This window comes from Arachis hypogaea, chromosome 14 (assembly GCF_003086295.3).
Source record: "Arachis hypogaea cultivar Tifrunner chromosome 14, arahy.Tifrunner.gnm2.J5K5, whole genome shotgun sequence".
NCBI lineage: Eukaryota > Viridiplantae > Streptophyta > Magnoliopsida > Fabales > Fabaceae > Arachis > Arachis hypogaea.
This window is the reverse complement of record NC_092049.1, coordinates 130,137,679-130,198,626: the sequence shown is the minus strand read 5'-3', so window position 1 is coordinate 130,198,626 and position 60,948 is coordinate 130,137,679. Positions and strand designations below refer to the sequence as shown.

The 60,948-nt window shown below is 33.1% G+C and overlaps 3 protein-coding genes across 7 annotated transcripts; all 3 read left to right on the top strand.

Annotated features, from left to right (window-relative positions):
* The first annotated feature begins 3,305 nt into the window (after window positions 1-3,305).
* LOC112744155 (uncharacterized) lies at window positions 3,306-10,388 on the top strand. 2 transcript variants are annotated; one of them, XM_025793678.3, is made up of 14 exons: window positions 3,306-3,865; window positions 4,450-4,508; window positions 4,748-4,865; window positions 5,256-5,329; window positions 5,993-6,061; window positions 6,191-6,781; window positions 6,976-7,511; window positions 7,665-7,729; window positions 7,825-7,904; window positions 8,213-8,317; window positions 8,639-8,778; window positions 8,883-9,011; window positions 9,259-9,411; window positions 9,662-10,388. In XM_025793678.3, exons 1-14 carry the CDS (start codon window positions 3,679-3,681, stop codon window positions 9,798-9,800), a joined length of 2,445 nt encoding a protein of 814 aa, XP_025649463.1. In that variant the 5' UTR covers window positions 3,306-3,678; the 3' UTR covers window positions 9,801-10,388. The 2 variants fall into 2 exon arrangements, with proteins under 2 accessions (XP_025649463.1, XP_025649462.1); XM_025793677.3 differs by having other exon boundaries at window positions 7,665-7,747.
* A 2,239-nt stretch (window positions 10,389-12,627) lies between these two features.
* On the top strand, window positions 12,628-16,913 carry LOC112744158 (probable E3 ubiquitin-protein ligase RHB1A). Of its 4 annotated transcripts, none has more exons than XM_025793682.3 (5): window positions 12,628-12,989; window positions 13,877-14,000; window positions 14,818-15,196; window positions 15,376-15,485; window positions 16,433-16,913. In XM_025793682.3, the coding sequence occupies exons 2-5, from the start codon at window positions 13,938-13,940 to the stop codon at window positions 16,445-16,447; spliced, it is 567 nt and encodes a 188-aa protein (XP_025649467.1). In that variant the 5' UTR covers window positions 12,628-12,989; window positions 13,877-13,937; the 3' UTR covers window positions 16,448-16,913. The 4 variants fall into 4 exon arrangements, with proteins under 4 accessions (XP_025649467.1, XP_072071089.1, XP_025649466.1 ...); XM_072214988.1 differs by having other exon boundaries at window positions 12,665-13,008; window positions 13,214-14,000; XM_025793681.2 differs by having other exon boundaries at window positions 12,761-12,989; window positions 13,880-14,000.
* Window positions 16,914-21,178: 4,265 nt separating this feature from the next.
* Window positions 21,179-24,703, top strand: LOC112744156 (protein DETOXIFICATION 34-like). Its single transcript, XM_025793680.3, has 7 exons — window positions 21,179-21,629; window positions 21,950-22,575; window positions 23,206-23,262; window positions 23,367-23,605; window positions 24,064-24,182; window positions 24,426-24,512; window positions 24,635-24,703. The coding sequence occupies exons 1-7, from the start codon at window positions 21,234-21,236 to the stop codon at window positions 24,701-24,703; spliced, it is 1,593 nt and encodes a 530-aa protein (XP_025649465.1). The 5' UTR covers window positions 21,179-21,233.
* Window positions 24,704-60,948: the final 36,245 nt, after the last annotated feature.

Here is a 60,948-nt window from a genome sequence, read left to right as displayed (position 1 = left end):
ACTTTATTAATATGCCTTGGTGATCCATTACTTCACATTTAATTTTCAACACTGATACATAATCTGATTTCATTTTCAAGCTTGATTTTTATATGGCAACGGTGTATAATAATAATAATTTAATTTTATTGTTGATCTTGTCACTATAATTCAAGGGCTATAAGTTATAATTTGGAGATTAGGTAAAAAACATATTAAAAATTTCATAACTCATAAATTACTAACACATAACTTGGTCGTTAGATTTATAACTTGCCCGTTATAATCTGGTTCATTTCGTATTACTCGATAACTGCCACCTATATATTACTCGACCAATAAAATTATACTTTAACCCAAAAAAATTATAATCGGACACAATTATATCTATAAATTAAAATTCGAATAAAATAAATAGAACGTGATCTATTTTAATTAGAAAGAATCTCGGCTATAATAGAATTATTTTTTACTAACGTTATATTCATTTTTTAATAACATTATACCCATTTCTTACTCTTAATAACGTTCTTCTTGAAGCTGACATATACCTCATCTGTTCCAAACAAAGACAAATTCAATTCTAAACAAAACAAATTATACATCAAAACAGACTTATCACACAGAAATAATGATAAATTTGAGTTTTCTTTATATTCATCCTAACACAAAATTATATTATCTAAATTATATATTACTATGTAGATAAAAAAATTCATTTTCATATTTTAATCTTTAAAAGAAATTCGCTTTTATCACGTAATAGTATTTAATTAAATGTTAACAGAAAATGAATAATAATTAATCAATCTCGCCATGTTTATATATATTTCCTTGATAATCAATTCATATATTTTTTATTTTATTAATTAAAAAATAATTTAGATACATAATTAATTAATAATAACTATATTTTTATTTTGTATTAGGAGTGTTTGCTATATAAATAATTTATTTTAATTATATTCTCGTAATGTAGTTATCAGTTTTGTTAATTATTGTTAGAATTTAATTTTGATAAATTAATAATTGTAAAAAAAATTTACACAAATATCTAATTAAGCATTTTCATATAAAAAAAATAATCATTTTCATAATTAATGTGTAAATTATTATCCAAAAAATAAATATAATTGAACGATTTTATACTATTAATATATCAAAATTAAATTTTTATTATTATATTTTTATAAAAATTTAATTTTAGTGTACTGTTAGGTAAAACTATTTTATACATGTATATAATTACATAATACTACATTAGCAAAAATAACCATATTTTATATTGACAATATAAATGGTCATTTAAGAGAACTGTTCCGTCCGTGATGGTTGTGCCAAGCTATGAGAGCTTAGCAAATTGCTCTGGTTGAAAGGGCTATAAGTAAGCTTGATTCAACACCGCGGGTGGAATATCTGCAAAAGATATTCCGACACTCAAGTCAAAAGTAAACAATAATAAAGAAAAGATGAGCTAAGTAGATAAAGAGTGTTGATGAATAAGTTACGTGCGATGTCTTTTGTTTCTTATATAGGATAAGAGTTTGTTGTGCTAATTTCAAGTTCTACGATATTCTCGGTTGGTCCGAGCATATCAAGCTTGGAAATGATACCGTTTTCTTCCGTTTAAGTTGTGTGGTACGTGTCCGAGTTTTCAATGTTTGGTTGCTGAGGTATTAGATACGCATTAAGAACGATTGTGATTGTATTATTGTGTAAAATATTTTACATTGTTAAGACATCAAAATTAAACTTTTTTTATAAAGATATATTTTATCTAAATGATATTTAATAGGTTAAATTACACAGTTGGTCCCTATATTTTTACTGAAATTAGAAATTGATCCCTACACTTTAAAAGTCTGTAATTAGATCCCTGTACAAAATATAATTTTGTAATTAGGTCTTCAATAACGTTCACCGTAAAAAAATGCACATTTATCATAATGTCCTCTTTTTCCTCTTCTTCTTCTTCTTCCTTTTCTTCCTTCTCCTCTCTTTAGCGTTTCTATTCTTCTTCCCCTCATCCCCTCCCTTCTTCCATTTCCTCCACAAATCAACCAAAAAATAGTAACTCAATTTATCACAATAATATAAAAACAGCAACCCAGTTACAACCATCACAACCCAGTTTATCGTCTTCGTCGCCCCTTCTGCTGTGCGCCATGGCTGCTACTTGTGAGGCGCCGTATTCTTCAGGTTGCAGAGCGGTTCATTGGTGGTTTTTTAGTTGGATTAAATCCCTTGGAGAATTTGACGAACGAGATGACAAAGACAGAAAAGGATAGTGGACGTTCTCTAAGGAAACAAAAGAAAATTTTGATGGCCAAGAACGTTATTAACCGTTACAATAACGATGCAATTTTTCAGCCCCTCCACGGTAGCATCTCCGATCGTGTCTCTCTGTCTCTTGTTGTCACTAATTTTTGTTTTTGACCAAACACAAAAATTCTTAACGTCATGTGTTTTTCAAAAGAGTTCTTGTTCCATGGCGAGGCCTGCGAAGTCGCAAGTAACTTCCGACGAAGCCATCTGTAGCTGTTCGAGCTCCGAGGAGGAGGAGTAGGTCAACCAGTAGATCAATGAAGAGGAGGAGGAGGAGCTTGAGGTGGTGGCTCGTCAAGCTAGATCCGATGACGATGAGGAAGCCGGAAATGATAGTCGGCACGATGACGATGAAGATTCCACCACCGCCGAAGATGCTGTGAGCAGTTGAGAGTTGTTGTGTTTAGGGTTGGGGGTGGGGCCGGAGGGTGGCGGGTGGACGGTGGATGGTGGACGGTGGATGGTGGATGGTGGATGGTGGAGGGGTGGAAGGTTGGGTTCGGTGATAATGTAAAGGCAGAACACACAAGACGGTGGACAGTGGGGTGGGGTGCTGTTTTGGAAAGTGAAAAAGTGAGAGTGAGAGAGTTGGAGAAAGTGGGGTGGGTTCAGATAATATAAAAAGTTTTTAGTTATTTTTAAATGGTTAAATTATACAATTAGTCTCTATATTTTCACTAAAATTACAAATTAATCTTTACTGTTAAACATATGCAATTTACATGTTTAAAATAACGAATATGTTGATGAATATTCTGTTAAATCAAAAGTTATTTGAACGGTGAAAACTAAATTATAAAATTTAATTTTATTTAAGGACCAATTACAATCTTTTAAAATGTAAAAACTAATTTATAATTTTAATAAAAATACAGGTCCAATTGTCTAATTTAATCTATTTAATATTTGGTAAATTAAAAAACACTTGCATTCCACTCTCCTTGTAGCGCGTAACCATGGTCATGTCTTAGCGGTCTTTAACCAGTAACCACCTTAGATTCAATCATTCAAGACTTCAAGTCAACACAAACAAGACTTAACCGAGTCTCTCAAAAAAAAAAAAAAAAAAGAAGAAACAAAAGCATCAGTGTATATCAGACAACATAGATCTTCCGTTCTCTGTTTAATACTTTTTTTTTTTTATTATTTTAATTTTTGAGTTTGCTAAATGACACATAATTCTCATTCTCCAACTTGTATTTTACCACATTCTCTCACTCTTACTCTCACTCTCACCAACAAAGATTTTTCACTAATATTTTATTTATTAATCCTCTAATACCCTTTTCCATCACTCTCACTTCCCACCATCTCTATTTCCATGATCTGAAAAACAATTGCCTCAAAATTGCACAACTATATGAAGTTAAAAACATGGCTTTCAATTTGATTCTATGGTATCAACCCAATTTGGTTCTTATTGTTTTTGTGCTCTTTTCATGCTCCTTTTGTGTGTTCTCTTCAACTGATGAAGCTGGTGGCAGTGGCGAAACCTTTACTGTTTCGAGCTTCAGCTACCCTGAGACTAGGCTCAGACCCTTTGATTTGCGTTATATCAGAGGTGAGTGAGTCAATTAGCATTTACCCTTTTGTTTTTATGATCATAATTTTGCTTTTTTTTTTTTTTCTTCTTCTTGTTCGTTTTGCAGTTTGAATTTTAGTGGGTCAGAATTGAAATGTAATATAAAGTTGAATTTGCAACTGTAGGAACCCAATTTTCCTCTATTCTCTCTTTCTGTTAGTTGATTCATCATGATCATTCTTCAGTGATCCCTTTTGTCTTCAATTTACCTATTCTGAAGAGTCTTATACAATTCTCTAATTGAATTTAATCATATTAAGCATGCCTGTTTTTCCATGTTACTGTACTAAGACAGTTAAGAATTATGGAGTTTAGCCTTAACTCATGAAAGTATTTTATCAATTTAGCCTTAACTGTTGACCAAAATTAATTTTGAAAAATAGGATGCAATATTATTTGTTTTGGAAGAACCAGTATTTCTCATTTGATCTATAATTTCTGGGGAATTGAAATGTACGTTTAAGATAGTATTACTTGAGAGTTTAAAGAGTGAGGAGTAACCTTTATTTTTTCTTCAATCCTTCTGATTTGGTGATTTAATTGGTATGTGATACATGCTGCAGTTGACTTGCCGCCATGGTTCTCTGTGCTGTCTATAGCATTGAACTCAAATGTAGACCTTGTAAGTATATTCAGTTCATACTTCTTTGTTGGTAGGAATGATGACTATTAATTGAATTCATTTCATGTTATTCTATTTTGATGTCTTGTCTTATGATGCCTCATATTGTATCGGTTAAAAGTTAAAATGAAATAGCTCTCTGATTATCATAGCTCTCTAAGATACCATCTTACTGTGTGATCGATGGGCTCAGGCATATTTTTTGCCTCTTTCATTTGTTCGTATGCACACTGTTTCAGGATATCTCAAGAATTGAAACGGCTTCACAAAGTATGTTGCCGATCATATGCTTTAGAGATGGAAGTCCTCCACTGCCAGATGCCTTAAACATATCAATGACGAATTCAGCAATCTCAGGTAGGCAACAAAATTGGTTACACTGTTTCTTAAAACCAGACTTCGAGAATGCAAATTCCATCTTAATTTCTCTCTACTCTGAACTTGTATACTTATTTTTAATAATTTTATGAGAAACTGAGAATTTTTCCTTCAGTGTATGGCGATTTCTTTGTTATTAAGTAATGAATGAATGATGAACTAGAAATGTATACTGTTTACTTTTTGGCCTATTGTCGCACACTTGCACATTGCTTTCAAATACTTTGACAGTAGTCCAGCACTTTTTGTATCTCAATCTGTGTTTACCTTCTCGAGCAAAAAGAAAATTAATGAACGACATCTCTTACCTGAACTTTGTGGCGTCAACGTTCCATTATGGTAATGTTTTTTTGTTCCTTTTTCCTTCAGGGATAAATGGTCTTGATGTAGAGCAGTGTTTTCCAATGCAGAAAAATATCACTATGACATTGACAAACAATCAGGTATTTTTGTAGCTCCATTTTACTTATAGCAATATCTTTGATCATAGTCATAGATGCTTATGATGATATCGAATTCCAATTGCTGAGGGGTTGCACTCCTAAAAGCTTAAGTTATTAAGGCACATCATTAGTTTTAAATCAAGTTTCCTGCATGCTCCTCAAACTTGACCTTGTTTGGCTTGAGGAATGGATAATTTGACTTTCATAAGGAAGTGGAGTAGGAATACTCAGCCTCCGAATTGCAGTCATATAGACACTTTAACTGTTAGGTGAAGGCATAAGATTAATTTTATATCTGTAACCCCATTTTATTAGTGGATAAGGGTTAGTTTGTAGGATTACTAGGTGTTCATAACACGCAGCAGAAGCAATAAAGTAATCCATAATGATCTAAATAAAACTTCAATATATATAGACCAAGTAAGCGGACAAGGTTCTTGTGGCGAAGAGAATTGATGATGATGAGCTCGTCCAAGGAGTCATGTGTGCTATAGATCTTGTCCCTCAAGAACTTCTTGGCAGCCACCTCAGTCTTGTCCTTAGGAAGTGTTCCTTTGTAAACAGCTATGGATAAGGATTAGTTTGCAAGGGAGTTACACTTTTCTTTTCATAATATTGATATATCATATGTCATATAATCATGCATGACAAATTATATTTCAGATATCTCCAGGTGTTTGGTACATTGGCCTTTTCAATGGCATTGGACCTACAAGGACACAGTCAAAGATGGTATGATTTATTTTCTAAGTGTCCCCTTACTACAATAAATTCTTTACATATTTTAATTCGACTCATTCTATTTCCCTTAGCTGGGGTTTTGATGCATTCCTTATGAAGAATTATGATCTCTGTCTGTAGATTATCCGAGGTCCGGCATACTCCTTCATTGCTAATATCAGTGTGGAAGCATGCGCAAATTCAATGATGAGGGGGAATTTCTGTAACAGTACAGTATATCCACTCTCATGCACATCTTCCGGTAACTATAATGCTTTGGCGGTTATGGCGAACACGGCAGTAATGGAGAATGTTGTGACCTGCAGGAGTAGTTTTAAAATGTTTTGTGGTCATGAAGGTGTACCAAACTTCTTCTCCTTGGATATAATGAATGTGGCAGAAGAACTTACCTTTACAGTAAAAGATGTCAGATTCAACACTACATCTTTGAATAGCAGTTCTGCTGCAAATGATGTTCATTTAATGTGTTTTGTTCGACACGGTGCAATGCCTTCGGCAACTTTGTATGATTATACCAGTGATTTAAATAAAGTTCCATTGGTTATACATTCTCCACTAATTGGTCGGTGGTACATTAGTATAGTACCTGTCAATCTTACGACGACTCGGGACAGCAATGCTGGAGTTTGCTATTCAATGGTGTCACATCTGCTTCAATGCCCTTTTGGGAAAGGTGGGCCAAATTGTACAATGAATAGCTACATGCTCCAGGTAGAGTTTGCAAGTGTCTCTCTTTGCCTCTGTTTTTGTTTTTGAGCTGTGTCACCTTGATTGTTATCTTTTGAAATGATAATAATAAACTTTTAGAACTCCTTGTGCTATACAATCAGTTCTATATCTTGATGCTTGAAGATAATTACACGCAGGAATGAGTTAATTGATGAGATGAGAATGGTTCTCTGCAGACATTTGTAAGGAGAGGTCCAACCCCGTTTGAATCGTACTACTTACCGGTCAGTGGCGGAGCATCACATGATTCGGCAAACTTCCCTCTCGAGCCACTTTTAAGCAACTCATCATACAATGGACAACCAGATAACATTTGGACTTTCTTTCTTTTGGACATACCTCGCGGTGGAGCCGGAGGAAATATTCATGTTCAGCTTTCCTCGGATGTCAAGATCAATTATGAAATATATGCTCGATTTGGTGGATTGCCGTCGCTTGTTAGCTGGGATTATTATTATGTGAACAAGACAAGGAGAAGTGATTCATCCATGTTTTTCAAGCTCTATGATTCAAGGGATGACAAGGCTGATTTTTATATTATGTATGCTAGAGAAGGAACTTGGGGATTTGGTCTAAGACATGTTAATACCAGCAATGATTCTTTAAAGGGGCCAACTATCATGTCAATTTCGCTTGAACGGTGCCCAAAGCATTGTTCCTCCCACGGCGAATGTAAATTCTCTTTTGATGCTAGCGGATTGACATCATACAGGTTTATTTAAGCCCTTCTCAATCTGTTTTTTCTTTAAATTGCTAAACTGAAACCATAAAATTCCTTGTAATGACCGAGACATTGTATCTTATGCATTTGTTCTCCAACTTACTAAGGAATTTACCATTCTACTTGTTTATTTTCTTGACTCAGCTTCTGCTCTTGTGATCGAAACCATGGAGGCTTTGACTGTAGCATTGAAATTGTAACTCATCAAGGTGCTTGCTTGTATCAAGGTTCAACTATTTGCATTTTCCTTTCCTTTCATTGTAGTGTTATTTTTTATCTGATTCCATGGCTATCGTTTCTGTAGGACATGTTCGACAATCAATTTTTCTCATTGTCTCGAATGCTGCAGCCATACTTCCTGCCTATTGGGCCCTTAGGAAGAAGGTTGTTCTTTCCCATACTCTTGTCAACTCTTTCTTTTCTCCTTCTAGTTTAGATTAACACACAGTTCATAAATAAAAAAAAAAAAAAATTAAAATTAAAGGTTTGACGACTTTGTTCAGTTAGCAATGCTAAAGAACGTCATCAAATCTTTTTGTTCAGTTACATGTTGAGGACAAAGCACTCCTTTTATTTGTGTTGACACGGTGATTTTCTTTTAATTTGAGGATGATTTAAATAAGCAACAAAACAGGTTATTCATTATTATATAGACTTCTGTGTGTTACGAAATCAATAACTTGTTTATGCAGGCATTAGCAGAATGGGTTTTATTCACATCCAGTGGAATTTCAAGTGGACTATATCATGCATGTGATGTTGGTACCTGGTGTGCATTAAGCTATAATGTCCTACAGGTTAGGACTCTGCTGCCAATATTCCTTTGATTCTTTCCGAAAATATATAAAAAGAAAGCTTTTGAAAATGAGACTGGTGCACTGCTCACATTATTGGTACAAGCATCAATAACCTCTTGATTTTCTTAGAAATTTAGTTGTTTTAAGCAATCTGTGTCTCGTTTGGTCTTGAGCCGTTGGAGTCACTTGTAGTTTCCAAATAGGTAATGAATTACCTGGCTTCTGGCTTTACCTCAATGATGTTATCCGTAGATCAAATTATTTTTTCGAATGGATTTGAACTAATCCTTGATGGACTAACTTTCGCTTTACTCGTGTCAGTTCATGGACTTTTGGCTCTCCTTCATGGCTGTGATTAGCACTTTTCTTTATCTTGCTACCATTGATGAAGTATTTAAGAGAGCAATCCACACAGTTATTGCTATCCTTACAGCCCTATTGGCAGCAACAAAAGCAACCAGGTATTTGAACTAGTGGAATAAGAACATGAGAACACGTGCACGCAAAACCCGCTCCCGTTAAAGATGCTTTGCCTTTTTTGTGCTTACTATGTGGAATGATGCAGGTCTTCCAATATTCTTCTTGTTATTGTGATTGGTGCTCTTGGTCTTCTTATTGGATGGTTGATAGAGATCTCAACAAAGTATAGATCCCTTTCAATTCCAGTTCGATTCCCATTGAATTTACATCTCAGGTGAGTCTCCATACTTTGGATAGTAGATTTGTTTCGCGTGCAATTGCTTGGTGCTCAAGGCATGTTTCCCATTAACAAATAATATATCCCATTGCTTCTATTCGGCTTCGTATTCATGAGTGATCACAGATGCGTTTAACTGTTCACCTTGTGTGTGCTTTAAGATTAACATGTGAACATCTTGTGCCGACGGTTGATGAGATTTACTTGTGACTAGAAGAGTACTAATGATGAATTTTCACTGCAGTTTTCAAACCATAAAGACATGGATCATTAGTCTTGTCAGGACACTTCTGAGACGGTACAATTTGGCGTATGCTATGGCCGGTTTTGCTGCATTGGCCATGGCAGCAGTAAGCTGGACACTTGAAACTAGTGAAAACTACTGGTTCTGGCATAGGTATATCAGACTTCAATTTTTATGCACTGTCAACGTAAAACTCTTTTATACTAACATCCAATCAAGTACTATCACATAGATAAAATTTCCTTTTTTAGATAGTTGGCATAGAAACAATTGATCAGATGTCAGTGTAAAAGAGTTTTATACTAACAGTGCATAGAAACTACAACAATAATCTCAACATGTGTTATTTCTTTCTTTCTATCTTCTCTATCTCATGTGTTGCACTCTTTTGAAATGTTTACAGCTTTTGGCATATTACAATATATACATCTTCTTTCTTCTTCCTTTGTTCAAAGGCAAATATTGTGGATAGTGAGAATCATCTACCAGCAAATGGAAACTATGAGCTGACTCATCAGAATTCGCTTCCAAGAAGTGGTTAGAATAACGTATAATCCCTCCGTCCATGAATAATTGTCAGCATTGATAAATTATACATCGGAAAGTTAATATATCTGGTGGTACCTGGAGTCCAGATACATTAACATTTCGATGTACCAAATTTATCAATATAACAGTTATTCTTAAACGGAGAGAGTATGGGATAGTTGTGTAGAAAAGAGAATAAGGTGATCTTTTAAGATCTTAGTATTTTTGTGTTAAGGTGAGTTGGTGGCACAAAAATTTGTGGCTGCCTCTATTAGATAAGAGGAATATATATATATATAGCTGCTGACTTGAAATCATTCTAGGAGTGTGACTTGTGAGTTCTGAGGCCAATAACAGTGATTAAAGCAAAGAAAAGTGTCATGTAAATTCTCTTCAGCATAAGGTTTGTTTTCTATCATTCTTTTATAGGATATAATACAAGCAAGGGATAATTTTTTGTAAAATGGGATTTGTTCATATGATGTGATTATTATTCAGGACATAAATTGTCTTTGAATTGTATAAGATTAAAGCAATTGTGTAAGAGGTGTAGTATGAAACTTCATGCTAAGTGTCTCAATCAACTAGTGTTCTATGTGTTCTATTTAACTCTTCACTAAATGTTTATAATAATGTTATTATATCTCAGCTTAGTTAGAATGTAAGGCTCTCAAATATGAAATATTCAACTTGATATTAAGATGTGCGCAATCAGTTGAGATAATTTTCAAAAGAAGTATTAGATTACTTTTAATGTCAAATTTAATTGAGATAGGGAGGGAAATTATTTTTGTAAATTACAAATTAGTTTTCATATTCTTTGAATACATTAAATGTAAAATTTGGGAAAATATTATTTTAGTCCCAATTATTTGGAATAAACATCAATGTCGTTGTTAACTTTTTTTTTCCGTCTTATTTCAAATTATTTGAAACCTGACTTAATATTATTATCCTTACAGTTAAATGCAAAATAACTACCAATGTATTTTGTGAACAAACTTTAATGATATAAGTACTAGTGTATTAACAGGTACAAATTTGACTATTAATTTATTTTTATTTATTAAATATATACAAGATAATAAATTTGAGATTACTATATATAGCTAAGGTGTTTTATGTTCAAATTTTAGAAATTATAAAAAACTATTTTTTTATGAATATATATGTCAAAGAATATTTTAGAAACAAAATTATATGCACCAAAACCTTATCAATTCCCATAATATAAGGTAAATATAATTGTGTGAACAAATTCAAAAAAATTAATTTAAATTTATATAGTTTTAAAAAAATTAAAGTAAAAAAATTAAATGATAAAAATTGAGAATATTATAGATTTCTTCTCCTCTTTTCATCGTGTTACTATCTTAGGAAAAATTTAAGTTCTTCCATGGATTACAACGTGTTCACTACAATGTTATAGTCTTTAAAAAACTCTAATTAGAAATAGAAACAGACCAACCAAATCCATGGGCGTTGAACAACTTTCTTATCAACCAATTATATTGCTCACCCTCCAAATTCCAAATAAAAAAGCTGCCTAATAAATTCTTTAACAGTAAAATATTTGCTTAAGTATTATATTACTTAGTGAAAAATGATACTAAATTTGCTTCTAACTTGTGACAAAATTAAATGCTTCCTCAAATATTTAAATACAGCCAAAAGCAACAAAATACATTTCATATTTATGAATGAATGAGTTTATTATCGTCAATATTATAAAAAATTAAATAAATCTAACTTATTCCAAAAATTAGCTCAAGAGGTAAGGAACTAAGGATTGTCTCATATTTATAAAAATTATCAGACTTTTAATTTTAGACAATGTAAAACATAATAAATATGATATGTGATATAAGAATATTTTTTAGAGAAGTTGTCAAACAAATAAAATGAATTAATAAGAAAAGTATATTCATGACAAGGACAAATAATATTACTCTACCAAATAAAATATGTTTTTCAATTTATTTGAATTCTATATTCACATTTTTATTAATGTTTGGCCAGCAGCTAAAAATGTTGAAATATTAAAAGAGTTGACTTTAATGATAACTCCTTCATTTGCAAAGAAATGGAAAAATCATGGCCGCATAAGAGATGCACCTATATAACAAGAAGAGTGCTTTTAACAAAAAGTAGCCATAAACAGAATTAGAATGTTATTTAATATTTAATTTGAAAATGATAGACACAAAAGTCTTATGGAAAATTACACCATGGCATAAATAAGTGGTTGAGATTTTTGTGTCGAGGTGTAATATATTCGATACAGAGGCCAGACCTTACTGAAATTTGTAGATTCTACGAGAAGCATTTTTTAAAAGATTTATTTGGTCAGCTATGTACTCAAAATAATAATAATAATAATAATAATAATAATAATAATTTATTATTTGCACATTCATTAATTGTTACATTTAATATGATAAAACGCGTAAAATAATGATATAGAATAATGAGGGGGAAAACAGAGAAATGATTAGGACATCATATTGAAAGTTACATTCATTGTTACTAGTTAATTAAACAAGAACATAGTATTCTTTTTTTTTTTAAAAGAAAAACTAATATTATTACAATGGCATGCTTATATTTCAAAATAGTGTCTAATAAAAGGATAAAACACTATTTATTTTGCTTATGTAAAGATATATAATTGAATTTTTATGTAAAATTTCAATTATTAAGTTGTTATTTTTTGGCAAAACTAATAAGACTATTAGTTACTGTTAAGGGGTACTGAAAAAAGCAGATGAAAAATTGAACATAAGATTATAAATTCAAACAAGATGTTTAGAAGATTAACCACCACAAATTGCAGGCTGAATTGGAGTTTATTTATTTGTTTATTATTTATTTTATTGATGAATGATGATGAAAGACACTCCACTTCGTGAATTTCTTAGAGTTTTATCTGAAATACATAATCCATTTATTATTTATTTATTCATGTATTGATAGTATGTGACAATTATGTAACTCAATCTGATACAATGTTAATGTACTTTACCTTGTAACTGTGTACTGAGTGAATGTGAAGAGAACAAAACAAACAAGTGTATACAAAGAGAAGAAAGATACACAGAAAAAAAGCCACCTTTCTCAACCTTCCAACCTCAACCCTTTTTTCCTGCTACCCAATTCCTCTCACCTTTCTCTCCTTCCCTTCCCTTCCCTTCCCTTCCAAAAGGGTAAGCTTCTTTTCTTTTGGTGCTTTCTATATCAATTTTTTTGGCCACCCCTTTTCACTTTTGACAGTTTTTTTTATTCATGGAGTGTGTGTAACTGCTGGCCACAAACCACTTGTTTGTTTGTTTGTTTGCTTCTTTTACTTTTTGGTGTGTAAATGGGGTTTCATTCTTGAATTGATTGTGGTGGTTCATGGATTCTAACCTATTTCTTGCTCTGTGAAAAGGGGTGGTTTTTTTGGGGGTTTGTGTGGTGTTTTGCTCTGTTTTATATTTGTCTGAAGGTGAATTTTGGGTGCTGCTATTCTTTGATTGCTTCTATATACTCTTTTTCTTTTCATGTTATTTGGTTTAATACTTTAATTGACCCTGTGGGTTGTTTTGTTGTTTCTAAAGTTTTAGTTTTGGTTGGAATTTACATGCCAATCATAGGAATCTGTAACTGGGATGAGGATTGAAGCTGTTGGATAAGGAATTTGTATCTCTAGCAACTCTGTGATGATGTGTATATGTATGAATGAATAATTTCTATGGAAGTCCTCTGATTAGTTTAAGTGTCACAGATTTTGAAGAAACCACTCATCTGAAACTGCTGATTAAAATTCTGTTTATTAAATTTGAGGTCATTGATTTTCTTGTCAACAGTTCAGATGCTGCACTTTACTCTCTAAAGAATAATCTGTTCTTTAAAGGAGCCAAAACCGAAATGATTACACTGTGTTTGTTTCTGCAGTGTTTATGCTTATCATTGATGTTATTGTGTCTTTATGAAAAGTATGAGTTCATTTCTGTTGTTAATTCACCTTGAATACCATTTTTGGATTGTTATATCAAAACCTTATGTATAAAGTTTGGTGAACTCTGATCGATCTCCGTTTGATGCGACGTAGCAGAAGAGAATGAGGCAATCAAAAGTAGTTTTGATTAAATATTAGAAACAAGGACTGGAAAATGGGAGGTTGCTGTTGTTCTGCCAGAAAACCTCATCTGCATGGAACACCAGTTTATTACTATGTTAGTAATTTTCGCCCTTTTCTTACAGGATTCGTAGTGTATGTAGCTCATATGGTATCTGATCTAGTAATGTTGCTTTTAGCATGCAGCTTATTTCCTTATACGCTTTTGGCCGATTACGGAAGTAAATTTATGATGATAAATAGTGTTTACATTGATAGTTTGATGCTACTCATCTCATCTAGATTGCACTATCCTTTAAGTTTTTTGTTCTTTCTCTTAGTTATTTGTCCCCTTTTTAAAAAATTAAAAATAAAAAATCCTCTTAAGCAACCAACATGTAGTCATGAAAAGAATTCCGAACTTAATCATGCTTACCTTCATTGTTGTTTTGATCAGTAAGCTTTTTCCAAGGGAACTGATTGGCATGCTATAGCTGCACCCTTGCATCAAATAATGTACGGTTCTGCTATTAAGTTATTCTTCGCTTGCAGTTTCGTCTCCAAAATTCAGTTATTGCACAAATTAGTCCATGAATTTGTAAAACTCTATTAACTCAATTCTTTCTATATCTCAATTTAGTCCCTTAGAGCGACCGAGTTGATACGAGTTTTGTCAATTCATGGACTAACTCGTACAATGATTAATTTCAAGGTGTAAATTGTAAGTAGAGAATAAATTTTAGGGGCTAATACCCCCATACAAGAATCATTATTTTCACTAGCTATTGATGTATTTTGTTAGATTAATAGGTTGGTTTGAGTTTATGATTTGAAACTACTGTATTTAAAAGAATCACTATTTTGTTCTTTCTATATCTCTATTCTAGTATTTGCTTGGAGTTTATGATTTGAAACTGAAAAACTACCATTTTCAGTGCCCGCCAACTTTGGAGGAGCGCGAGTTGTTAACCTCTAATGATGCTTCTGCTGCTTCACTCACTGCTGGATTGCTGATTGGCTTAAACCTGGATGCGTCCACACCCGATACTTTCCAGCCGCCTCCTGCGCCTCTGCCTTATGATGTGGTCTTTGGAGGTTCTGCATCAACAGATTCTGAGTCTGGTAGAGAAACCGTTAGTGGTAGTAGTTTCGAGACTTTAATTGCACGAGAAGATCTCGAAGAAGCAGAAAGTAAAGTTAAAGCTCAAGAAAATTCTGAGCCTATATCTCCCAAGAAGGCAGAGCTATTAAAATCAAATCAGACTCAAGTATTACTGACAGAAGAAGAGGATGTTTGTCCAATTTGTCTCGAAGGTATGGTCGGAAACTTGATGGAAAGTTAATCATTCTAAGCTATATTTTCCTTGTTTAGGCCATGAAAATCAGAAGGAAAAGTTCTCTTGCTTTGACAATGAAACAAGCACACGCATGCGCACCCGCATAAACCAATAATTTGCTTGTCTTTTTTCCCTTTTCTGGCACTTTTAATGCAGAATATGATGTTGAGAATCCCAAAAATCTGACGAAATGCGAGCACCACTTTCACCTGTCTTGCATTCTTGAGTGGATGGAAAGAAGTGACTCCTGCCCGATATGCGATCAGGTTAGTTTTTTGTGTCAATTTCATATGTTCATGACAAGGAATGTTTCCAGGCTGATTTCCCACAAATGCAATAATCATGCTAAGTGCTCTTTAAGGTAGCGATTGTTTTGAGGTACTGGAATGGAGACTGGGACTCAGTATCATATTTGTTGGCCTGGTACTAAAATTTCTCTCTCCGTCTTCAAAATTTCAGTATTTCAGTACCTCTAAAAAGTGAGGATACAGGAAACTGAAACTTTTGGGGACGGAGACCGAAACTTTAATAGCATTTTATACCTAAAATACCCTTATTTCAATTAATTAATTTCAACTTTACCCTTTGTGCACATTAAATTGGAGTTTCATTCTTATTTAAGTCTCTATCTCCCACTTTACACCAAACATAATACTGAAATTTATTATAGTCTCTGTCTCTCAGTCTCAATCTCACTCTGTCTCTCTTCCAAACGCTACTTAATAGTTTTGTCTTACAAAATATATGGTTTCAAAGAATGAAGAAATGAAGTAGTTCCGCAACACTCTTTATGATATTTCCAACTAGTTGCTATTGTTTGTTGTGTTGATCGTAAAATAGTTATCCCTCCTTTCTACAAAGAAAAAGTATATTGAACCAACTTTTAGTTAGCTAATACTAGCCAATTTTAGAATTTAGGATTTATAATTTAGGATGCAGGGTTAAAGATTTATGATTTAGTGTCTCGAATTGAAGATAAGTAAAATATTTTAAAAAATTTGGCTAATATTGGCCAAAAAAGGTTAGTTACCTAACATTACTCTTCCACAAAATGGCACTTTGGAAATTTGGGTACAAATTGTATTTAGATATTTTGTATCCGAACACATTAATTTACAAATGTACCTCAGGTATTGTGAAACGAAGAGGGTATACTTTTGTCATCAACCAGTTATGATTTGGTGCGAAATGATCATATTCTTCCATGTTACAGGAAATGATATTTTGATGAGACGCACACGGGAATTAATTGTTTCAATTTTAAAGATCAAAACTTGCTAAATCCGAGGAAGATAGACGAGTTCATGGCTAGGTGATGGTAGATACAGATTCAATTTCAATTTACCATGCTTTGACAGAAGACATTACTTTAGTTAGTAGGCCATCATGAGAAAAATGAGGTTCAGAAAGAATTAAAAGCAATTCCTTTAGGTATGGAAGTTGCATATTATTATTATTAGGTAGTGAAAGAATGAAGCAATGCTCAAGATTCCAAGGTAAATGTTTAAGTGATGGCTGCTTTTTGTGTTTAAGAATTCATAAGTATTTATTTATTTTCTCTTTGGTGTTTTATTTTTGGGGAAAAAATATGCATGTTGGTTTTGTAAACCTGTCTCCGTACATTTACATTTTCGTGTATATATCTCGGTGGATATTGAATATTTTCTTGTATACATAAGTCCCTTTTCCCGTAATTAGAGAGTAAGAATGAACTTCTCTCTCTCTTTCTCATTATTATTATTATTATTATTATGCAATTTTTGTTATTGCGCTCCAATTAGGGCTGCACACGGATAGGATCGGATATAGCCTAAAATTCTATCTGATCCGCACGGCACTCATCGGAGTGGATCGCATCGGATCGGATATCGGGTATATCCGCATAATTAAAAAAAATGTTTTCAAATTCCATTTGGCTATTTTTACAAAAAGAAATTTATTTTTCACCTGTTTAAACATATTTAATTCTAAAATATTATCAATAAAAGTTCTCTTGAATAATAAAAAAAAAATAATAACACAAAATTTAAGTTTAATTATTCTAAGTCGAAGTACAACATAAAAGATAAAAAACAAGATATCATAAAATTTATAAAATAACACACTAAAATTCATATCATATTTAGGTTTATTTTTTTAAAGGTTTAATTACTCTGTTAGTCCCTATAGTTTCGTAAAATTTTCAATTAGGTCCTTATATTTTTTTTCTTTTTAATTGGGTCTTTACACCAATTTTTTTTTTCAATTAAGTCTCTTTTAGTAGTAATTGACTTAATTTTATAGGGACTCAACTAAAAAAAAAAGAATTGGTACAGGGATCTAAATAAAAGGAAAAAAAAGTGTATGGACCCAATTAAAAAAAAATTAGTGCAAGGACTCAATTAAAAGAAAAAAAAGTATAGGGACCTAATTGAAAATTTTGCGAAACTATAGGGACCAACAGAGTAATTAAACCTTTTTTAAACTATGCTATTTATATGTGATGTGCGGATATGCGGATTTGCGGATCGGATCCGCGGATATCACTGCCAAATCCGCAATCCGATCCTACCATAATGCGGATCGGATCCGATGGCTCTGCGGATCGGATAATATCCACAAAATTTGGATCGGATGCGGATAATTACCGCGGATATGCGGATATTATCCGATGCATGTGCGGTCCTAGCTCCAATAGCGAAAAAAACGATGAGAAATCACTTGTTTTGAGACGAAAAGTTTCAATTAATATCACGGCAAAACGACGTTTTACAGAGTAGATAGCATCCGGTTGTCCACGTCAGCGTTTTTTTAGGCTCCGTTTGGTTGTGTATATGATGAGATATAAACATAAAGACACAGACACTAAAGATATGGACATAAAATATTTGTGTCTATGTATTGTATTTGGTAAAAATAAGGAACAAGACACGTATTTTTAAAAAAGACTGAATTACCCTTCATTCAACCACAAAATTTACCTCCATCACTGTATACCCATTATTCCAAACATTGCATATCATCACCATTGCATTTTTATTTCTTCTAATACTAATATCATCTTAAATTATAATTCAAATATTAAATATATAATTTTTCTTAAAAAAAATAAAAAATTAATGCTAAGAATTTATTAAAGATTAATCAAAATTTAAATAAATAAAAAAAATTAAAATACAATTTTTTTTTTGAAGAAAATAGAAAGATAAATTTGGTTGTAAAATCTAAAAGAGGAAGAGAAAAAAGAAAAGTTTGGAGGGATAAGAGGACAAATTTTAAAAATTCAATAAGGGTAAAAAAGTAAAAAATCAGTGTCTCACAAGTTGTGTTTCAGTATCTCACCAAATTGGAGCCGTAGGGATGTCCATGGATCGGATCGTATCCGCAGATCCGCGGTAAATATCCACATCCGATCCGAAAATTGCAGATACGATCCGATCCGCAAATTGATCGGATCGGATCGCGGATATCTGCTCTACATCCGCGTATCCGATCTGCGGATCCGCAGATCCGCACTATAATAATTAAAAAATAAATAAATATATATGTTTGGTATTATATTTACTTGTTTGTATGTTTTAGTTAGTAATTATTATTCATATATTGTATTATTTTATTTTTGTTATTTAGAGAGAGTTTGATTAAAAATATTTTAGAAATAAATAAGTTTAAAAGTATGAAAAAAATATTTTTATCGAATTTTTTTACATAGAAATATGATTAAAAAGAGAAGGTTTAATTACACGGACATATCCGATATCCGATCCGACACTAAAAAGTGCAGATATCATATCCGATCCGATCCGATGAAAATTGTGCGGATCGGATCAAATTTTCGGCCATATCCGATCCGATTCGATCCGCGGACACTTTTAATTGGAGGTACACAAATTTAATATTTTCGTGTCTTTCCGTATCTTTTAAAAATCTATGTCTCACCAAACCAAATAGTAGATATGTGTTACCGTGTCCATGTCTGTCCATGTCTCAATGGGACATAAACATCAACCAAACACCGCCTTAATGTCTAATGTTTGTGCGTCAGAAATTACTTCAGAACTAACATGAGTCACACTCGCAAAGTTTAAAAATTAAATAGGACAATTCAAATTTTAGAGGGTAAATTGAGGGACTAATCTTTTGTGCGACTTATTAGTTGTGGTTTTCGATAGATGGATATTGGAGGATTTACTCCTATTGATCTGAACAAAAGCTATTAAAGTATAAGGATTAATTTATATTTCAATAGTAACGTAATAAATAAATAAAAATTAAGCAAAACAAATAATATTTAATTGTATTATACCAAAAATTAAGAAATAAGATAATATTTATCAATAATAATGGAGAGTTCGAATGAGTTTTTTTTTTTTTTTTTAAGATCGTTTTACTTCTAATGTTAAAACATACATAAATGTATAGAGTTACAAGACATTACTACCTCGATCAGATATGATATATGTATTTTTTTAGTGTTGGATCCGATCCGATCTGATTCGTACATTTGTGGATCAGATCGAATCGAATCGGATCAGATATCGGGTATATCCGCGTAATTAAATATTTTTTTTAATTATATTTTTATATAAAAAATTCAATAAAAATATTTCTTTCATATTTTTAAAACTTATTTATTCTTAAAATATTTTTAATTAATTTTTTTTAAATAATAAAAATAAAATAATACAATATACGAATAATAACTACTAACTAAAACATACAAACAAGTAAATATAATACCAAACATATATATATATATTTTTTTAATTATTAATGTGCGAATATGTAGATTGGATACACGGATGCACAACAGATATCTGCGATCCGATCCTTAAAGGATGCAGATCGGATCATATCCGCAATTTTTGGATCGGATGCGGATATTTACCGCAGATCTGCGAATATCTATGATGCACGGACACTGACACAGGCACGGGACATGACACGATATGGGACACGCCGACATGCGAATTTTAAAATCTTACATGACACGGGACACACATACATATAAAATATAAAGTATTTTTTAGATAAACCGTAATGATATTTTAATATTTTATTGATATTAAAATATAAATTAATTTTTTAAATTATTTTTAATATCTTATTTTAATTATATCAAGTATTTAAAATATTTTTTATTTTAATAAATAATAATATATACTATATCTAAATTTATTTTAAGAATATATATTAAGAATAAGACCGGACACGCTAACACGTGATGATATTTAGGTGTGTTCAAGTGTGTCCAGAGAAGAATTTTTATTTTTATTGAGACACGGTTACGGTTTGGATACAGCAGACACGCGTGTCGGACGAGTGCCAGTCAGTGTCGTATCCGAAATGTGCAACTCAGTAAAGTGTCCGTGCTTCATAGGCGAATACGATCCAATCTATAAACACCCTAATTGTAAAACAACGGCATTCAAATTTAATTTATTACTTACTAGGAGAGTTAATTTTTTTTTTTTTTTGGTGACACTAGGAGAGTTAATTATCTACCACTGAAGAATTTTATGTAAACTCCGTGTATAAAGTACGAATAAATATAAGTAATTGTTGTTATTTACTAACTTAAGTTTTTAAGATATTTGGAAAGGTGTTAAATTTTTAACTAATAAAATATCCAAAAGATTAAGCTCTACCTAATTAGATATTAGTATGAACTTATATAGGGGCCATAATCTATTAGATGCAAGAATGTTGGAGTAATCTTTAACCGTAAAAACATAATAAATGTTACACTGATTTTGCGCAATGTTATTCTATCTTTGGCCAATGAAAATACACTAAGATATGATTCTCAACGTTGATTCTTGAACAATGGATGAAACTCCTTCACCGTTTTCTTGGTCCTAAATTCATTCACCCCTAAGGCCACACCTAAATTATAGCTACCTTTTCACCAAACAAAAATTAGATTCAAGTTTGTTCATAGAAACAAATGAAAATAATCAAGTTCTAGAGTACATGATTTTGTGTGAATGTGTGTGCACAACTGCTACATTCAAGAAAAATAGGTACTAAAACAAATGATGAAGAGTTATTCAGAGGAGAGCAATAATGGCTCATCCTCTGGTGAATTATCCTCTAAGGATGGTGTTAATATAACAAAGGGTGAGACACCATTGTTTGTTGTTTCTTCTTCTTTGGAAGCTGCAGAGCTTCATCATGCACCTGATGGATTAGTGGAGATAAATTTAGGTGACTATGAACATGGAATAAATGGATTAAAAGATTTTATTCATGTGTTTATTTTGGAGTCTATTAAGCTTTGGGCCATTGCAGGACCTATTGCTTTCAATATACTATGCAATTATGCTGTTAATTCCTTCACAAATATATTTGTTGGCCATCTTGGTAATTTGGAGCTTTCTGCAGTTGCTATCTCCCTCTCTGTCATCTCAAATTTATCATTTGGATTCTTGGTAAGGGCTCTAAAATTAGCATATTCATTCTAAATATCTACTTGATTATTGTGACATTTTCATTTGCATAGGAAAAATCAAAGTAAAAATTTTCTAAATATAGTTAAAAATGATATATAGGTACCTATGAATATTTCAACATCCTATTTCAATTTGTATATAAGTATAGATAAAAAAAAAATCTATTTCAACATCCTATTTTCACTTTTCAAAACACAGAAAATACATGGGTAATTATAATTCTTGCTTAAGTTCTACAAAAAAAATAAAAAAAATGAAAGAAAATAAAGAGTTGTTAAGTTGTTACACAAATTTTGCAGCTAGGTATGGCTAGTGCACTAGAGACTCTATGTGGTCAAGCATATGGTGCTGGACAAGTAGAAATGCTTGGAATATATATGCAAAGATCTTGGATAATCTTATTTGGTGCATGCATATTGCTCTTACCAATTTACATTTATTCTGAACCAATCCTAATACTCCTTGGTCAAGATCATGAAATTGCTGAGCTTGCTGGAACATTCACAATCCAAAGCATCCCTCAGATGTTCTCCTTGGCCATCAATTTCACCACACAAAAGTTCTTGCAAGCACAAAGTAGAGTTGCAATTCTAGCATGGCTTGGTTTTGTATCCCTCATTGTCCACATTGGCATTCTTGCACTTTTCATCAAGTTGCTTGGTTGGGGAACAGCAGGTGCTGCTGCAGCATATAATATAACTGCTTGGGGAATTTCTTTGTCACAATTGGTTTATGTTGTTAATTGGTGCACTGAAGGGTGGAAGGGTTTGTCATGGTTAGCATTTAAGGATCTTTGGAATTTTACCAAGTTGTCTTTTGCTTCAGCTATCATGCTTTGCCTTGAGATTTGGTATTTCATGACTTTGATTGTTCTCACTGGACACCTTGAGAACCCAGTTATTGCTGTTGGCTCACTTTCAATATGGTAAGACAAATTTTGTTTCTTGAAAAATATAGTCATCATTGTATTCTGAACTAACATATATAACGGTTGATGTGTACTTGAATGAGGTGTGAGTCTCAATATAATAGTGTATATATACATACATATTAGTGTACAGTTTAATTGGTTAATTAATTTTTTGACCAATTTTTTTTATTTATTAATTGATTTTTTATCTAAACCGAATCGATATGGTGATTGGTTTCGGTTAACTCGGTAAAAATGAGTGATTCAGTCGGATTCTGAAAACTATGAAGTACGGACACTTCATTGAGTTACCATATTTCTGTATTAGACACATTTCGAATACGACACATATTCGACACACGTGTCGTGTCTATATCCGTGTCCCGTGTTCGTACTTTTTTTTTCTAAAAAAAATTATCTTATTTTATTTGGATGTTATAACCATATCTAAGCCATCACATAAACTTCAAAACACCATTTTGTTATAAAAATAAAATAGTAATCCCCTTTTGTATAAAAGGCACAAGCAAATGCACTTAATAAGATAAATTTCTAAGTTTTAAAACAGATACACCAGAAAAGCTTCCTGGTTTTTTTTTTCTTGAATTATTAATTTGATATTAGCTTCTTTCTTTTCCTGTTCAGCATGAATATAGATGGTTGGGAAGGCATGCTATTCATAGGGATCAATGCAGCTATTAGGTAAGACTTGTCTATCCTAGTTTCTCATCTCAGTGTAAAGGATTTTTGTGTTTTCTTACAACTAATGAAAAATTTTCTTTCTTTTTTTTTTCTCCTCCTCTCAGTGTGAGGGTTTCCAATGAGCTTGGATCAGGGCACCCGAAAGCAGCAAAGTATTCAGTGATTGTGACAGTTACTCAGTCCCTCATCTTTGGAATACTTTCTGCTGTCATTATTATGGTTGCAAAAGATCATATTGCTGTCATTTTCACTGAGAGTGTAGAAATGCAAAGGGCAGTTTCTAAGTTAGCATCACTTCTTGGCATTACCATGATACTCAATAGTGTTCAACCAGTTATATCAGGTTAGATCCAAAGATCATCCCAATAATCAGTTACAAATACATGTATTGTTTAACTCATTTTCAATGTGTATTTCAATATGTATAGATAGCTGATTTTTAGTATACATGTTGAAAAGAATGTGTCTAAATACAAATTTAAGAGCAATGCTCGTTACTAGCAAATATTATCATTTTTTGCTAACATTTGACTAGCAATAATTTGTACCTATATCTATAGATATTTTGCACGCAAAAAAATCCATAATTTGCATCTATATTTATCAAGAGTTTTGCACACATAAATCAATACAGCTTGCACCTATATTTTTTAAAATTTACACACATAAATTAACAAAAATTTATTTGTTAAAAATAATTTAATATTTATGCTGGTTAAATAATGATAAAAAATACTAAAAGTTGCTGTCCTAAGAGTTTCTCTAAATTTAAATGTAATGGTTAAAGTGTTGATGATGCAGGTGTAGCTGTTGGAGGAGGTTGGCAAGCATTGGTAGCTTACATCAACCTTTTTTGTTACTACATTGTTGGACTCCCTCTTGGATTTCTTCTTGGTTACAAGATGGGCTTAAGAGTGGAGGTAAAGAACCCTTTTAACTACCCAATTATGATAACTACTTCCTCCACTTTAAGCACAAAATAATTCTTGAAATAGACGAATATAGTATCTAAGTATATATCTATTGATTTTATGTTTATTAGTTTCATATTAGGTTGATTTCGTCGTTATGATTAAGTTGTATATATCTTTAATCTATAAATAGGCAAATTTCTTATTATCATGGATTCTAACATTACTCTTCATCGCATACGGAAATTGTAGGGTATCTGGATTGGAATGATATGTGGGACAATATTACAGACAATGATCTTGCTGTATATTATCTATACTACCAATTGGAATAGAGAGGTACAATTAACAACCAAAGTTAAAATTTTGTGACATTCAAATGGAAGGGGAAAAATCATACGAGTTCAAGTAACTAATTAATTAATTAATTAGTTAATACCCTCTCTATATGTGTTTCTCAGGTTGAAGAAGCATCAAAACGAATGCGGAGATGGACAGGTCAAGAATTGGAGCTTCATTCCATGAGCTAGTAACTAGCTAGTATACCACATAGAAATTAAATCAGGAATTTCGATCATAGTATATTTAGCTTTTTTTAATTATTATTATTATACTTGTAATGTAACAAATGATATTAGAAAAAGAGTAAAGAAAAATTCATAATCCTACTTTCATATGCTCTTTAGTACACATTAAGGTAGTGGTTGTTTTTAAGAATAAAATTAAAAGAATAAGATTTAATATTGTGTTTCGTAGTCAAGAGACTAAAATTAAAATTTTAGTTTCAAGCACAAAATTTTAGTATCTCCAAAAAATTTTTTGGAAACACAGAAATTAAAATTTTTAAAAATAAAACTGAAATTTTAATATTTAATTTTTTAAATTTTAAGTCTATCTCTCTATCTTTATATTTATCTTAAACTAAACATAATAATAAAATATAACTCAGTTAATATATTTTACACCAAATATAATATAAAGGCTAAATATCTATCTCTCTATCTCATACCTTCCGTTTCTAGTTTCTCCTTTACAAACGCAGCCTAAGTTACTTACACAACACACATATAAATCATCTTTTCTTTAATGGGCAATAAATTAAACACAAAAACTCAAAGATTGTTCCTAATTAAAACAAACGATGTACACCAAGAGGTCTTCCATCACCAAGAAAGCACGGAGATACAACACATATTTTGGCCAATCTATCCGCAGGGACAGACATAGGGGCGAATAGAGGCTTGGTCTCCAATTAAAAAAAAAATAATAATAATAATAATAATAATAATAATAATAATAATAATAATAATAATAATAATAATAATAATAATAATAATAAGTTATTAAGTATAATTTAATTTTTAAAAAAAATTATTTAATATTTAATTTAATATAAATAAAATTTTAATTTAATTTAAATATTAATAAAATAAAAAATTATCATTTATTTAGAATTATTTATATAAAAGTTTTTGAAAGAGATTGATTTATTTAATAAAATAAAAAATTATAAATTAATTTAGCAATTAAATTAGTTGAGAATTAAAATATATGACATTTTTTTTTGAAAAATAAATAATAATAATAATAAAAATTTAGTTAATATGTCTCTTAAAAATATATAATAAATTTATTATTAATAAAAAATTTTAAATATTTTTATTTAATAAATATAAAATAAATATATTAAAAATTTTATTTTTTATATTTTTAATAAAAAATTTTTAATTTATAAACTTAACTTATTTTTTAAAATATAAGATAGATAAACTCTGATGATATGAATAGGATTCTCCACCAAATGACAAAATGTTTAGGACATCAAGAGAAGAGAAGGAGGAAATCACATGGAACCAAGGAGTGGGGAAGAGAGCGCATGCACCAATGTGTTTTAATGAGATTGCAGGTAGTTTTTCTAATTTTGATGCATTGTAGGGCGATTTTTTTTATATATAAATAAAATAAATATTTTAATTAAAAATATACGTTAATTTAAAAATATTTACAAATTTTTATTAAGTGATTTAACTTTTTTATTGTATAAACGAGATAAGTATAGTTATATTTTGTTTATATTGTAAATGAGATAAGACATGAACACGTGGTAACGTCTTATCTTTACAAACGTGATATGATATGAGCCTTATATTATCTCGTTTACTGTGTAAACGAGATATGTCCATACTTATCTCGTTTACAGTGTAAACGAGATAAGTCCAGAGAAAAACTATAAATGAAAGTCATGCACAACACTTTTGACCTTATCCCTTTTTTTTTTTCACATTTCTCTCTTTTTTGCACCGTTTGTTGATATTTATTAGTTCTTCGGACATTATGGCACGTAAGGACGCATGCACGAACGCATGGGACCCAGACATCAACCGCCTCAACGCTAGTTGGCACACTGTGGGAACTTTCAACGTTGAGATTAGTGTCTTTATTGTTTAAACTTTAAATTAATAAGTGCTTGTTTTTTGGGTGCCATTATTTTGATAAAAAATATTTTTTTTAATGAAAAAATATATTTTTTTATTTTTTAGTGTATTTAGCAAATTTTTAATTGTTAAAAGTAAAAGCACTAGAAAAATTAAAAAAATATCTTTTTTAAAAAACTATAATTTATATCTTTTTTTAAAAGATCTTTTTTCCTTAGAAAAAGGATGTTTTGTAATAATTGATAAATAAAAATATCCTTACTAAAATTTTGAAAAGACATCTTTTATCTTTTTTTTTTCATTGATGAATATACTACATTAATATTCAAATCATGCAATATTTTAAAATAAAATCTTTAATAATTTAATATAAAATATTATCATATATAAAGATAAAAAAAATATACTGAAATCAAAATATAAAACAGTAAAAAATTTAAAATAATTCACAAATAAAAATATAACATATTCGTTTAGTTTTTGTGACATATATATATAAATTGAAAGAATATTATTTCTTGATATTATTCTTTTACGCATTCAACAAGTCATTAGGTTTTTTCTTTTACCCTTTCTTCTTTATATTGTTATTATTATTTGCTTTCTTTGCATATTATTTTCGTCTTCAATTTGTTTTCTTTTATTTCTTTTACCATTTCTTCTTCGTATTGTTATTATTATTTGCTTTCTTATCATGTAATTCATGTTATTTCCATTTTCATATTACTTTATGTTATTATTATTTGCTTTCTTTTATTTTTTGTTATTTTTTCCTATTATTTTTATATTGTTTCTGTCTTCATATTAGCTTTTTATTTTATTTTTTTTATCATTTCGTTATTATTAATTTGTTATCACTTACGTTATTATTATTTACTTTATGTTATTATTATTTGGTTTTTTATTATAGTACTTTATTTTTATTTAGTGTATTATTATATTCACTATTATTGTTTGGTTTTATTAACGTTATATATTATAAAATTTGATATAATTTATTATAATTTATAATATAACTCCAAAACTAAATTCAAGAAGAAGTCAAGTGAATATTAAAAACGAGGATGCAACAAATGAAGGAGAAATAAAAACTATAAAAGCAAAATGGAATGATTAAAATATTGAAATATTTTTGACTATTTGTGTAGAAGAGATATAAGATGATAATAGACCTAATAAACATTTTAAAAAAATTAGATGAAAAAATCTACAAAAAAAATTTAGAAAACATGACTCCTATATATGCATAGACAACTAAAAAATAGATGGGATGCTCTTAAATCTTATTTTCAATTATGGGCTAAATTAGTTGGACAAGAGACTAGTCTTAATTGGGATCATGAGAAAAAAACAGTGTTAACTTCTGAATTTTGGGGGACTGATGAAATTAAAGTATGTCAATTTTTCATTATAAAATAATACATAAGTTAATTTTATCTTTAAACTTTAATTATTAGATTCTTTTTATATTTATTCTTTTGCATATTTTAAACAGATTAAATTTAGAATTCGCTAAATTTAAGAATGAAGGTCCTAAATCTTTATATAGGTTTAAACAGTGTTTTAAGAACATCGTAGCTATTGGTTATGGTGCTTGGGCGCCATCGAAAGATTCAAATCCGGAAAAATTTAATAATCAGAACAATGAGGATTTCGAGAGTGAAGGTGACATTAATTATATAAATAAATTTATTGAAGAAGACATTGCTAATTATACCATTGTTCATAGTCCTACTAGAGAGAAAAGAAGAAAGACTTCTAGCAAAAGGTTGAGAAACGAGTTGGAATAGCATCTAGATTACCGGACTCACTTGATCGGATTTTAGTTGGTGTGGAGTCAAAAGCTGCAATTAAGGAAGATATCCTTACTCCATAGAAAATTACATCAAGTTGCTACCAAATTACCTGATCTAGAACCATATAGTCCACAATTCTATTTGGGAATTAGATCAATAGCTAAGCCACAATATAGAAAAACTTTTATTACATTGAGTGATGATCCCAATCAATAATTTAGATAGTTAGAATCTTTTAAAGGTGAGTTCTATGGTGTAGAAGGAAGATTCTTTCTACACCTATATATTTATGTTGTCAAAAAAATTGTGACTAACATACTTCATATGTTGACATCAATATCACGTGACGGTGATATATAGAATAAATTGGTTAATTGTGTTTATTATGACTAATTATTGAAAATGATATTGGGCTGGTTGTAGTTGTATTTTTGGTTTAAACTACTTCGAAAAAGTAAAAATAAATTTTGAATTTGATTGTGGACTAACCTATTAATTCCAATATTTTTATGGCACCGGATTCAGTGGTCCCAAAATCTTTGGACCATTAAATGGTCCCATAACAAAACATATTTTTTAAGTTTTTTTTGATAACTGCTAAATAGTCTTTTTTTAAATTTAATTACAAATTAACCCTATATATTTTATTTAATTATAAAAACGATTTTTTATTTTATAAATAATTATTTTATCATAAATCTATCATGTTTATTAACAATCAAGAACAAAAACAATAACGAATTAGATCTTCCATTGATCTTAATAAATTTTTTTGCTATTCCAATCGATTAAAAGATTAAATTTGATCCGTCATGTTCGTGAGGAATCATAAAATCGTGTTTCCTTGAAAACCAACCGATTGGACTATCCAACCAATCGATTGAATTATAACTCAATCGATTGGATTACAGTTTACCACTAAATAATCAATTGAAAATTGTTGGGCAGCATGGTTTTTGCAAAAATCAATCGATTGGTCATATTACCCAATCGATTGAACGATGACTAAAAATGTGTGTTTCTTACAATTCAATCGATTGTTTAGAATTTTCAATCGATTGAATGCTTCAATCGATTAAAAGATTAAATTTGATCCGTCACGTTCGTGAGGAATCATAAAATCGTGTTTCCTTGAAAACCAACCGATTGGACTATCCAACCAATCGATTGAATTATAACTCAATCGATTGGATTACAGTTTACCACTAAACAATCAATTGAAAATTGTTGGGCAGCATGGTTTTTGCAAAAATCAATCGATTGGTCATATTACCCAATCGATTGAACGATGACTAAAAATATGTGTTTCTTACAATTCAATCGATTGTTTAGAATTTTCAATCGATTGAATGCGGTTTAGGGTTTAGGGTTTAGGGTTTAGAATCCAAATTCTCTTTTTCCATGAATTAATTTCTTTTATTCACACATAAAAAATTAAACTTAACTCCCAAACATTTATTAATAACTACTTATTTTAATATGTATATATAATTATATATCTATATATAAATATATATTCAATTATTTATATATATAAATAAATTAAATTATGTATATGCATTAACATACATGAATAATTTAATATCTTTTTCAAAGTATATGCTACTAATTAAAATTTTTATTATTAAGTAATTATATTCTAACTGTATTTTTAATAAGTTTCAACAATTATTTCAAAAAAAAAAAAAGATTTTAATTAGTACTTTAAATACTAAACACATATAGCCTAAACTGTAAACATTTATTTATAAGTATTCAACGCTAGATCTTACACCGTACACCCTAAATCTTAAATCATACATTCTAAATTCTAATTTATAAATCTTAAACCTTAAACCTAAATTCTAAATTGTAAACCATAAATTTTAAATCCCTAAATTTTTAACTTTAAATTCTAAATCTTGTAGTTAAAGTTGAATTGTGACTCTAGAAGCAATACTTCAAAAAAGTCTGATTACTTTTATGTATTTTTATGTGGAAAAATATTGTTTATACCATTAATTATATTTATATAATAAAAAAAATCTAAAAATTAGTAATTTTATTAAAATCTGGCCAGGCACTTAACCAATAAAAAAAATAAATAATTCAATACCATTAAATATAATTTCACACTATTAAAAATACTAATAATAATTAATTGATAATTACAATTTATAAATCACAAAACCTTCTACCATCAGCACTTCTCTATAATGAAACTGTTTGATATATTCCATTCAAATTACATGTCAAGATTGCCAAATTGATATATTAAAAATTTGATATCATTATATTTTAATGAGGTATATAAGTATATTTCATTAACTTATTAATCAACTAGGCATCTTTTTTATATATGCTCAATCAATAGTTAAAATTTATTCAATTTCTTTTATAGCTTTTTGGAAAGAAAAAAATATTATTATTATTATTATTATTATTATTATTATTATTATTATTATTATTATTATTATTATTATTAAATGTCATTGTATCACATTAATAAAATTGGTATATGTAAAAATAATATACTATGAAAACATATCACATGAATCATAGTTAGCTACCAAAAATACTTTTGAATTATTCAAACACCGAAAAAAATACACCCGAATTTTACTATCAACAAAAATGCCCTCGAATAATTTAAAAACGCGAAAAAAATGCCCAACAGTAAATATATATTTTCAAAAAATACCTTAGAGATTGAATTTTGATATAATTTTTTGCAAAAAAAATTATAAAAATGAGATATTATTATCCTTAAAATTTGGTAATTTTTTGTTAAGTATTTATTTTTTTGTAATTTTTTTTGTTAACAATCAATAATACTTTTAAAAAATCACAAAAAATATATACTTAGCAAAATATTATCAAATTTTAAGAATAATAATATATTACCTTTTTAGTCATACTTGTAAAAAATCATCAAAATTCAATTTCTAATGTATTTTTTGAGAAATATATATTTAATGTTAGATTTTTTGCAAGATTATCTATCATTAAATATCTATTTCACAAAAAATTATTAGAGATTGAATTTTGATGCAATTTTTTGCAAGTATGATTAGAAAAATTAGATATTATTATTCTTAAAATTTGATGATTTTTTGTTAAGTATATATATATATATATATATTTGTAATTTTTTTGTTAACAACCAATAATATTTTAAAAAAATCACAAAAAATATATACTTAGCAAAAAATTACGAAATTTTAAGAATAATAATATCTCATTTTTTTAATCATGATTGCAAAAAATCGCATCTAAATTCAATCTCTAAGGTATTTTTTGAAAATACATATTTACTGTTAGATTTATCGTATTTTTAAATTATTTAAAGGTATTTTTATCAATAGTAAAATTTGGATACATTTTTGTCAATATTTAAATAATTCGAAAATATTTTTAGTGATTAACTATGATATATGTGATATATTTTCATAATATATTATTTTTACATGTACTAATTTTATTAACGTGAGACAATAATAATAATAATAATAATAATAATAATAATAATAATAATAATAATAATATAATTATTATTATTATTATTATTATTATTATTATTATTATTATTATTATTATTATTATTATTATTATTATGACCGTAATATATTTTTTTTCCAAAAAGCTATAAAAGAAGTCGAATGAATTTCAACTATTGATTGAGCGTATATAAGAAAGATGCCTAGTTGTTTAATATGTCAATGAAATATGATGAGTTTGGAAAACTCTAAACTAAATTGATGATGATCAAATATTATTAACAGCAAAATTATCAATCTAATCATGTGTTAATTAAATTAATTTTGCTGTGCAGGATTGTTCTATTGGGCCGAAAAATGAGTTTCTGGCTTAAGCCCAAAAAACCAGCCTTGTTGCATGATTATATACTAAGTGGCTGAAATTTTATATTGTTGGGCCAAGCTTGATGTTGCTTACAACCAAGCCCATGATTAATTTTTGATGAGAACCTCTTATGCTTGATCCGAAACAATTTTCATCAAGAAAGCAAATGTTAACCAAATGGGCCAGAATTTAAACAGTATCACTAAGCCCAATTTGTTATGCATGCATGGTCCGAAAGGAAAAATGAAATTGAGGCACAAAGATGAAAACCCAACTCATTGAACTTTGGTTGCATGCTTCCAACGGACTTCACATTAACTTATTATGGAATTCAAATTTTATAAAGAAAAGTTAATGCAGTCCTTGGGAATATGAAAAAGAAAAAGTCAAGTGATATGATGGAAATTAATGGTAGCTTACACGCTACTTCACAAGCTTGGAGAAATGCACCTAATTAATTTATCTATCATAACTCTCATAGCTTTGCTTTTCTCTTTCTTCTTTTTGCTTCTCTTCTTTTTTCGGTCCTTGTCCAGGAAACAATGGAAGAAGTGTTCTTCAACCAAGAAAAGGAAGAAGCTGCATGCATCAAGACCATCAAGCTAATGATAGCAAGAAAACATACTAAAATAAAAATGAGCTGTGGCTAAGATACTTACCAAATGTGGTCAGATTTGGTGAGGTTATCTTGAGCTTTCCATGCTCAAAAAGGAAGAAGAAGATCTCGGCCAGTAAGGGAGATTCTTGAAGCATGGCTTGTCTTTGATTCTGCTCAACCACCACAGGGAGTAGCTAGAGTGGCGAAGTGATGGTTGAAGGCAGAGATTGAAGCAGATGAAGTCATCATCATCATGAAGCATCAAGGGCCAGAATTTCATCTTGGAGAGCAAGCCAAGGATGGAGAGCTCGGATTGATGAAGGGTGATGATCAAGAAAGGATTAGAGGTAATTGCATGTTGGTTAATGCATGGTTATCTCTTCTCTCTCTATGTGGCCGAACCGGTTTGTTGAAGGAGGAAGAAGTTGGTTCGGTTTTGGCTTCAATAAGTGGAGGCTCCCCTCTTCTATATTAAGGGTGGACAGCCACTGTTTGAAGCAAGGAGAAAATTTGAGAGTGCAAGGCACAGAGTTCTCAGAGCTACCTGAGCTAACAGTTTTCTCTTCTCCTTCAATGTATTCAGTTTTGTATTTTTCTGTTTAATTTTGTCATGTCTTGAGTCTCATGGTAAAAGGCAAACGAGGTTTGTAATGAAAAAGCCATAGAGCGGAAAAAGGCAGAGAGTGCAAAATTAAAAGAAAAAGCCATAGATGTCTTAGAGTTCCTTTGTTCATCTATGTTGTGTTTCATGATTCTGTGGGAACCCCCTTGTAAGTTAGGTAAGCACTTTACAAGTTGTAATCAGATTGATTATAGTGAAATTTCATCATGTTTGTGATGGAGACTGGATGTAGGCTGCACTGCACTTAGCAGTTGAACCAGGATATATCTGGGTGTAATCTTTCCTCTCTCCAACTCCATTTCTGTTTTATACTGCACAGGAGCAAAAATCAAAATGTCTCGTGGCAAGTGACGAGCAAAAACAAAAAGTCTCGTGTCCAGAGATGAGCTAAAACAAAAAAGTCTCCCCTAAGTTCAGCAAGTGTCAGCAACATAAAAAGGGGGCTAAGATTCAACCCCCCATTCTCTTAGCCACTGAAACCATCAATTGGTATCAGAGCTTGGTCTCAAAGAGATCAAGCTTTGCAACTTGGAGTAAAGATCCTCATGGCAGAAAATAGTGGTGCAAATGTGGTGTCCTATAATCTAACTGAATGTCAATCAAGCAACAGACCTCCTCTTTTCAATGGAAAAAACTATACCTATTGGAAGGAGAGGATGAAGATATTCGTACAAGTGGACTACAGACTTTGGAAGATTATTCTCGAAGGGCCTCAATTTCCAACTACCACAAGTGCAGAAGGAGTTGTTTCTCTCAAACCAGAAGCAAGATGGACCAAGGAAGATAGGAAGAAAGTGGAGTTAAATGCCAAGGCAATAAATCTGCTCAATTGTGCTATCAGCTTCGAGGAGTACCGACGGGTATCAAGATGCACAACGGCAAAGGAAATCTGGGACAAGTTGCAAATCACCCATGAAGGAACCACCATTGTCAAGAAGACTTGGACAGATATGCTAAATAGAGAATATGAAATGTTTGCAATGAAGGAAGGAGAGTCCATTGATGAACTGTTCGAACGGTTCAATGCTATCATTGTTGGCTTAGATGCTCTGGGAATTACTCATTCTGATTCTGTGCTAGTGAGAAGAGTGTTGAGATGTCTCACAAAAGAGTGGGAAACTAAAGCCTTAATTATTTCTGAGAGCAGTAGCTTAGACTCCATGACTCTTGATGATTTGAGAGGAAATCTTCTTGCTTTTGAAAATACCTATTTAAAAAAAGATACAAAAAAGAAAGAATTGCATTTACTTCTGTGACTAACCCTCTGGATGATGAATCCAGTGATAACTCTTCTGAAAATGAGTTTGTTTTATTTGCAAAAAAATTCAGGAAAATGGCTAAGCTCAAAGGCAAAGGCAGCAGCACAAGGAGAGTAAAGAAAGACCTTAGCAAGGTAACTTGCTATAATTGCAAGAAAATGGGACATTTCAAATCTGATTGTCCCAAGCTGAAGAAGGAGGAAAAACCGAAAAGAGGAAAGAAGAAAGGACTGATGGTCACATGGGAAGACCTGGAGAATGACTCTGATGATGATGATGAAGAAACCGAGACCAAGTCACAGACATGTCTCATGGCAGACCACATAGATCAGGTAGTCTTTCATAACCCTAACACTGAAGATCTCCATCTTATGATAGACCACCTTTCTGAAAAAATAAGATGTTTTCTGCTGGAAAATCAAGAACTTGAACAGCAAATTACCATTCTTAAGGCCAAAAACAGTTTTTTAAAAGAAAAAGTGAGAGAGGCTGAAACTGCTTGTGATCTTGTTGAAGAAAATAAGCAGTTAAGAGCCCAAGTTAGGAGCTGTGAAAGTAACCATTGTGTTCTTGCATATGTGGACTGTTTTAAGCAAAATAAAGAGTTGCTTAAAGAGGTTAAAAGACTTAAGGAAGACTTGGCCAAGTTTACACAAAGTTCCGAAAGTTTAAATCACATCTTGGCTAGTCAAAAACCTCTTTATGATAAGGCTGGGTTGGGGTTTTATAAATATGAAAATTCACATTTTGAAAATATTGCTTCATCTTCTAATGACACAAGATTTCAAGATCCCACCTACTTTAACAAAAATGCAACTCCAAGGTTTTGTAGACTATGCAATCGGAATGGACACTTTCCCATTCAATGCTTTTTCGGTGAAAGAATGGTTGGTGACAAGGTTTATAAAATTGTTTTTGATTACAATGGCTTAGGACATAGAAGATGGTTTAACGTAAAAGGATCCAAAAAGATTTGGATACCTAAGGTTACTTAAGCATTGTTTTGTAGGTGTGCCTAGCATCCAAAAGGAAGGAAAATGTGTGGTATATGGACAGCGGATGCTCTAGGCATATGACCGGAAAGGCAACCTTCTTCATAAAGCTTGATAACTATGATGGAGGACTTGTCACTTTCGGTGATGATGCAAAAGGAAAAATTGTAGCTGTTGGGAAAGTTGGTAAAAACTTTTCTTCTTGTATAAATGATGTTCTCCTTGTACATGGCTTGAAACATAATTTGCTTAGTGTTAGTCAACTTTGTGATTTGGGTTTTGAAGTTATCTTTAAGAAATTTGTTTGCTTAGTTGTGTGTGAAAAAACTGGGAATGTTCTTCTTGAAGCTAAAAGATGTAACAATGTGTATGGATTAACTCTTGAGGATTTAAAAGAACAAAATGTAACATGCTTCACATCTTTTGAATCTGAAAAATGGCTTTGACATAGAAAGTTAGGACATGCTAGCATGTATCAAATTTCTAAGCTAGTCAAAAGAAATTTGGTTAGAGGAATCCCAAACATCAAGTTTGATAAGGATCTTTCTTGTGACGCTTGTCAATTAGGCAAACAAGTAAAATCCTCTTTTAAATCAAAAGATGGAATCTCAACCAAAAGGTCATTGGAAATGTTACATATTGATCTTTTTGGTCCTACTAGAACTCAAAGTTTAGGAGGTAAACATTATGGTCTTGTGGTGGTAGATGATTACTCTAGATTTGGTTGGGTACTTTTCCTTACTCATAAGAATGATGCCTTTCATGCTTTTTCCACCCTTTGTAAGAAAATTCAAAATGAAAAGGATTTGAAAATTGCCCATTTGAGAAGTGATCATGGAAGAGAATTTGAAAATCAAGATTTTGAAAAATTCTGTGATGACTTAGGGATTTCTCATAACTTTTCATGTCCTAGAACCCCCCCCAACAAAATGGGGTGGTTGAAAGAAGGAATAGAAGCCTTCAAGAAATGACTAGGGCTATGTTATGTGAGAGTGAAATTCCTAAATTCTTATGGGCTGAGGCTGTGAACACAGCATGTTATATTTTGAATAGAACAATCATTAGAAAAGGGTTAAAGAAAACGCCTTATGAGCTATGGAAAGGAACCTCTCCAAATCTTAAGTACTTTCATGTTTTTGGATGCAAATGTTTTGTGCTTAACAATAAGGAAAATCTTGGAAAATTTGATCCAAAATCATATGAAGGAATGTTTGTTGGATATTCCACCACAAGCAAGGCCTATAGAGTTTATCTCAAGGAACATAGGACAATAGAGGAATCCATACATGTTACTTTTTGTGATTCTAACTTAATTTCCAGTATTGTGAAGGATATTGATTCAGATTGTGAAGAGGATGGAACAAGCAAAGAAAATTCCAAATCTGTCCAGAATGAAGAATCTGTCAGCCTGATTCTGTCTCGTCAGATTGAAGGAGAAACTTCCATTTTATCTCCTGAGCAGACACGAGAAAATGAAACAGCAAGACCACCAGAAGCTCATCAAAGTTCAACTCCTGGCCGAAAACCTAGAGAATGGAAGTCTATGAGGGGTTATCCTCATGACTTCATCATTGGTGATCCCTCTCATGGTGTAACAACAAGATCCTCCACCAAAAGACAAACCGAACCTAGCAACTTTGCTTTCTTGTCACAAATGGAGCCCAACAATGTCAAACAAGCTCTTGAAGATCCATCATGGGTCAAGGCCATGCAAGAGGAGCTAGCTCAATTTGACAAGAATGAGGTTTGGACATTAGTACCTTATTCGGATGGTATGAAGGTAACGGGTACTAAGTGGGTCTTTAAAAATAAACTTGGTGAGGATGGACAAATCGTTCGTAACAAGGCTAGATTAGTGGCCCAAGGTTACGATCAAGAAGAGGGTATAGATTTTGATGAGTCTTTTGCTCCGGTAGCTAGAATGGAAGCAATTCGGTTGCTTCTTGCCTATGCCGCCCATAAAGGTTTCAAAATGTTTCAAATGGATGTTAAATGTACTTTTCTTAATGGCTTTATTGATAGAGAAGTGTATGTGGCACAACCCCCCGGTTTTGAACATAAAGAGTTTCCAAATCATGTTTTCAAATTAACTAAGGCTCTTTATGGTCTTAGACAAGCTCCAAGAGCTTGGTATGAAAGGCTTAGTGCCTTCTTGTTGGAAAATAAATTTCAAAGGGGTACCACCGACACTACTTTGTTCATTAAAGCATCTAATGATGATATACTTCTTGTTCAAGTTTATGTTGATGACATTGTATTTGGATCGGCCAACATTTCCTTGTGTGAAGAGTTTGGAAAATTCATGACTAGTGAGTTTGAAATGAGTTTAATGGGAGAGCTCACTTTCTTTCTTGGCCTCCAAATTAAACAAACTCCTAGTGGTACTTTTATTTACCAAGGAAAATATGCAAAAGAACTTATTAAAAAGTTTGGCCTAGAAAATTCCAAAGCAATGGGTACACCAATGCATCCCAACACAAAACTTGAAAAGGATGATGATGGTCAAGATGTGGATGAAACAAGGTATAGGGGAATGATAGGTTCACTCATGTACCTTACCTCCTCTAGACCGGATATTGTTCAAAGTGTGGGTGTATGTTCAAGATTTCAATCTCACCCAAAAGAATCCCATCTTACGGCTGTTAAACGCATCATTAGATACATTAAGGGGACTTGTGATTGTGGCTTGTGGTATCCTAAATCTGATGAATTTTGTGCAGTAGGGTTCTGTGATGCAGATTATGCGGGAGATAGAGTGGATAGAAGAAGCACGTCCGGCATGTGTTGCTTCCTTGGAAGCTCACTGAACATGTGGTCAAGCAAGAAACAAGCCACAGTGGCTTTATCCACAGCTGAAGCAGAATACATTTCCGCATCTGCATGTTGCACACAATTAATTTGGTTAAAAACACAATTGGAAGATTACAAATTAAAAATCAGTAGTATACCCCTATTTCGTGATAATATGAGTGCAATAAATATTTCAAAAAATCCTGTTTTGCACTCAAGAACCAAGCACATTGAGATAAAGTATCATTTTATTAGGGAACATGTGCAAAAGGGTACTATTGATATTCAATTTGTAAAATCAGAAGACCAAATTGCTGATATTTTTACAAAACCCCTCTGTGAAGACAGATTCTGTACCTTGAGAAAAAGCTTAGGAATGTTTGATTTAAGTTTCATTGAAAATTTGTGAATATTTGACTCTACTCAGTTTTTGCTCGTAGGTTTGGATGAGAAACAATAAATGGCAGAATGGAAGAGCTGTGGTCAAGGGGGAGGCAACGCAGAATTCGAATTTTATGGGCCCCACCAAAAATTCTTTGACCCCACCATGACAGTTTTGTTAGTTTCATTTCTTTTGAAAAATTAAATCAACAAAATCCCTTGGTTGTCTCATCAAATCTTGTTGGAAGAAGCATGTTGTCAAATCAAATCTTTCCCTCCAACTAATCCCTTGATTTAGGGAAACCTCTTTTCAGTTTTTGAAACTCCCATGGATAATAACCGCTCTCTTAATGGGTAATAACTCCTCTCATTCTCTCTCCAATTAAGCATTTAATGCTTCTCTAACCTCCCATCACTCACCTCACTATTCGGCCACCCTTTCATCTCCAACTTCCATCTCCATTGATCTCTTTCATTATGAAAAAGAAAACAGCCCCAAGAAAGAGTGAGAGAATTCGCCAATCTCAAAAACCTTCTACACCCCAATCACATACCCACATTCACATCCATTCCACCTCCTTCTCTTCTCTTTCACCCCCCTCCAAGAGAACCGAGACTATGAGGCGCAAAGTTATTGCTCAAAAATCTTCTGGAAGAAGGAAGAGCGAGAAGGCGAAGGAGCCCAGCATTGAAGAGGAAGTAGAGGAGTCTCATACCTCACCTTCTCCATCATCGCCGAAAAGAACCTCTCCACATGTATCCGAAAAGAGTTCCAAAAAGACGAAGGGTTTCGAGTTCCATGAAACCAGAGAACCCGCAAACCTTGGGTCAATGGAGTTCAAGAACAAGTTTCACAAACAACACTCACATTTTGATCCTTCCAGGTTCTCTACGTGTGCTGCTTTTGAATTCCACAATGAAGTCCTGGAGAAACGGCATTTGTGTCTCTCTTATCTAGTGAATCTAAAATCTCTGTCATCCAAAGGACTCGATTTACAGCCCATGTTTGAAGGCCTTAAATGGTCACCTCTGCTTCATATTCATAAAATGGTGTACCCAGGGCTGGTTAGGCAGTTCTATGCAAATCTAAGGTTTATTGATGGCAGCCTTCACTCTTATGTGAAACGGGTTCAAATCATATTGGATTCTGAAACAATCTCTTCTGCCCTTGGATACATTGATGAAGGGCCAAAGGTTTATATGAGTGATAAATGGGACTCACATGTAGGAGTTACATACAAGCAAGTGATTCATCAAATCTGTGAAAATCTGTCTGGCCTAGATGGAACTGTTCCGACTCATAAGGCTTTGGGTCCAACTAACTCTCTGCTGCACCGCATCATAACTCACATTCTCACTCCTCAAAGTGGTTCTCACAACAGGGTAACTGTATCTGATTGTCTCATAATATTTGCTTTAGTTACTTCAACTCCTATTTCATTTAGCTATATTATGATTCGTCACATGTGGGAGTCTGTGAAAAGTACAAAAAAGGCCAATCTACCTTATGAAATGTTTCTTACATGCATTTTTGAGTACTTTAAGGTAGATTTAACCAATGAGGATGTAGAGAACCGTGTTTCCATGATCAGAGCAGGCGGAGCTGCAAAAAGAGGAAAGAAATCTGATGATGACTTTGAAGGCCGCCCAGAATCCTCAAAGACGATTGGTTCCCTCAGAGAGATTCTCACAGAATTCACCAATATGTCCGATCTCATGGTTCAATTTCACAAGTCTGCCCGCAAACTTGCTTATGAGAATGAATTGGCATGGAAGAAATGTCAAGAGAGGGTCAGTCTAATGTTGGAAAGTCTTGAAAAAGAAGCTGGCAGTGATGGCGCCGAGGAGGAACCTTACTTTAATCTTTTCGATGATTAACTCTCTGGTTACTATTTGATATTGGCACAATTTGGCTCAATTAGCTCTTTTGTTTTTTGTTAGGGTTGCAATTGATAATAGCTACCTAGGTGATACTTTGATGACACCATTTGGTTATGTTTTGGACTGTTATATGGCATATTCTGTTTTCTATAACAATGTTTTGTGCAGGTGCCCCCATGATGACAAAAGGGGGAGGAATTTAAGGTTCCAAAATTGAAATTGGAACGAAACAGGGGCTGGAGGAAAACAGGGGAACAGGGGATGAAATTTTCAAAATTGAAAATTCATGATCACCCTTGTTCAAAGAATGCATGTTGTTATTGCATTCACTATGGTTGCTGCTTAGTTTATCATGATGCATTCACTATGGTTGCTGCTTAGTTTATCAGGATTAATTAATGATCATTTGGCATTTGGTCTATAATGATGGTTGAATTATTTTAATGCTTGATTACTGATTCATCATTGATAAACTTTTTGGATTAAAAACTTATTTTTGGCAGTTCCTTTAAACTATGTAATAAAATTGCCCTGTTTGTTTGCTCAAATACTTTTCCATCATGTTGTTTTGCTCTGATATCTTTAACAGGAAAGGATTTGAAAAACATTTTGATAATTTTTGTATGAAATTGTTTGAGCAGTAAATCAGTTTATGATATCAAATAAGTTTTTTGATTATCAATTAAAACTGCTCATAAATCAAGCATTTAGCATCATAAAATATGCTAAATAACATTACTACTTGAAGCTTGATTTAAAAATGTTACAGGTTGAGTGCTTCCCTTGGTAACATAAGCATACATCAAGGGGGAGCATTGTGACATTTTGAAAGGGGAAGAAATTCAAATCAAAGGGAGTATTCTTTACTCAATCTCTAAATTTTTTCCCATTTCAATTTTAATAATGTTTATCATCAAGGGGGAGATTGATGAGTTTGGAAAACTCTAAACTAAATTGATGATGATCAAACATTATTAACAGCAAAATTATCAATCTAATCATGTGTTAATTAAATTAATTTTGCTGTGCAGGATTTTTCTATTGGGCCGAAAAATGAGTTTCTGGCTTAAGCCCAAAAAACCAGCCTTGTTGCATGATTATATACTAAGTGGCTGAAATTTTATATTGTTGGGCCAAGCTTGATGTTGCTTACAACCAAGCCCATGATTAATTTTTGATGAGAACCTCTTATGCTTGATCCGAAACAATTTTCATCAAGAAAGCAAATGTTAACCAAATGGGCCAGAATTTAAACAGTATCACTAAGCCCAATTTGTTATGCATGCATGGTCCGAAAGGAAAAATGGAATTGAGGCACAAAGATGAAAACCCAACTCATTGAACTTTGGTTGCATGCTTCCAACGGACTTCACATTAACTTATTATGGAATTCAAATTTTATAAAGAAAAGTTAATGCAGTCCTTGGGAATATGAAAGAGAAAAAGTCAAGTGATATGATGGAAATTAATGGTAGCTTACACGCTACTTCACAAGCTTGGAGAAATGCACCTAATTAATTTATCTATCATAACTCTCATAGCTTTGCTTTTCTCTTTCTTCTTTTTGCTTCTCTTCTTTTTTCGGTCCTTGTCCAGGAAACAATGGAAGAAGTGTTCTTCAACCAAGAAAAGGAAGAAGCTGCATGCATCAAGACCATCAAGCTAATGATGGCAAGAAAACATACTAAAATAAAAATGAGCTGTGGCTAAGATACTTACCAAATGTGGTCAGATTTGGTGAGGTTATCTTGAGCTTTCCATGCTCAAAAAGGAAGAAGAAGATCTCGGCCAACAAGGGAGATTCTTGAAGCATGGCTTGTCTTTGATTCTGCTCAACCACCACAGGGAGTAGCTAGAGTGGCGAAGTGATGGTTGAAGGCAGAGATTGAAGCAGATGAAGTCATCATCATCATGAAGCATCAAGGGCCAGAATTCCATCTTGGAGAGCAAGCCAAGGATGGAGAGCTCGGATTGATGAAGGGTGATGATCAAGAAAGGACTAGAGGTAATTGCATGTTGGTTAATGCATGGTTATCTCTTCTCTCTCTATGTGGCCGAACCGGTTTGTTGAAGGAGGAAGAAGTTGGTTCGGTTTTGGCTTCAATAAGTGGAGGCTCCCCTCTTCTATATTAAGGGTGGACAGCCACTGTTTGAAGCAAGGAGAAAATTTGAGAGTGCAAGGCACAGAGTTCTCAGAGCTACCTGAGCTAACAGTTTTCTCTTCTCCTTCAATGTATTCAGTTTTGTATTTTTCTGTTTAATTTTGTCATGTCTTGAGTCTCATGGTAAAAGGCAAACAGTGAGGTTTGTAATGAAAAAGCCATAGAGCGGAAAAAGGCAGAGAGTGCAAAATTAAAAGAAAAAGTCATAGATGTCTTAGAGTTCCTTTGTTCATCTATGTTGTGTTTCATGATTCTGTGGGAATCCCCTTGTAAGTTGGGTTAGCACTTTACAAGTTGTAATCAGATTGATTATAGTGAAATTCCATCATGTTTGTGATGGAGACTGGATGTAGGCTGCACTGCACTTAGCAGCTGAACCAGGATATATCTGGGTGTAATCTTTCCTCTCTCCAACTCCATTTCTGTTTTATACTGCACAGGAGCAAAAATCAAAATGTCTCGTGGCAAGTGACGAGCAAAAACAAAAAGTCTCGTGTCCAGAGACGAGCTAAAACAAAAAAGTCTCCCCTAAGTTCAGCAAGTGTTAGCAACATAAAAATGGGGCTAAGATTCAACCCCCCTTCTCTTAGCCACTGAAACCATCAAAATATACTTATATACCTCATTAAAATATAATGATATCAAATTTTCAATATACCAATTTGGCAATCATGACATGTAATTTGAATGAAATAAACCAAACAGTTTTATTATAGAGGACTAGAGGAGTGCTAAGGGCAGGAGGTTTAATGATTTGTAATTATCAATTAACTATGATTAATATTTTTAATAGTGTGAAATTATATTTAATGGTATTGAATTACTTACTATTTTTTTATTGATTAAGTATCGACCATATTTTAATAAAAATACTGGTCCCCTAAATTTTTTTTATTACATAGATATAATTAATGGTATAAACAACATTTTTTCACATAAAAATACATGAAAGTAATAATACTTTTTTGAAGTATTGCTTCCAGAGTCACAATTCGACTTTAACTACAAGATTTAGAATTTAAAGTTTTTTTTTTAATTTAGAGGTTTAAAATTTATGGTTTACAATTTAGAATTTAAGTTTAAGATTTAAGATTTTTGGGTTAAGATTTAGAAGATATGATTTAAGATTTAGGGTATACGGGATAAAATTTAACGTTGAATATTTATAAATGAATGTTTACAATTTAGGCTATATGTATTTAGTATTTAAAGTACTAATTTAAATAATTTTTTTGAAATAATTGTTGAAACTTATTAAAAATACAGTTAGAATATAATTACTTAATAATAAAAATTTTAATTAGTAGTATCTACTTTGAAAAAGATATTAATTTATTTATATATGTTAATGTATATACATAATTTAATTTATTTATATATAAATAATTGAATATATATTTATGTATGGATATATAATTATATATACATATTAAAATAAGTAGTTATTAATAAATATTTGGGAATTAAGTTTAATTTTTCATCTGTGAATAAAAAAAATTAATTCATGAAAAAAGAGAGTCTGGATTCTATGTGAGTTTAGTGGAATTATTTTGATGAGTATATATAGTCCTTTTGCAAGCTTAACAACTCACAAAAATATACGTTCAAAATTTGATAGGACATAAAAATATTGGGATCAATAGGTTAGTTTACAATCAAAATTTATTTTTACTTTCTCAAAATAGTTTAAACAAAAAATACAACTACAACCAGGCTCAATATCATTTTCAATAATTAGTTATAATAAACACAATTAACCAGCTTACTCTGTATACCACCATCACGTAATATTGATGTCAACATATGAAACATGTCAGTTACAATTAGCAAAGATTGTCTTTAACCACACTCTCTCTATACACTTGTCTCACAATCCTTTTGACAACACAAATATATAGGTGTAGAAGAAATCTTCCTTCTACACCATAGAACTCACCTCTTTTAAATTGGATGATATAAACCATCTCTAAACTTTATTTTTAAATTTTTCTTTCGAATTCTTATAGTCGTTATTGTTGAACTTTAATTTAGTCACAAGGTTATAATTTGTGTTTTAATTTTATATTTTAAAACTTTTATTTAATAATGACATTATAGATAGTATTTTTTGCTTTGTTATCTTATTTTTTATGTTGATTTAAATTATACAGGATGAGTGATTATGAAATAGATAATTATACTAAATATGAAGAACATGAAAAGGAAATACTACAACAAATGTAATGGCTGTGTGATTTTAATATATGTTTTACATTTATATGGGCTGGTTAGGAAGGCTCTGCACATGATTCAAGAATTTTTATGGAGGTTCTTCGAACAAAAAAGCTAATTTTCCACATCCACCAGAAGGTTAGTTATGTCATTTAAGTTTATTTTGATGTTACATTCATTTTCATGCTAATATCTGACTTGATTTTTGTATATTTTTTAATGTGTTTCAGGTAAATATTACTTAGTTGATGTTGGTTATCCAACTTTTAAGGGATTCTTAGGACCTTATCGTCATACAAGGTATCATATTCCACAATTTAGACTAGCACCAAACTTTAGATCAAACAATGAAAAGTTCAACTATTGTCATTCAAGTTTAAGGACAGTAATTGAAAGGACATTTGGAGTATGCAAAGCAAGATGGAAGATACTACAAAATATGCTATTAAGAGCTAAAGTTTAAATCCAGCGTGATATCATTGTGGCATGTTTCACCTTTCATAATTTTATAAGAATGATGGATTTTGATGACATAAGTATTTTGCAAAAGTTTAAAGATATTATTTCGTTACAAGCCAATGAAGATGATGGTACTATTGTAAGAAATGGTTCAACAAATTCTAAAATTAATGAATGGGAGGAACTAACACAAGAAGATGTTCGCGCAATAGAAGAAATAAGAAACAATATAAGAGATCAATTATCGGATCAAATAAATTAGTATAAGTAATTCTTTTTCTTTTATTATTATTAATAAACTCTTTTATGATTGAATATTCTTTTAACTAATTTTATTATTATAAAAGTACTTTTATATTTTGTATCCAAACAATAACATCTTTTAAATAAAATATCCAAACATAAAATCATTTTTATTTTGGTAAAAGATCTCTTAAAAAATGATCATTTAAAAAAGATATTTTCTGAGAATGGCGCCCAAACAAGCCCTAAGTGTATACAATTTTATTTCGAGAACTTTTATAGAGTTAGTGTTTTAACACGAGTAGACTGGATGATATTGAAGTAACACAGTTTAGGTTAGTTGGCAAGTTAGTAACACAAGTTAGGTGTATAATTTACTCATAGTGATAATTAGATAACTAATTACTTTGATTTGATTAGTTAATTAAATATTTTTGTTAGTTAATATTTTCTTTAAATTCGGAGAACATTTGTAAGTATTGGTTTTGTGTCCTGTTTATTGTGGTGGGATGTTTATCTGAGTTGCATTTTAGATTTGTTAGAATAGATTTGGACATGCTAGAAAACTTAGTTTTGAATCAAAAATTTATAAAAGTTTTTCTTTTAAACAGAGGCCTCGCTTGCCACTATCTAGATGGGTTAGTCACACACTTGCACCCCCGGACACCATCATCCTTTACCTGAGGGAGGTTGGGTTTGGCGACACGGTGTAGCTCAGAGACTTTGTATTTGACAACTCCCTGATCGTTGCATTCGTAGAGCACTGACGTTCGAAGACCCACACTTTTCGCCTGTCATGGGGTGAGTGCATTATCACCCTGTAGGACGTTGCGTACCACCTCGGGTTACACACACACGGGAAGCCAGTTGGTGGGTGCCTGCGTGACTTCTAGACTTGGTACCGACGACCAACATGGGAGTACGTGGAGGAGCTCTTGGGTGCCAGACCCCTACACGATCTGCAGTAGGATGTCTAGAGAAAGGAGTCGTTTAGCATCATGATATGGCTTCGGGACAGAGTTTGCCACATGCCTCCGAGTACCATGGATCCATCCACCCTCCAACAATACACTAGGTGTTACATCATGCTACTGATCGGTGGTTATCTAATGACCGACAAGTCCAACAATCAGGTGCATATTAAATGGTTGCCACTATTGGCTGACTTAGGGAGGTGCAGTGGTCTGTCGTGGGGTCCACTGTACTTGCATGGACGTACCACTCCTTGTGCCATGTAGCACATCGTGACACCACAGACATAGCCGGATGTACACCACTGCTAGTCTCGTGGATATACCACAGGATTTCACAGTGGTGTCCGCCGGAGAGGCAAATTCTGACTTTTTCCTTAGAAGAGAGGTAATTGCTATCGTTTAATGTTCTTGTCGATTTCTATTTATTCAATTCAAGTTTTACCTACACAGATTGACATAATTTGATTACTGCGTATGTTAACAGGTTGATCAGGATGACCCATCAGACTAGGGACCACCATGCACAGAAAGTCCTCTATTGACGTACAACGCTAGATCGGCTGCATTTGGACGGGGTATACCCTTATTTCTTACTTACTTGAATATGAAACGTTTGAGTACAATTATCGTATAAACGTTTGAGTATGATAATCGTACCGACCCTAGACTACATGACATTACTCCAGACTAGGTGAGATCCGACAGGGAGTGGAGGACTTGGTTGTATGTTGCCCCCTTAGTATGCTTCAATATTGTAGAGTTTCACCAGGCCGATCGGATGAAACGACATTTCAGAGGTGAGCAGCCAATTCCTGGCGATCCAATTAATGTCAACAAGTTTCTGACCACTACTGGACAGGGAGAGGATGTGTGGTGGCCTACTCGCCTTCAGGAGCGGTATGATGGTTTCAGAGCCCAGTTTGAGGAGGGACACATGATCTCCATTCAGCCTACCTCTAACGACAGGTCGATGCAGGAGTACTAGGTCTGGTACCAGCAGACCTACCAAGTTAGACATTTGTCCGGGGAGGATGTGCTTGATGACCCCAGACTTTCGACCTTCCCTGACGACGTCCAGCCCACACCTAGTCAGCCTAGGGATGTCCTCCACCTTCCACGAGATGTACCTGATTGCCGTAGGCATGCCAGCGACGTGCTACCCATATGGAAAGGGGTGGGAGGGACCCTGGAGGAGCTGCAGTGTCTCGATGAGAGCGCGTCAGAACCCGCTGGGAGAGGCTGGACGTTGACTCTGAGGAGGAGGCAGAGTATGCCCGACAGGAGGATGTTGGCGATATACCCTTTCACGCTGGGTGCCTCGTACATCGTTTAGGAGAGATCCATGGTGGATGAGATACAGTTCGATGAGGTATTTCAGGTTCAGACAGCTGACCAGCAGACCATGCAGTGGATTGCAGAATAGTTCTGCATGGCGAGGGAGCATGGTGCCGCCTATGGTGTAACTTTCTTTACCCCACCAGTGACTACCTCGGTTTGGGTGACTCAGATGTCCCCAGATGCCAGCTCCTCCTACGGACCAAATCTCTGGCCGGGTCTCAGTATGCTACACTTCCTTCCATTGACTACGGTCGACTGATGACTACCTCACATTGGTTACCTCCCCCACCTCAGTATCTATCACTGCCACCACACTTTCAGACCCAGGTGACTCATCAAGCACACCGGTACCTTCCATAGCCTCCTCCACCACCGTATGCATGCAATGGCCCTTCTACCACCACTGGCTCCTCAGAACCTGTGAGGTCTAATAAACCCTATTTGTAGGGTTTATCTTGTGTTAAGTTTAGAGAGTTTTATCATCTTTTTCCCACATTTATTCAATGAAATAGCATGGTTTTGTAACTTCTCCTTTAATTGTGCTTAAGAGTGAAAACATGCTTTTTAGGTCTTAAAATAGCTAAATTTAATTCACATTGATTCCATTAGATGCCTTGATATGTTTGTTAAGTGATTTCAGATTTAGGAGGCAAAGATTGGATCAAGGGAATGAAGGAAAAGCATGTAAAAATGGAGAGAACTCATGAAGAAATGAAGGAATCACAAAAGCTGTCAAGCCGACCTCTTCGCACTTAATCGACCATAACTTGAGCTACAGAGGTCTAAATGATGCGGTTCCAGTTGCGTTGGAAAGCTAACATCTGGGGCTTCAAAATGATATAAGATTTGCCATAGTTGCATTGCATTTAGGGGTGCGCACGCGTACTGTACACATACGCGCTGATGTTGCACGTGACCCACTTTAATGCAACTCGTGGCCAGCGATTTCTAGTGCATTTTGGGGCCCAATCCAACTCATTTATGATGCTATTTAACCCAAGGATTGAAGAGGTATGGGACACCTAGTTAGTTAGTGAGTTTTATTTTAGTTTTATCATGCTTTAGTTAGTTTCTAGAGAGAGAAGCTCTCTCTTCTCTTTAGAATTAGGAGTAGGTTAGATCTAGATTAGGAATTCTTAGATCTAGGTTAATTTCATGCTTTGATTTACTTTTCTTTTTGTAATTCTTCTTCTTCTCCATCTCCTCTTTCTAGTTTTGTCTTTAATTTTTGTAATTCTCTACTTTTATGTTGATGCACTTTCGTTCTTTAATTTTCCTTTTTATGCAATTTATGATTCATGTTCCTTTATTGTTGATTTGATTTTTTGTTGTTTAATTCCTTACAATTGAGTAGTGTAGATTTACTTTTCTTGCAATTTTATTATGCTTTCCTTTTATGCCTTCCAAGTGTTTGATGAAATGCTTGGTTGAATTTTAGAGTAGAATTTTATGCTCTTGGCTTGGGAAGGTAACTTAGGAACTCTTGAGTTACTAATGTCCAAGTGATTGAAGATTAGGAGCTATTAACTCTAGATCTCACTAATTGAATTGGTGGAGAGCTAGGACTTATGGACTTGGATTGATATAGCTCACTTGACTTTCTTTTACTACTAGTTAGAGGATGACTTAGTGGGATTGATCCTTGCCAATTCTCATGTTGTGGTTAGTAATAGGGATGGAGATCCTTGACCACCAACCCTTGCCAAGGCCTTTTTAGCTATTAGTTTACTTCCTTGCCATTTATTTTTCTTGTCTCTTATCAAAACCCCAAAACATACTCCATAACCAATAACAAGAACACTTTATTGCAATTCCTAGGGAGAACGACTCGAGGTTTGAATACTTGGATTTATAAATTTAGGAGTTTGTACTTGTGACAAACAATCTTTTGTATGAAAGGATTATTTGTTGGTTTAGAAACTATACTTGCAACGAGATTTCAATTGTAAAATTCTATACCACACAAAAATCCATTCATCAAGGTCGTAGACCACCTTGCCAGACCCAGCCTCCACCTTGTGGCACTGGGCATCGCCTTCATTACCCTAGGGACTAGCATCCATGATCGGCAGTATGTGTTGTTAGATTAGTTTGTAGTTTATCTTATATTACTCCAGAGTACAGTATTTTGTACCAAAATTTTACATTATAGTGATGATGTACTCCTTTATTTTTGTTTGTTTTATGTACCTTGTTTAACAAATTTTTTTAGTTACTATCCATGCCTTGATTAGGGTTATGTATGAAAATTATCGTAATAGACCATAAAACACAGGCAGTTCGATTGCTAAATAAAACAAAATAACAATGATACATAACATAACCTCAAATGAATAGCACGCTTCTAGTACATATGAAATGCAACACAAGTTATGCAATTGCTATGTATCCTCTATTGGTTGATTCGGACAACCCTTCTGAGTATGGCCTGTTTGCCGGCACATCCCGCACCATTTCTCTTGGTGCTCCACTTCGTTTATATCGCTATGAAACCTCGTAGAAACTGATCAGTCAATTGCCTTTCTACGCATGGCTGGATTAGGGTGCAAATGTTTTCCGTGCCACTCTGGCCAAAGCTTTTCGTCAAGAATCGGGAAAAACTCTACCTCATAAACCATGAACACAGACTCTTGAAGGTAGACTAAATGGACATATGGCCCCCACTCGACGCTGGTAGTAGCACAAGCAGCAAGTGCATGACGACAGGAGAAATGAAGTGACTAAAAAAGCCCGTAGTCACATGTCCCCGAGCTCACCCAAACACGAAATGAACCATGGCTCCAACCCTCAAACGGCTCTAATTCCTGTACCGAAAAAAATGAAGGTTCCTGTCGTAATATGTAACCTGATCTTCTGGATACCCTCTCTATTCTTTTCAACCGCAGCCTACAGGCACTGTGAATACCGATTACTCGCTGTCATTAGAGCATGCGCCTCCCTACCCTTCTGGACAAACAACTGCTACAATCTTTTGTACGTGCATCTAACAACAGCTGAAATGGGTAGATATCTTATACCCTTCAGAACTGCATTGATGCACTCGGATAGATTAGTTGTCATGTACCCAAACTAACATCCACCATTACAATGTTGCAACCATATTTCCTTATTAAATCTATCGGTCCAATCTGCCATCTCACGCGATAATGTCCTCAGAGCATCCATGTACCACTCATACCCAGCATTGCCCTCGGTTGACTTGAACCGAGACATGAAGTTCGTAGCCATGTGCCTGATACAATACGCATGGAATGCCCTAGGAGGCTACCAGAGGCTGTTATTGACTCTAAGTGTAGCCTTGATTACTTGGGATCTATCAGATATAATCAGTAGCCCTTCTTGCAGTGTCACATGGCATCTCAGATTGGTAAGGAAGAAGGACCATGACTCTGTACTCTCAGACTTAACAATGGTGAAGGCCACAGGGAGGATGTTACTGTTACCATCCTGTGCAACTGCAATTCGTGATGCTCCACCATATTTGCCATACAAGTGTGTGCCATCTACGGAGACGAACGACTTACAATGCTTGAAAGCTTCAATGTAGGGAGGGTATGACCAAAAGACCTTGTCAAACTGACTGTAGTCGTGCACCATCAAGTGACCATCATAATACGGCACCACACTGGTGTCACATACCGTGCCAAGGAGACAACTCTAAAATGCTTGGAGCAACCGCGACACCTTGTTGTACAACTCCTCCCAATCACCATATATATGCGCAATTGCCTTTTGTTTTGCCATCCAAAGCTTCCTGTATGATGTCTTGAAGTGATAGCTCTGTCTCATTATACTATGTAGAACAAGAATGGTCACTGATGAACTGGAATGTACGAGTGGTAGGATGATTTTACATATGAGGTTGCTGTCCAGCTATCGACGATCTTGTGGCATGGTGGGGGCCAGACACGTATGTGGTCTGCCAAATTTATACACTTCCCTAACCATTTTAAATATGGTTGAATTAAAATCTAACCAAAATAAGAACGATGAAGAAGATAACAAATTAAAATACAATAACACTCACCAATGATTTTGTCGGAGGGCGACATGGAGATTCCAAGGATAACCATCCATAAATTGTCGGCAATGTACATGGTACTTTAACCGAACTGACTCAACTACCCGATAGTCGGCACTTCTCCAAATACTGTAATTCTTCACGCCTTGTAGCACTACCTCTCTGCTATTGAACCTATGACTAACTCGAAACTCCATACCACCATCGGTGTTGTAATCATTGGCCCCATATTCGAATACGAAGTTTCCTCGTGCATTGTATCCAAATCCAATATATGGTAGTGGCTGGGTACAGATGATAACTCTGGAATTGGACGCGGAGCAGGCAAAAGGTATCGAACTGATCCACCAATAGGAGTCTCAGGTATAAACTTATCATCGTCGTCATCGTTAGAGGAACCACTTTCGTGGCTATCGGCAACGTACTCTTTGTCGAGTTCCTCGTCCTCAACGTCTATGTTCTGTACTGGACTAGCACAATGCAATGGTCGTGGTGCGTGCAGAGGGTCATCCGATACAAAGTTCGAGCCACCAGCACCACCACCACTAACATCACAAACCTCTACAGAAAACTCCATCACTTGTTCAACCATAATTCTGTCGTGCATGTCAAACATTAGGCGCACATACTCATCGCTATTGAGCCAAAATAGATGAAACTGAAATACACCATTCTCCATCGGTGCTAGTATCCTATACCCAACTCTACCAACCTCTTTTCTCTCCCCACCACTGATATGTGTTAATATCATACTCTTTAACTCGGATAACAAATTTTCTCTTCGAGTTCAGAACAATGCAAGACTCTCACACGCAAATATAACCCGCGGTCATTATTTCTCATTTGACAATTGGATACACTATTACAACAAAGAAACCACTGTCACTAGACATTTTTGCTAAGTTTTTTGAAGAAAAACAAAAGAGAAAGAAGAATTGAGAGATTTTTGAGGAATACCAACGGTTTTTTTATCCTTTTATAAGGGGTTATTTTTGTTGTATTCTATCTCGTTGACTGTGTAAATGTTTTTTAATCCCACGTATCTGTAAACGAGATATGACTAAACGTGATATGAGTAAACAGATATTTTCCATGTATCATGTTTGTAAACGAAATAAGTCACTTAAGTCACTTAATGAAAATCGATAAATACCCTCAAATTAACGTATATTCGTAATTAAAATATTTATTTTGTTTATTTAAAAAAAAAATCCATTATAGGACCACTCAGTATTTTTATTCAGAATTTAAGGGTGTACATGGATCGGGTGAAATCAGGTTTGTCTTAATTCAGACCCGGCCTTAGATATATACCGGGCCTATTTTTTAGACTATAATCTGACCCTAGATCCGATAAAATCTATATCCATTCGAGCCACAATTATACTAGGTAAAAATCGGATAAAAACCAGATCTTTAATCATAATTTCATGCATCTTTGTTTCTCTTTCCTAGTTTCACAATTATTTTTATTAAAAATAAATAGATTAATTTATAATTAATATTACACAATAGTTAGAAAACACAAATTGAAGACAAAACGTATTATCTTCTTGATTGCTAATATGAGAGAAGCTCCAAATCTCCAAAAATTATTTCGTATGATGAAATTCATTTAGAAAAAAATAATAAATACTAATCAAATTTTAAAATTAAAGCATAATAATGAATCAATACTAATAACATCAAATATATAAGTCACATATAAATAACACAAAATATTGTGTATTAGTCTAAAGTCTTATACCTCTTAAACATAAAACAATAATTTTGGAATATGCATCCTCACCGGGCGAGGCCGGGTGATCCGAGGTATGGCTCGGATCCGGATGAAGTATTCTTCCAAGTGTTGTTTTTTGTCTCCGAGTCAAACTCGAGTCACTTTGGATCTGGGCCAGCATGTGCATCAATGTTTCGGATCCGGGCCGGGTACACCCTTTCAAATAGTTGATGGGATTCGATCATCTCTTTTGTTTTTTTATTTTGTTAAATGTGATTTTTTAACATATATTTTTTAAGTCAAATTAAAATAAAACATATGAAAAAATATATTAAATAATAAAAGATTATATTTTAAAAATAATTGTAAACAAATTAAAAAAATATATTATCATAGTTAATTAATAATTGTATTAAGTTATATACATACCATATTAAGATTTTTATTATTAATAATAGAATAATTACTCAAATATGAGGTTTTTAGAATTAGACACTTTAGTCTCACAATTTTTAAAATACACAAAAAAAAAATTTTTCACTTTAACTTTGGCAAACAAATCAGTCTTTGGCCTTGTTTCTCCGTCAATGACAAATGAAAAATGCTGACATAGAGACTTGGAATAGTACACGTGATAGTCAATTGTCCACGTGCGCAAACAAGACAAATTAGTCTCTAGGCCTTGTTACAAAGCTACGTTGTTTTTGAAAACCCTCCATTTTAAACTATTGACCAATTCACCATGAACGATCCAAGCGGCAACAACCCACCACCATTGCACATACTAGTGGTTCCGTTCCCATCACAAGGCCACATGATACCCACAAGCCAGCCTTCGCCATCACCATCACCATTTCTACCACCCCAAATAACCTCACCTTCCTCGACCCTCTCCTCTCTTCTTTCTCAGCCATCATCCACCTTCTTGGTCCTCCCTTTACCGTCACACTCATCTCTCCCTTCGGACGTAGAAAACTCTAAAAACATGCCAACTTCCATATCTTTCATCATGCTCTTTTTCTCCAATCTCTACAACTCTCTCTTCCAATGGTTCCACTCCTACCCTTTCCCTCCTTACCTCATCATCTCTAACATGTTCTCTGGCTGGACCCAAAATCTCGCCACCCACCTCAACATTTGCAAAATTGCCTTCTCCTATTTCAGATCCTTCGCTCTTTCCACCATGGCGGCAATGTAAATTTTTCTTTCCTTAAAATTCTCCCTCTGCAAGAATCCTACGCAAGGCTCTGGCTTCGTCTCTTGTTCCTGTTGATAGCGTCGTTGCTCTTTTGGACATATTCCAGTGACGGTAAGTATGCGAGCCATTGGATCTCACCGGAGATGTTACTGCTGCAGGCGAAGAAGTCACTGAAAGCGTTTAAGAGGTCAAGAAGTTCTTTATTGGAGACTGGTGAAGTAGGCTTGATGACATTCCTGGAGGTGAGATCACTGAGCCGAATGTGTTGAATTGGTCAAGGGTTCAAAATGAAAGGTCTCCAAAAAGCGACGTAGTTTTTGTAAAATGGTCCAAGGACTAATTTGTCTTATTTGCCCGTGTGGACAGCTGACTGTCATGCGTATAGTTCAAGCTTCTATGTCAGCATTTTCTGTTTGTTATTGGTGGAAAAACAAAGTCAGGGATTGATTTATCCGTCAGAGTTAAAAGTAGGAGAATTTTTTGTGTATTTCAAAAGATGGAAAATCAAAGTGTCCAATTCTAAAAATCGCAGGGACTGATTTAGGTAATTACTCTTAATAATACTATTAAGTAAACTAGATTCACTTACAACAATTTCTACTAAGAAATTTATTAAAATAAAATTTTAGAACTAATTTCATAAATATATCATCTTGTCTACTAATCTTAATTAAATCTATTAGAAAAGAAATATAAATGCAAGTATTTAAAATACCTTTTGGTGGGATATCGCAGCAAATATGCAATGAGGCATCAATCAATCTAAGGATTATAAATATATTTTCGGAGATCGATGCGACGTTTATATACATCTCTGAAAATTTTCTTTTTAAAGTAAATATCCTTTTTAGTTTCCGACCATTTGCTCTTGGGATATCACACCCCTTAATCATCCTTAAATTTCATAACGATCCTCACTCACACATGAAATTGTACAAATTGCCTCTTGCAATTGGTTGACAAACGGTTGCCATGATAATGTGCCAGGCCGTGTCTGATGATCATGAATTTGTTCATTGTTGTTTCAAGGAGTAACCATCCTTCCATTTCAGAATTTAAAATGTCATTTTATGGTATCCCTTAATATCTCCTAACCTCTTTGAACTTCCATAATTCTCCTTCTTTTTACTCCCTCGTTCATAGAAATTTTTTTACATGTCATCTTCCATCCCTATTTCCCTTTAAAACATAGCAGCAACATTGAAAGTGGTAAGCCTCGTAAGAACTCGTTAATGGACATTGAGTAGGAGTTGATGGCATTGTCTCTGCGACATTTGTGCAAGGTTAGTTTCCTCTATTTCAATTTAATTGTTTCTTCATGATCGTGAATTTGTTGTATCAAATGAGAACTTCTATTTCATGTGTTTTATTTTGCATTTTTGTTCAAACTTGGTTAAGCCATGAATTGTAATGCAGTAAAAAACTGTAGTTGCTTAGGGTTTATTAATGATAAATTTTTAGAATTTTATTATTTTAGACATATAAAATTCTCGTGAAATAGGTTTTATATTTTTTGTTATTTGTTTTGGAAAAAACTTTAAGGGAATTATGTTAAATGTGTTGCAGATGTTCATGTTTGTTATTCTTATATTTAATTATGATGGGGGATTTGTAAGATGAGCAAATAGTGAGCTTTGCTACTCAGAGAAAAAAGTGGATAAATTATCTTCATTGGGCATCAATTTTGTTAATAAGAAGGATTTGGAGGAACTTTTGAAGGAATTAGGATATTTGGAGTACAAAATAATGTAATGGCATTATCCAACTGCTATTGAATTTGAAATTGGCTTACATATACTTGTTAGTGACAAGGAAATCAACGAGATATGTGAGTCCACTCTAAGCTATAATCTAAATGAATTTATCATTTACTTTGACCATTCGATGAATCAACCAATTGTTATTGAAGATCTTATGGTGGATGAGGTTGTTTCTGAAGATGAACCTATGTTGATTATAGAATCATCATTTTCTCACGATTCATATGAGAGTGGAAAGGATGAGGCTTGTAAGGTATGAAAGAGATACTATTGAGGACTTTCCAAAAGTTCGGAGAAAGAAGGAAAAAAAAAAGAAATGTGCCTCACCAAGAAAGAATAGTAATAAAAGGTCATCTTGGATGTACACTAATAAGAGGAGGAAAAAGCATTTTCAAACGCTAAAAAAGGATGTGAAGCTAGTAGTGGGACTAGTAGTGGGATAGAAGTGTAGCAGATAATGGAGAAAGAGGGGGCAAAGGACAAATTAGTGGAGGAGGTAATAAGCCACAAGGGAATATTATAAGAGGCCCAACTATCATCTTCTCTAGCGCTGTACTCATCGATGCTTCTCTGGTACTGCAATCCTCATCACTTCTTCGGCTTCAATGCTTGCTTGCTTAGTTCCTTGGCTTCACTATGGCACGTGCTTCACTCCTTGGTTTCTTCGGTGCCATCGTCTTCTTGTTCGTCACCATGGGTCTATTCCTCCCTTCGCTTCACTCCACCATCTTTTCCTACTCTGCTTTGATCTGATGATTTGTTTCCTTTAATTTTCCTCCTAAATCTTCCAATTTTTTATTTTTCTGTTCTATCTTTGATATTGTGTTATGTTATTAAGTTATGTTTATGTGATTCAAGTTTTGTGATTGAATGCTCACTTTAGTTTTGTTATTAATTTTTTTGTTAATATTTTTTAAAAGAGTTATTGTTTATATTCTATGCATAAATTTTTTCCTTTTTTTCCAATTTTTGTTCCTTTTTTTAATTTTTTTAAAAGTAAGTATTATTCGGATACTCAATTACCCAAAGCGATCCAACCCATAATTAATTGTTTTGGATTAGTTCGAGTCCGGTATAAAAAATATCTAACTCAATTCAAACCGACCCAATTACATTTAGTTTTAGTTTATCCCTGAATCTAATATAACCCGACTCGTTTACACCTCTAGTTGATGGAGAGGCTAACCAGGAAAGCCCAATTGGTGACAAACCAGGTGAGAGCAGTGATAAAGTGTATGAGTATGCCATTACAATAAGCATAAGTTAAATTATCGATCCCATAAGTGTCTGTTTTTGGGCTATGCTCCTCAACATAAGGGATTCAATAGTGTTATTCCCCTAATAGAAAAATTTATTACCTCTCTATTTGAAACTCATAATCCACCTCATACATCATCAAGCTCTATTACTCCACACACTAGCATTCCATCATTTACCCCTTATATTTTATCTGCATTGCCACCTCACAACCCTATCCATTTGCATTCATCTCATGAGTTTTTCACTATTGCATCATCAACTAATACCATTGCATCGTCAAATTCTAATATTGGCATTTATGGGGTTGACACTCATCCCCCACCCCTATAGTTGATCCTGTCCTTCAATTAGCCTTTAATACACACCTATGGTCACTCAATCCAAATCTAGCAATAACAAACCAAAAGTTTACTATCAATGTTGCTTTGGACCTCACTTTACACACACCTACCTCTGTCCAACAGGCTTTGTCTAGTCCCTATTAGGCTAAAGCAATGGAGGAGGAATATCAAGCCCTTTTAAAAAATTAGACTTGGGATTTAGTAGATTATCCCTTTAATAAAACTATCATTGGTTTGCCTTTCAACTATTAGACTTATTCTTTCCGTGGAATATTCCCAAGGGTGGTTTTTGAAGCAATATGACTTCAATAATGCATTCCTTAATGAGGAACTTTCTAAACCTGTTTTTACGAAAAGGTTTATTAGGACATATGTTAAGTTTACAAATTAAAATTTTTTTATTAACAATATAAAAAATTTAAATTTTTAATGCATTTGTTTTGTATTCATTAAATGAAAATATTTAAAATTTTTTACTAATGGTAAGTTTATTATGTGCCCTTACATACCACATATTAGCTAAACTCTTTACGAATTACCACCTGGATTGCTATCTAGTAATTCAAATTAAGTTTACAAACTCAAGAAATTCCTTTATGGCCTCAAACAAGCGTTGCGAGCTTGGTACACAAAATTGAGCTCTAGTTTAGCTAAATTTGGTTTCAAACCTACTAAGTTTGACACATCTTTGTTCACCTGATTCACTCACAATTCAAGTACATTTATTCTTGTATATGTGGATGATATGGTCATCACTGGTAACAATTCTAATCAAATTGATTTTGTAATATCTCAACTCAAAAGTGTCTTCTCTTTAAAGAAACTTGGCCCTTTGAACTATTTTCTAGGTTTGGAAATTAATGAAACTAACTATAGTGATTTTCCTGTGTCTCAGAATAAGTACATTCGAAACTTACTAACTCGAGCTGGACTGGACAGACTCCAATGTTGTCTACATCAAAATTGACATATTCAGGCTCCAACCTGTTTGATCACCTACCTTATATCCCTCTATTGTTGGTGGACTGCAATATGCTACTCTCACCCACCCTGAGACCTCTTTCTCAGTGAATCGTGTGAACCAGTGTATGCAGCAACCTTTGAGGCATCATTGGGTGGTAGTTAAGCGTATCTTATAATATCTATCAAATTATAATATTGTTGCTTTTTCCTATTCGGACTGGGCCATCGACCTCGAACATTGGCATTCAACTTGTGGTTATTGCATCTACGTGGGGAGTAATGTTGTTAGCTGGTCCAGCAAAAAGCATGATACTGTAAGTCATTCCTCTAAAATTTACGTGGTTTAGATGATTACAGTAACTGCTTCTGAAGTTAGTCTCCAAAATTTACTCCAGGAGCTGCATGTGCCATCCTCGATAACTCCTATTATTTATTGTGATAACTTGAATGCGTGTTTGTTGGCTCCAAATCCTATTCTCCACAGTCTCACCAGGCATTTTGTCTGTGAACAGGTCACTAGGAAACAACTTATAGTCACTCACATTCCCTCTACCTTGCAAGTGGCAGACATCATAACTAAAGCTTTACCCACCACCAACTTCAAAAGATTCAAATCCAAACTCATGGTGTCTTACCTTCTACCCATGAGTTTGAGAGAGAATGTGGAGAATAATAGTAGTCATGTGTACAAGAATGTAAATACTATTGAGATAAATAACTTTGTTAGTAATAGCTTGTCAAACTCTGTGACTTAGCATTAGGATATGATTAGTTTTGTATATATAGTATATATATTATTGTATAAGACTCAACAGAGTATACTTTTCAATTTTGATCCAAATACAATATTTTTTTCTACATCTATCTATCTATCTATCTATCTATCTATCTATCTATCTCTCTCTCTTTCTCTCTTTCTCTCTCTCTCTCTCTCTCTCTCTCTCTCTCTCTCTCTCTCTCTCTTATTAACTCATTATTGTTGAAGATTTTGACTGGGTGTAATTGTTCATGTTGTTAAGGTGTACCATGTGTCCATGCTATGGCAGCCATATTTAAGGGTGATGGTAAAAGCTACAGAGGACTTTGTGTCTCCATTCTTCATCGCGGAGGCTATCAAAACTTATGAAATGTGCATAAACCATGTTAATAGTGAAGAATACTAACAACCATCTGGTTCCATCAAATAGCTTCCATCGAGAATTGTGAGGCCAGCTGGTTACCTAAGGGAGAAGATGACTGAAACTGCTCAACCTCCTCTGCCAACAAACCTAGACAAAGTCAAAAGAACCTTTTAAGTTACCTGTAACGACTACTGTGGAAAGAAGGGTCATTACTTCAAAAGAAAAAAAAAAAGAACAAAAAAGAAGGAAAAGAAGGCCCACTTTTGGCTATTGTACCCAGTACTGCACCTCTAGCTCCTTCCCCTCATGGAAACCAACTATCTCTGGTACCTATTTTTGTTAAAGTTATGAAGATGTTCATATATATTTTAAGTGATCGTAAGGTAGTCAATTTGTAATTGTTTTCAAGA

What these genes read in the sequence shown, in the direction of transcription:
- LOC112744156 (XM_025793680.3), top strand. Translation starts at nt 21,234, where the DNA reads ATGATGAAGAGTTATTCAGAGGAGAGCAATAATGGCTCATCCTCTGGT. An exon ending in GTTGGCTCACTTTCAATATG is followed by an intron (nt 22,576 to 23,205) that starts GTAAGACAAATT and finishes TTTCCTGTTCAG; the next exon opens with CATGAATATAGATGGTTGGG. An exon ending in GGGATCAATGCAGCTATTAG is followed by an intron (nt 23,263 to 23,366) that starts GTAAGACTTGTC and finishes TCCTCCTCTCAG; the next exon opens with TGTGAGGGTTTCCAATGAGC.
- LOC112744155 (XM_025793677.3), top strand. Translation starts at nt 3,679, where the DNA reads ATGGCTTTCAATTTGATTCTATGGTATCAACCCAATTTGGTTCTTATT. An exon ending in TGAACTCAAATGTAGACCTT is followed by an intron (nt 4,509 to 4,747) that starts GTAAGTATATTC and finishes ACACTGTTTCAG; the next exon opens with GATATCTCAAGAATTGAAAC. An exon ending in ATTGGGCCCTTAGGAAGAAG is followed by an intron (nt 7,905 to 8,212) that starts GTTGTTCTTTCC and finishes TTGTTTATGCAG; the next exon opens with GCATTAGCAGAATGGGTTTT.
- LOC112744158 (XM_025793682.3), top strand. Translation starts at nt 13,938, where the DNA reads ATGGGAGGTTGCTGTTGTTCTGCCAGAAAACCTCATCTGCATGGAACA. An exon ending in GAACACCAGTTTATTACTAT is followed by an intron (nt 14,001 to 14,817) that starts GTTAGTAATTTT and finishes TACCATTTTCAG; the next exon opens with TGCCCGCCAACTTTGGAGGA. An exon ending in TTGTCCAATTTGTCTCGAAG is followed by an intron (nt 15,197 to 15,375) that starts GTATGGTCGGAA and finishes CTTTTAATGCAG; the next exon opens with AATATGATGTTGAGAATCCC.